Source organism: Moschus berezovskii, chromosome X (genome assembly GCF_049115385.1).
Source record: "Moschus berezovskii isolate FMDL1 chromosome X, NW_MosBer_1.0, whole genome shotgun sequence".
NCBI lineage: Eukaryota > Metazoa > Chordata > Mammalia > Artiodactyla > Moschidae > Moschus > Moschus berezovskii.
In genome coordinates this window covers 145,968,925-146,029,872 of record NC_142488.1, presented here as the reverse complement: position 1 = coordinate 146,029,872, position 60,948 = coordinate 145,968,925, and the positions used below count along the sequence as shown (strand labels likewise).

The window sequence follows — 60,948 nt, the reverse complement described above, 5'->3', positions numbered from 1 at the left end:
TCCAAATTGATTTACAGACTCAATTCAATCCGTATCAAACTCCCACTGGCTTTTTTTTTTTCTTTTTCAGAAACTGAAAAGTCCATCCTAAAATTCACACGGGGTGGACTGAGGGCTGGCTAAATGGTGTATAGAGATTTACTTTGGGGATGATGAGAACATTTTAGAATCAAACAGGAGGAATGGTTGCCCAAGTTTTTGTGACTATATTAAACGTCATTGAATGTTACCCTTTACATGAGGCACTTACATGATAGATGAATTATAGGTCAATAAAGCTGTATAAAAAGAAAAGAAAAAAGGAACCAAGGGACTGAAAATCTCCAATTCAGGGCCACTGGGGAAGGGGCCAGGTGTTAAAGGCCGACAGCCTCAGTCCTCGTGGATGTTATCAGACTCAGGCCCTCCAGATTAGTGGACCTTCTCCGGGAGTGTCCTGGGTCAGGACCGCGAGTTCCGAGCTGGTGTGTGCCTGTAGGATCGTGACCGGGGTGCGGGGGGGTGGGTGCTGAGAACCGGCGGCAGGTGGCCTTGGGCGCGCCTCCGAGCGCGACCTCGAGGCCCACGCGCTCCCCGGGCCCGAAGGGGGTGTGGCGCGGGAGCGCGCGGGTCCCTGGGTGGCGGGAGGCGGCGGGCTGAGGGGCGCGCGCCCCGGACGCGGCCATTGCGCGAGGGGGAGGGGAGGGTCGTCTCGCTGCGGGGGGTAGGGGGGAACCCCGCCGCTCGCCGGGCCGAAGCTCCGCTACTGGGCCTCTCCCGTGGCTCGGGGAGAGGCGGCCCCCGCCCCGGTCGAGAGCCCTGCTGCTCGGCCCTCCCTGGGCACCCCTGCCCGGCGCAGTGGTACGGTCCGGGTTTAAAAGGCCCCGGCGGCCGCGGGCCGGCCCCAAAGTGTGGGCGGCGGCGGCGGCGCGGGCGCGCGGGGTGCGGCGGCGGGGGCGCGCGAGCGGGGCGGCGTGGGACTCAAGGGCGCGTCCACGTGGCCGACGGGCGGCCACCCGGAGCCGGCGGCGGCGGAGGGACAGGTAGGTGCCTGCCACCACCCCCCCGCCCCCGCCGCCCGTGCGAGGCCAGCCTGCTCATCCGCCCCGGGGTCGGGCATCCCAGAGGTTCGCCTTGGCCTCCCAGGGGTCGGGCCCTGCCCCTGTCTTCTCGGGCGCCCGCCCGACTGGTCCTTCCTGCTCGGGGCCCCCGCCGCCAGCCCCCTACCCGATGGGGACCCTTTGTGGCGGAGAAGCAGCCTCGGCGCCTCCGTCCACTGAGGGGGTGGGGCGGCGGGGGGGGCCGGTGTCCCTGGTTGGGGGCAGGGCAAACCGGGCCGGCAGAACCGCGCGGGGCATCGGGGAGCGGGTGCGAGAACCCCGTCTCTGCCAGGGTCTACCCGCATCCCTGTGCTCCGCAGGGCTGGCTCAGAGAGGCTCGGTTGGCCGGAGGCTCCCGCTTCCAGGCTGTGCTTTGGAGCGGGCATTTGGGCTCCACAGCGTTCCTCTTCAGGTATCCCTCCCTACCCGTCCCGTTCCCTTCCCCTTCTTAGGCTTGTATTCCCGTGGGCTGCGGAGGAGGTGAGGGTGGCATGACGCTCCCTCTTCTCCACCCTCCTTTCTTCTCTGGCTCTGGCATTCAGGGTCCAGGATGCGGACTTTGACAAAAGAGCTTGGGAGAGCCGAGCAGTCTTGAGCTGAAACTTAGCAGTTCCAACCTGGGTCTGCTCCTGGTTCTGGCAAATGCAATCCCACCCCCCTACCTCCCGCCCCATTTCTTCTGGGCTGCCTTGGTTTGGTTCCCCGCCACCCCCTCCAAGGTGAGGTAACTTGTGTCTCCCTTGGGGCTTGGGCACCGACAGGGGGGCCCTGAGCCCTGCCCTGTTGGCTGCCACTACACGGCTCTGCTGTCTTGGCTGCCTGGAGCTGGGTGTGGCCTTGGGGTGAAGACCCAGCCAAGACCGGTACTGCTCCTGGGTCCCCCAGCCTGTCTCCCCAGAGTCTCAGCCGTGTTTGCCAACCCTGCCTCGCCCCTTCGCCAGCTACCGTCTGGCTTTGGAGGGGGCTGCATGCACCCCTGCCCTGGGCATCCATCTGGTTGTGCCTGGGCAGAGCCTGATTTCTGTCTCTGTGCGTTGCTGTGGGGGCCGGCACCACTCGGCTTTTGTGTGGTGGCAGCCTGTAGGCTGGATTGCAGGCTCCTGGTCAGCCAGCAGAGAGGCCCTTGGGGCAAGGAGACAGCCAGGGCACGGAGGGTGGATTGGTGTCCCTGGGTGCTGTTTGGGCTAGGGCTTTGATGCCTCAGACCTCTGATGTCCTGATACCCCAATGTCCCGTTTGTGATCGTTTTCCCCCTCCCTTGTCTCCTCCCCGCCCCCCCCAACTAGGGTGCGAGGCAGCTCCGTGGCCTTGAGTGGCCCGTGGATGGGTTGCTCCCGTGTGTGGCTGGCCACCCTTGGGCCTGGGATCTGCTGTTCGGCTTCTTCCTGGAGGGCCTCCCACCCTGACTCTCCCAGCATCTGGCGCCGTGGCCCGCTTGGGTGTGGCCCAGCTGAGGCGAGGCCTCCCGGCTGCTTGCCAACAGTGGGTGGGGGGTGATTGATGGCCTCCAAGCCTGCCTGTGCTCGTGGCTCCCTCGTGCACCCTGGCAGACGCCCCTCCTCTCTCCCAGCTGGGGCTGCCATCTGGGGCCCTGGTGCGGCGGCAGGTGACTGGCCTCCACCCTCTGAGCTGTGGTTCTGGGCTGGCCGGAGGCCCAAGGCGAGGCTGGGGGTGGGCCTCTGACTGGTCCCCGCTGTCTCTCCCCAGGCCCACCCCCAGGACAGCTGCCAGCCATGCCCGCCACCTTCATCCTGCTGTTCCTCCTGGCTGCCGGGCGGGCCCTGGGCAGCCGTGGGCCCTTCCCTGCCTTCTTGGTGACGGACAGCTCACTCACCCACCTGGCTGTGCACCGGGTGACTGGGGAGGTGTTTGTGGGCGCCGTGAACCACATCTTCAAGCTGGCGCCCAATCTGACCGAGCTGCGGGTCCACGTCACGGGGCCCGTCGAGGACAACGCCCGCTGCTACCCTCCCCCCAGCATGCGCGTGTGTGCCCATCGCCTGGCACCCGTGGACAATGTGAACAAGCTGCTGCTCATAGACTATGCGGCCCACCGCCTGGTGGCCTGCGGAAGCATCTGGCAGGGTATCTGCCAGTTCCTGCGGCTGGATGACCTTTTCAAGCTGGGCGAGCCCCACCACCGCAAGGAGCACTACCTGTCGGGGGCCCAGGAGCCAGACTCCATGGCTGGTGTCATCGTGGAGCAGGGCCAGGGGCCCAGCAAGCTGTTCATAGGCACGGCTGTGGACGGCAAGTCCGAGTACTTCCCCACCCTGAGCTCCCGAAAGCTCATCCGGGATGAGGATGGTGTAGACATGTTCAGTCTGGTGGGTGAGCCCCCCTGGCCGTCAGGTGGCCCCTTCCCTCCCCTCCCTTTGCCTCCATCTGGAGAGCCAGGCCCTGTGCCCTATTGCCTTCACTGCATCCTGCCTCTGCCCCAGAAGAGACCTGGTTGGTCCCAGAAGGGACAAGCTGCTGAGGATGGCAGGGCGGGCTGGGTCATGGCCTGCCCTCTGGAGTCTTTCTGGCCTGGGGTCCTGTGCATGCATGGGCAGGGGGTTGTGACGGAAGCCCCTTGGGGACCCTGTTGTGGGATCGAGGCCAGGGCGAGTGGCAGGGACCATGGATGGGGAGGCCACGGGTGGACCCTGGCCTCGTCCCAGGCTCTCTCCCCTGCCTGTTCCGTAGGTGTACCAGGATGAGTTCGTTTCCTCGCAGATCAAGATCCCCTCGGACACACTGTCCCTGTACCCAGCCTTCGACATCTACTATGTCTATGGTTTTGTGAGCACCTCCTTTGTGTACTTCCTGACACTGCAGCTGGACACCCAGCAGACACTGCTGGACACAGCGGGCGAGAAGTTCTTCACGTCCAAGATTGTGCGCATGTGCTCGGGAGACTCCGAGTTCTACTCATACGTGGAGTTCCCCATTGGCTGTTCATGGCGCGGCGTGGAGTACCGCCTGGTGCAGAGCGCCCACCTGGCCAAACCTGGCCTGCTGCTGGCCCAGGCCCTGGGCGTGCCGGCCGACGAGGATGTCCTCTTCACCGTCTTCTCTCAGGGCCAGAAGAACCGGGCCAGCCCACCACGGCAGACCATCCTCTGCCTTTTTACCCTAAGCAACATCAATGCGCACATCCGGCGTCGCATCCAGTCTTGCTACCGTGGGGAGGGCACGCTAGCCCTGCCCTGGCTGCTGAACAAGGAGCTACCCTGTATCAACACTGTGAGCCCTTGCCCACCGCTCCCCCCACCCGCCTCTCCGCCAGGCCCTCTGCCCCTTCCCGGGTCTGCAGGGCCAGCCCTGGTGATCACACAGCAGCCAGTAGGCTGCCGGCCTGTCCCAGGCTGGACAGGCCTGCTCACCTGGGAGATGCTCCCCTGGACCATCTCGGGAGTGACAGCTTAGTCCAGAATCCCCCACCCCCTGTGATCCCCTCCCTGCCTTTGCATCTTCTCTCCTCGCCAGCCTGCCTCCCTGCCAGTCCTCTGGGTGGGCACACTCTGTTTGTGGACCACTCCCTTCCTCTTCCTGCCCCTCTGTCCCCAGCTGGCTCCTCCAGCTCTATCTTGTGGGTGCCCCCTCACATTCTGCGTCAGTGGCAGCCTCCCAGGCCTTGCTGTCTACTCCTCACTCCTGCCTGCTCACCTTCCTCCAGCTCCTTTCTCATCCCATTTCCTGTGGGGTCCTGGGACTAATGGTTGGTTGGTCTTGGCTAGCAAGGAGCAAGTTCTGGGTCCTCTTCCCTGCCACAATGTGGGATCTCGTGGCCGACGTCCAGTGGGTGCCTGTGAGCTGACCCGTGTGCACCCCTCCTGTTTCACCAGCCCATGCAGATAAATGGAAACTTCTGTGGGCTGGTGTTGAACCAGCCACTGGGCGGACTGCACGTGATCGAGGGGCATCCCCTGCTAGCTGATAGTACCGATGGCATGACCAGTGTGGCCGCCTACACCTACCAGCAGCACTCTGTGGTCTTCATCGGCACTCGTGGTGGCAGTCTCAAGAAGGTGGGCACCAGCCTGTGGGCATCAGGGCAGGCTGAGATGCAGAACGAGGGGTGGGAACAAGACTGTGCAGGCAAGTCCTGTGCACCCCTGCACCACCCATGCTCACCGTACCACTGCCTGCTGTGGCCTGAACCACTGGCTTCCTGTGGCAGACCCAGGCCTCTCTCCTTATCTCTGGGCTTCCCTGCCAGGAGAGCAGGAGCCATTATTGCTGGGTCCTTCTTGAATGAAAAAGGAAAGGAAAGTCACATAGTCGGGTCCAACTCTGCAATTCCACGGACTGTAGCCCACCAGGTCCTCTATCCATGGAATCCTCCAGACGAGTACTAGAGTGGGTTGCTGTTCCCTTCTCCAGGGGATCTTCCTGACTTAGGGATCGTACCCGGGTCTCCTGCATTGCAGGCAGATTCTTTACCAACTGAGCTACTAGGGAAGCATCCTTGAATGAATGAGGGAATAAATGAGAACCTGATTGCCTTTGCCATCTTGTCCCCTCATAGGCCCAAGGGTTGCTTCTGTTTGAGGCTGGGAGCTCTGAGGTTTTCTAAAGGGACAAGGAGTCAGACCAACTACCAGCTTCTCCTCATGCTCACCTGGGAGATGCGGGCTGTTCCTAGGGAGGTCTGGAGTGCCCAGGGAACTCTTGGGGGCCTAGTCTACTCCCCTCCGGGTCCTCTTTTTGCATTTCTCACAGCTTTATTGGGGTATAACTCCCCTGTCGCACTCCCACCCTCATATAAAGCATCTCTGTGATTTTGGTACGTTTGCAGAGTTACACTGGCATGAACTCTCCTTCATTCCAGGGTATTGCCATCATCCCGAAAATCCCTTCCCCTATAAATCTCACTTTTTCCCCATGCCCAAACTCTATAGTTACAGTTAAGTCATTCAGTCGTGTCCGACTCTTTGTGACCCCATGGACTGTAGCACGCCAGGCTTCCCTGTCCATCACCAACTCCTAGAGTTTACTCAAACTTATGTCCGTTGAGTCAGTGATACCATCCAACCATCTCATCCTCTGTCGTCCCCTTCTCCTCCTGCCCTCAATCTTTCCAAGCATCAGGGTCTTTTCCAATGAGTCAGCTCTTGGCATCAGGTGGCCAAAGGATTGGAGTTTCAGCTTCAGCATCAGTCTTCCCAATGAATATTCAGGACTGATTTCCTTTAGGATGGACTGGTTTGATCTCTTTTCAGTCCAAGGGACTCTCAAGAGTCTTCTCCAATACCATAGCCCAAAAGCATTAATTATTTGGCGCCCAGCTTTCTTTATGGTCCAACTCTCACATCCATACATGATTACTGGAAAAACCATAGCTTTGACTATACGGACCTTTGTTGGCAAAGTAACCTCTCTGCTTTTTAATATGTTGTATAAGTTGGTCATAGCTTTTCTTCCAAGGAGCAAGCATCTTTTAATTTCATGGCTGCAGTCACCACCTGCAGTGATTTTAGAGCCTAAGAAAATAAAGTCTGTCACTGTTTCTAACATTTCCCCATCTATTTGCCATGAAGTGATGGGACCAGGTGCCATGATCTTCGTTTTTTGAATATTGAGATCTAAGCCAGTCTTTTCACTCTCCTCTTTCACTTTCATCAAGAGGCTCTTTAGTTCTTTGCTTTCTGCCATAAGTGTAGTCATCTCTCTCTATGTCCTGTGAGCCTTTTTGGGCCGGCTGTGACACCCCCAAGAGCCTCCAGGGGGCAACCTTGGTGGTATCCTTCCCCATCTGTCTATGATGGGAAAAGGCTGGGCCCCTGGCTGCAGAAGAGCCTGCCCGGGTACTTGGGCTGCTGCTGTGGCGACAGGTGGCTGGTCTTGTGGCCCAGGTGCGGGTTGACAGCTCTCAGGAAGCTCACCTGTACGAGACGGTGCCCGTGGTGGATGGCAGCCCCATACTCCGCGACCTGCTCTTCAGTCCTGACCACCGGCACATCTACCTGCTGAGTGAGAAGCAGGTGGGCCTGGGGCAGGTGGTGGGGTGGGCTGGGGGCAGGGCACGGCACGTGCTTACTCGGTTGTGCCCAGGTGAGCCAGCTCCCAGTGGAGACCTGCGAGCAATACCTGAGCTGCGCGGCCTGCCTGGGCTCGGGGGACCCGCACTGTGGCTGGTGCGTGCTGCAGCACAGGTGAGGACCTGCCCAGCTCTGCCCGTGGCTGGGGGCTGTGGTGCCCGCCCTCTCCCACGTGCCCACCCCACCAGCTGTGCCCTTGTAGCCTCCATCTCCCTCCCGTCCAACTTTCTCCCACTAATGAGCAGAACCTCTGGCCCGAGTGACGTCTCTCGGGCCCTCAGGGATGAAGCCGAGGCATGCGGTTGCCTGGCACTGTAGGCCGGATCGGCTGCCCCCTCGACACCCCTTCCTGGCCCCCAGGGCAGCTGTGGGATGGGCCTGGCCTGACCCCACACAGGTGCTGCCGCCAAGGGGCCTGTCCAGGTGCTGTGGCCCCATATGGCTTCACTGAGGCGCTCAGCAAGTGTGTCCAGGTGCACGTCTGGCCCAACAACGTGTCGGTGACGTCACCCGGGGTGCAGGTGAGGGGCGTGGCAGGGATGTGGCAGGGGCGTGGTGCCCACATGCTGCTCCAAGCAGCACAAGTGGACCCTGCTTCAAGCCCTTGGCTTCCTGCAGCTGACCGTGGCCATGAGCAACGTGCCAGACCTCAGTGCAGGTGTCAACTGTGCTTTCGAGGAGGTGACCCAGAGCGAGGCCATCCTGCTGCCCTCTGGGGAGTTACGCTGCCCCTCGCCTTCCCTCCAGGAGCTCCAGGCTCTTACCCGGGGGCACGGTCAGTGGACGGGGCTGCGGGGGGTGGGGGGTGCTGTCTGTCCATGGCTCACACAGGGCGCCACGGGCTCGCTGCAGGGGCCACCCGCACCGTGCGGCTGCAGCTGCTCTCCAAGGAGACTGGCGTGAGGTTTGCTGGGGCCGACTTCGTCTTCTACAACTGCAGCGTTCTCCAGTCGTGAGTAGTAGCTGGCCTGCCCCCGGTTCCCATGTCTCTGTGGCTCGCTGTGACTTGGGCGCCTTTTTCCTTTGGCTTCCCGTGTGGCCCACATGAGGTACAGTGAAGGGCCTGGCTTGGTCTCCTCTGTGATTTCTGAAGCCTCTCCCCTCCAGGTGCAAGTCCTGCGTCAGCAGCCCTTACCCCTGCCAGTGGTGTAAGTACCGCCACGTGTGTACCAGCCAGCCCCATGACTGCTCCTTCCAGGAGGGCAGGGTGCACAACCCTGAGGTGAGGTGGGCACCGTGCGCGAGGGGGCCGGGCTCCCTGCAGGCTGGCCCCTGGCTTTGCCACCCTCCATCTTGGGGTTTTCTCAGAGCCTCCTCAATGCGGGGGTTCTCCCCTCAGGGCTGCCCTGAGATCCTGCCCAGTGGGGACCTCCTGATCCCAGTAGGCGTTGTGCAGCCCCTCACCCTGCGGGCCAAGAACCTGCCGCAGCCTCAGTCGGGGCAGAAGAACTACGAGTGTGTGGTCCGGGTGCAGGGCCGGCAGCAGCGGGTGCCTGCCGTGCGCTTCAACAGCAGCAGTGTGCAGTGCCAGAACGCCTCGGTGAGGCCCACCCCACCTGTCTCGGGGGTCCGGGCTGTGCCCAGCAGACTCTTCAGGAAGCCTCAGCTCATCCTGGCAGAGGACCTTCTGAGTCTCCTGCTGGGGATTCTTGAGCTAGGGTGGAGGGTGTGGTCTGCACACCTTCACGAGGGTCACATGGGTCCTTCTCCCCCAGTATTCCTATGAAGGTGATGAGTACGGTGACACCGAGCTGGACTTCTCCGTGGTCTGGGATGGCGATTTCCCCATTGACAAGCCTGCTACCTTCCGAGGTGAGCGGCGGGATGGGGCTGAGGACCTCACTCCCTGGGGCAGCATAGGCACGAGCTGGGGCTGGGGTCCCACAGGGGGACACTTCATCAGGGCCCGTAACTGCTCCCCAGCGATGCCCTCTGTGCCCACAGCCCTCTTGTACAAGTGCTGGGCACAGCGGCCCAGCTGTGGCCTCTGCCTCAAGGCTGACCCCCGCTTCAACTGTGGCTGGTGCATCTCGGAGCACAGGTGCCAGTTGCGGGCCCACTGCCCAGCCCCCAAGACCAACTGGATGCACCCGAACCAGAAGGGCGCTCGCTGCAGCCACCCTCGCATTGCCCAGGTTGGTCTCCCCTCCACCCACTGCCCTCTGGGCATCCGCCAACTCAGCTTACCCTCGCGCCTCCCATCCTGCTCCACAGATCCACCCAGTCATGGGGCCCAAGGAGGGGGGCACCTGGATCACCATTGTGGGTGAGAATCTGGGCCTCACCTCCCGAGAGGTGGGCCTGCGGGTGGCTGGCGTGCGCTGCAACTCCATCCCCGCCAAGTACATCAGTGCTGAGAGGTGAGTGCAGCCCAGCCGGCAAACACCAGGCCTCATCCCCAGCTGGGGGCTGGCTTCTGGGGCCTGACCTTCTTGGACCCCGCCCCCAGGATCGTCTGTGAGATGGAAGAGTCACTGGTACCCAGCCCTCCACCGGGGCCCGCGGAGCTCTGTGTCGGCGACTGTTCGGCTGACTTCCGCACGCAGTCTGAGCAGCTCTACACCTTTGTGGTGGGTGGGCTGCCTACCTCTCCCATCGCTTCCTGGGGGTAGCGTGCGGCCTGGCCTCCCCTGCCTCGCCCCGCCCTTTAGGACCTCTTTTCCCATAGACGCCTATGTTCAACCGTGTGAATCCCAGTCGGGGCCCAGCCTCCGGGGGCACGCGGCTCACCATCTCTGGAAGGGCTCTGGACGCCGGCAGCAGGGTCGTGGTGACCGTGAGAGATGGCGAGTGCCAGTTTGTCAGGTGGGTTGTTTGGGAGCTGGGGCCTCAGGCCAGCAGATGGCAGGCAGCCCTGGGCCACCCTCTCCAAGTCCCCACTTGCTGATGCAGGAGGGATGCTGAAGCCATTGTGTGCATCTCGCCTGTCTCCACCCTGGGCCCGAGCCAAGCCCCCATCACGCTGGTGATTGACCGCGCCAACATCTCCAGTCCCGGTGTTGTCTACACTTACACCCAGGACCCCACTGTCACGCGCCTTGAGCCCACATGGAGCATCATCAAGTAAGAGCGGAGGCTGGGGACCAGGTCTCTGAGCGCCTGGCATCAAGTTCCACCCCCTCTGAGCCTGAGCCCTCTTCAGCAGAGGGGAGCCTAGTTCCTCCATGACCACATGGCACTTGGCACCCACTGGGTGACCCAGGGTTAGGGAGGCTCCAGGGTCACTGAGTTGGGAAGATCCCCTGGAGAAGGGAAAGGCTACCCAGTCCAGTATTCTGACTTGGAGAATTCCATGCACTATATAGTCCACGGGGTCACAAGAATTGGACACAACTGAGTGACTTTCAGTTCACTTCCACTTCCAATGGGGAAAGCAGAGAGAGGGCCATGCTTGGGGCAGTTGGGGAGGAGCCCTGAAGTCCCTCACTCCTGTCCCTAGTGGAAGCACTGCCATCACCGTGAGTGGGACCCACTTGCTGACGGTCCAGGAGCCCCGGGTCCGGGCCAAGTACCGAGGAATCGAGACCACTAATGTGAGTGCCAGCTGTGCCCTGCCCCGTCCCACCCCTGCCACCCTGCCCGCTGTGGCCTCAAGTGTGCTGGACTGCTTGCCTTTGTCCCTGCAGACATGCCAGGTGATCAATGACACTGCCATGCTGTGTAAAGCCCCTGGCATCTTCCTGGGGCAGCCCCAGCTGCAGGCCCAGGGCGAACACCCGGATGAGTTTGGCTTCCTGCTAGACCACGTGCAGACTGCCCGCTCCCTCAACCGGTCCTCCTTCACCTACTACCCTGACCCCAGCTTTGAGCCTCTTGGGCCCTCTGGGGTCCTGGACATCAAACCGGGCTCCCACGTAGTGCTAAAGGTGCCGCTGGGGCAGGAGCAAAGGGCAGGAGGGCTGGGGTAGGGAGGAGTCCTGGCTGACCGGGCTGTCCATGTGCAGGGCAAGAATCTCATCCCTGCGGCAGCTGGCAGCTCCCGCCTCAACTACACGGTGCTGATAGGGGGCCAGCCATGTGCGCTCACTGTCTCTGACACGCAGCTCCTCTGCGACTCCCCCAGCCAGACGGGCCGGCAGCCTGTCATGGTGGGTATGGGTCAGGGAGGCGGCCAGGACAGCGTGGGGCAGGCATGGGGCTCGCCTCACCATGCGCCCGTCCCTGCAGGTGCTGGTGGGCGGTCTGGAGTTCTGGCTGGGCACCCTACACATCACGGCTGAGCGGGCGCTGACCCTGCCGGCCGTGGTGGGGCTGGCGGTAGGGGGCAGCCTCCTGCTGCTGGCCATCACTGCTGTGCTGGTTGCCTACAAACGTAAGACTCAGGATGCCGACCGTACGCTCAAGCGGCTCCAGCTCCAGATGGACAATTTAGAGTCCCGTGTGGCCTTGGAGTGCAAGGAAGGTGCCTGTGTGGAGGTGGGGCGTGGGGCAGACCGCAGGGGCTCCCTGTTCCTGCCCTGCTCACTCTGCCCCACCGGCCCTCCCCAGCCTTCGCTGAGCTGCAGACAGACATCAATGAGTTGACGAACCACATGGACGGTGTGCAGATCCCTTTCCTGGACTACCGGACCTACGCCGTGCGGGTGCTCTTCCCAGGGATCGAGGCCCACCCGGTGCTTAAGGAGCTGGATGTGAGTCCCACCCTGCCCCGTAAACTCCCCCCACCATTGTCTGCCCCTACCTTGTCATCCTTAGGGTCATCTCTGCTCTCTGAGACGCCCTGTCGCCTCCAGACCCCCCCCAACGTTGAGAAGGCCCTGCGTCTCTTCGGGCAGCTGCTGCATAGCCGCGCCTTCGTGCTCAACTTCATCCATACCCTGGAGGCCCAGAGCAGCTTCTCCATGCGTGACCGGGGCACTGTGGCCTCCCTCACCATGGTGGCCCTGCAGAGCCGCCTCGACTACGCCACAGGCCTGCTTAAGCAGCTGCTCGCGGACCTCATCGAGAAGAACCTTGAGAGCAAGAACCACCCGAAGCTGCTTCTGCGCAGGTACTGGGTCCCCCCCAGCCCCCGGGTCAGCCCTGCCCCAGCCAGGCCCCACCCCTAGGAAGGTCCCTGCCAGCTAGGACCCCAGCACCCCTTTCTCTCCAGGACTGAGTCGGTGGCTGAGAAGATGCTCACCAACTGGTTCACCTTCCTGCTGCATAAGTTTCTGAAGGTGCACATGCTCACAGGGCAGGTGGTGGGGGCCGTAGGGTGGGGAAGCTGCCAGCTGGCTGGCAGGCAGCTGTACGCCCGGCCTGCCCACAGGAATGCGCGGGGGAGCCGCTTTTCCTGTTGTACTGCGCCATCAAGCAGCAGATGGAGAAGGGCCCCATCGACGCCATAACGGGTGAGGCGCGGTACTCGCTCAGCGAGGACAAGCTCATCCGGCAGCAGATCGACTATAAGACGCTGGTGTGTGGGGTAGGGGGGTGGTCAGGTGGACAGGGTGTCAGGCCTGCGGTGAAGCCTCACCCCAGGACCCACCCTGTGGTCCCCCACCCCCTCAGACCCTGCACTGTGTGTGCCCGGAGAGTGAGGGCAGCGCTCAGGTGCCCGTGAAGGTGCTCAACTGTGACAGTATCACCCAGGCCAAAGACAAGCTGCTCGATGCTGTGTACAAGGGCATCCCTTACTCCCAGCGCCCCAAAGCTGAGGACATGGACCTAGGTGAGGTCCCTGCCCTCTCCTCCCAGCCCCCACCCCCTCGCACCTCCTGGTACCATGGCTGGTGTTCATGCTCCCCCCCACTAAGCTGTCTGTGGCCCGCAGAGTGGCGCCAGGGCCGCATGGCCCGCGTCATCCTCCAGGACGAGGACGTCACCACCAAAATCGAGTGTGACTGGAAGAGGGTCAACTCGCTGGCCCACTACCAGGTGAGGAGCCGGAGGGCCACCCATGACCAGTGCTCCTGTGGGGCTGCGACCCCGCGCTGGCCTCTCCCCTCCATTGCCCCCACAATACAGGCCCTCCTCTGGGAGCTGTGGGAGCTGCCCTACATACCCCCACAGGGTTGGCCCCTTGGCTTCTCAATCTCCTGCATTGCCCCCTCTCTGTCCCTGGCATCTGCAGGTGACAGATGGTTCCTTGGTGGCGCTGGTGCCCAAACAAGTGTCAGCCTATAACATGGCCAACTCCTTCACCTTCACCCGTTCCCTCAGCCGCTACGGTAAATGTCCTTGGTGTGGTGCCATCTGCTGGCCTCATGCCCTTTGAGGCTGTGTCGGCCGTGGTGGGGAACCCCTGCTCTGGGCAGCCATCCTGGCTCTGGCAGCCTCCCCAGACCCTTCTCTCAGGAGGTCTGGGCTCTTTAGAGCCTAGAAATGCGGGGTTCCTGGGATAGAGGGGGCAAGAGCCAGGGTTATGGCTGGCCCACTGACCTAAGGGAGCACGCCATCCCCTGCCCCAGAAAGCTTGCTTCGCACGGCCAGCAGCCCCGACAGCCTCCGCTCTCGGGCACCCATGATCACCCCAGACCAGGAGACGGGCACCAAGCTGTGGCACCTGGTGAAGAACCATGATCATGCCGATCACCGAGAGGGCGACCGTGGCAGCAAGATGGTCTCAGAAATCTACCTGACGCGGCTGCTGGCCACCAAGGTGCGCCTGCCCTGTGCCATCCTGGCCTTAGTGCGGGTCACTTCTGTCCTGGACTTGGCCCTCAGGCTGGCCCCGGCTGCTTGGGGAAGGGGCCAGTGGATTGTTCCAATGCCAGGGGACTGTCTTAAGGCCTTGGCTGTGGGAACTATCACCCTGAGGTCAAGGCCAAGTCTACCTGAGGGATGTTGTTAGCCAGGCAGAGAAGCCCCACTCACTGTCAGGCCTTTCCATCCCCATTTGTCCTGCTGTGGGAACATTTCCCCCTGGCTCCCTGTCAGCCGGTGCCCTTGCTGTGCCCCTGCAGGGCACACTGCAGAAGTTCGTGGACGACCTCTTCGAAACCGTGTTCAGCACGGCACACCGCGGCTCGGCCCTGCCACTGGCCATTAAGTACATGTTTGACTTCCTGGACGAGCAGGCCGACCAGCGGCAGATCAGTGATCCCGACGTGCGCCACACCTGGAAGAGCAACTGGTACCACCGTGCACTGGCCCTCCAGGGCTGGGTGGGAAGAGGAGGCTTGGCTGGTACTTGGGGATCTCGGTCAGGGTGACAGTGGGGGATGGGGGCTGGACTGCTCATCCCAGCAGGAGAGGATAGTGGCCTGGCATTGATGGTGCCACCGAGTAGGGAGAGCAAGGGTCTGTCACTCTGCCACGGGTTTGGGCGGCTGGGATGCAGACAGTGCTGCCTGCACTCAGAGGTGCTCTTGACTGTCTGGGCGTGGCTGCTCACCTGGTGATACCGCTGGCACAGTGCAGAGGTGCTGGAAGCCTGGTCCAGGGGATGAATGTGCGTGTGGGGGGAACATTGAGATCACCAAGGCCAGAATGCCATTTCCTCTTACTTCTCACTGCTTGAAGTCAGGCTGAAAATTAAAAGGCCACTAACTCTCAGTGTGTCATTTTGCCACCTGTGGGCCTGTGGAGGTGAGCAGACAGGAGGGTGTGGCACAGGGAAACTGGGGAGCTGCGGGCCTTTGTCCCTCTGTCTAGCCTGCCCCTACGCTTCTGGGTGAACGTGATCAAGAACCCGCAGTTCGTGTTCGATATCCACAAGAGCAGTATCACAGACGCCTGCTTGTCGGTGGTGGCCCAGACCTTCATGGACTCCTGCTCCACGTCGGAGCACCGCCTGGGCAAAGACTCACCCTCCAACAAGCTGCTCTACGCCAAGGATATCCCCAACTACAAGAGCTGGGTGGAGAGGTGGGCCCCAGTTTGTGGGGGTGGGGGACCTGGACACCCACGGGACATGGCTACTGGGTGAGAGGGTAGAAGCTGGCCCCTCCCAGGCTGGCTCGTATTAATGAAGGACCAGCTTCAGGAAGAAGGCCCAGAGGCTGGTCTGGCAGCCAGGACAAGGGCTTTGACTTTTGCAGCGGCTGGTAGCATGACTTCTTTGGGATCCCATTAGGTACTACCGGGACATAGCCAAGATGGCATCCATCAGTGACCAGGACATGGATGCGTATCTGGTGGAGCAGTCCCGTCTCCACGCAAATGACTTCAATGTCCTGAGTGCACTCAGTGAGCTCTATTTCTACGTCACCAAGTACCGTCAGGAGGTGCGTGCCATCCCCGCAGGCCCAAGTTTGAGAGTGCAGCCAGTGGCAAAAGCAGGGGTGTGATGGGAGTCAGGGAGACCAGCTCTTGGATTACTCACAATTCCTCCCACAGACAAGCCCTCAGTATGGCACACGTGACACTCTCTGTAGATGTGGGGAGGTGAGGGACCCATAAGAGAAGCTACTGGCTGAAGCACTAAGTTCTGCTTGGGAGAAAGTAAAGGGCCAGGAATGCAGGGTGGGACCAGAGTTGGGCAGGGTCAGGCCCCCTGCCTGATTTGTGACTGGAGTCTCAGTAGACAGGGAAGCCAGAGGGTGGGCTTTAGGATTGGGCTCCTGGTTGGAGATGAGAACCGGTGAACCTCAGCTGGACATGGCCTGAGAGCCCTGAGCCTGGATGAGCTCACCAAGGGGGTCCTCAGGCAGCTAGAGATGGAGCTGTGGCCCAGGCACTGAGCTCTGGGGCCCTGGGACACTCTTACGTGGCAGAGCAGAAGGGGAGCTGGCTGCGGAGTCTGAGGAGGGTCAGGAGGGACACCCCCCAAGTGCCACACGGGCCCAGAACACATGCATGAGGACCCCCCCTCCAGGTGTCAGGAGGAGTGATAGGCTTTTGGGTGCTGCCCATGGTCAATGGAGATGAGACCTGAGAAGTCCTGCTTTGGATGGGAGAGGTCTAGGGTGGGATTGGGGGTCTGCAGGGGATGGGAAAGGGGAGCCTCAAGTCCACATCATCCTTGGATGGGGCTGCATGCTGGCCGTGGAGAGGAGGGACAAGTTGTGTAGTTGGAGGAGGATTTGGGGTCGAAGAGGAGCTGTTCAGAGGCCATGTGCCCAGGGTCCCGGCCAGCAAGGAGGGACAACCTGAGGCCTGAGGGAGGGCAGGCTTGCCCCAAGGAGCAGGGGGCTTGGCTGGGAGGAATGGCCGCCGCTCCTGAGAGCCCAGATCGGGGTCTGCTTCCCAGGTTCTTAGTGCCCTGGACCGAGATGCCTCTTGTCGGAAACACAAGCTGCGCCAGAAGTTGGAACAGATCATCGGCCTCATGTCCAGCAACAGCTAAGGGCAGCCGACCCAGAGAGAAGGGCGCATCTCAGTCCTGAGCCAGTCTCCCGTCCAGGGGGCGTCTCGGGCCTGGGTCCCAGGCTGAGCCCCGGATCAGGTGGCACCGGGCCGAGACACCCCCAGCACAGCCCGGGGCCCTTCATTAGTGCCTTGCTTTGGGCCCTGCATGGGGAGGGGGTGACCGGACCAAGCCCCCCCACCACAGCAGCAGCAATACCCCCACCCTCCCCCTGCCCAGTTTGGTGATCGCCCCTGACCTTGCTATTTATGCCTCAACCACCTATTTATTTAATTTATCTCCACTCACCCTCTCCATCTGTAAATACGCGCCCCCCCCCTTACCCGCTCCCCCTGCCCCAGATGTCCCAACCTCACTCACCTCCTCTCCTTGAGTCCTCCTGGCTCTCCTTGGGACAGGGTCCGCCTTGGGCTCACCTCTGGCCCCGCCCCTTCCCCTGGCTGCCCCCGCCCATCTCCAGGAGAGGACCTGGACACCAGCAGCACTCAGGGTGGGCAAGGCACCAAAGGTGCCCTCAGACTATGGCTCTGCTGAGGGGGTCCCCCCGCAGCTGACACAGAAGCCCGTCCAGACTTCTCGGGCTGGGCCTGGGCCTCCTCCCAGGCCATGTTCTCTGAGGCCTGGAGAGCTTGAATCAGGCTCCTGCCAGGGCCAGACCCGGGCCTGGGGGCACCGGACTCTCCTTCTCCGGGCCCGGCTGCCAAACTCCATCTGCGGGGTCTGTGTGCCCCCTGGACCACTCGCCCTCCGCTGCCCTGCCTTGCACACGCTTCGAGGGGCAGAGGTGGCAGTGCCTTACTCCTTTGTTCTTCTGCCTCCTCGGAGGAACCTGGCCCTGGTCCACGCTCCTACAAATTCGATTTGCCCCCTTTTTCTTTTCTGCATGAGGTTTTCTTTGACCCTGTCATTTTTTTTTTCCTAATTAAACGTTGGGAAATGGAGTTGGCGTGTAGCTTTGTTCTCGGGGCAGGTGGAAGCAGGTGGGGAGACTGTTGGACTCTGCCTGAGCTGGATGCCATCTATGGGAGGAAGGGTGACTCCTTGTGGGGTTTCTGAGGATCTGAGGTGTCCAGGGTGGCTATGTCCAATCCATCAACGAGGCTGAGTGGCTCCATCTTCAAGACACATTCAGAAGCTGCTCCCTTCTCCCCATCCTCACTGCCCCTGAGTGGTCCAAGCTGCCCTTGTCCCTTGCCTGGATATCAGTCTCCCCATTTCTGCCCTGGCTGCCCTCAGCCTCTTCTTACCATGGGAGGCACTGGGACCTTGTTAATAAACACGGTGGCCCTTGTCCCCACTCTGTTCAAAATGGTCCAGAGCTTCATGGCCACCAAACACCTTCATATCTTCCAACTCTTTACTGTCCCGAGTGCACTGCAGTCATTGTGCCCCTGTGCAGAGCTGTGCTGAGTCCCTCAATCGTGTCTGAGTCTTTGTGACTCCATGGACTCCCACCAGGCTCCTCTGTCCATGGGATTCCCCAGGCAAGAATAATGGAGTGGATTGCCACTTCCTCCTCCAGGGGATCTTCTGGACCCAGGGATCAAACCCTCATCTCTTGTGCCTCCCACACTGGCAGGTGGATTCTTTACTACTACACCACCTGGGAATCCCCCAATGGTGACACTAATGTGGGGAAACCAGAATTCTGGTGGGAGGGTATTTTATGGAGAGTAATTTCACATACTTCAGATTGAGAGCTTTAAATATTTAATTCTACTTCTTGTAATCTTAATCATTCATGCAAGGATCTATATACAAGCATTCCACTGAATCATCACCTATAATATGGCAAAGGCTGAATATAGTTTAAACATTCAATAATGATTTTGAAGAATTTTTAGAAAAAAGTTCATGTTAGATGAGAAATACCAGGAAAAATGCTAAACTTGAATAATATCAAATATTATTGTTACACGTTTCCTATGTAACTATAAAACTTAGAAAATACTCCAAAATATTGACAGTAACTAATACTAGATGAGAGATAGGACCTATCCGCCTGCATTTCTTAGATTATCTTCACTTACACTGTACTACTTGACTATCTGAATCACAGAAGCCTCCAATCTAGGGACAAAGACAAGAATTTTGAAGGTGCTATAGTTGAAAATAAACTCATCATAGGTCAATTTTATTTTCAGTAGTTAAACACTTGAGCACCAAACAATGCAAGTGGACCTTGAGCACTCAAGGGCCAGTATAGGCAAAAGATGAGGCCCTCATAACAACTCGGCAGCTAGTGCAGGAATCACTGCCCTAGGAAGGATGTACTGTCTAGGAAGGGCCACCAGGTCAGACCTTAACCCCCCTTTCCCCAGCCCTGGCTTAGCGGGCAACAGGGGGTCCAAAGCGCTGCATGGTTCGCATCACCAGAGAAAGCTGGTCCAGAAAGTTGACAATGGAGATTCGAAGGAGGCGGCAATCTTCAGCTCTCCAGCAGCTGAAAGTGACAGAAAAAGAGAATCAAGGTGGTGATGGGCCCAGCGCACTGCGTCACCTCCATAAACGGTGCGCCCCTGGTGAGAGACGAGCTTGGTCACCTGCTACCACTTCCAACCAGCCCCTTTTCCAACTTACACCGCCAGGACACTGCCACTCACTGTGAGCTCCTTCCCAACCGCCCCACGGTGAGGTTCGACATCTGGGGCCAGGGACCCACGGGCAATCTCTGCCAACAAGGCGGACGGGAAAGGCACCTTTAGGGTGCTGATGGAGACTCGGTTAAGGTACTACCCACATGGATTTGGAGCACTGGGTCCTGTCTCAGGACTGCTTCCAGCCCCTCCGGGCCACTCGTAGCCCTAATCCAGCCCAGCCACCCCGTTGCCCCGTGATCCCATTTCTCCCCCTAACCTAAGCCACCCTGGCCCATCCCCGCCTCCAGTCTCCCTTCAGCTCTCTATTCTCTGTCCGCTCCAGGCGCCCTGGCCATTCCATCCGCCAGGAGCCCCTGACCCGCCGGTCCGTTTGTCCCACCTCCCACCGCAAGCAGCCTCCAGCCCAATCCGCACTGCCCCGCGAGTAGGATACAATACGCATGGTCGGCTTCCCGGCCTTAGGGCCGGGGACCATGGGTCTCCGCCCGGCTCCGAAGAGTGCTGGGCTGGTGCGACACCCGTAGTTCCGTGGTCTGCAGCGGAAGCAGCTCCAGCGCTGCGGGGACCGCCCCGGTCACCCCCGACCCCCCGCCGGCCCTGGTTTTCGGCGCCACCCGCCGGGCTACCTGCTCCTGAGTCCCCACCTGCCTCCTGCATGGCTGCCGTGCTCCACCTCCAACTCCACCCACGGGCTCCGGGCCTCGGCTTGGCCCGCCCTCTCCGCGGGTGGCTGAGAAACTGCGGCTCTTTCCTGAAGCGCCGACCCCGCCCCGCGCGCCGACCCCGCCCCGCGCGCCGACCCCGCCCCGCGCGCCGACCCCGCCCTGCGCGCCTGCGCAAACAGGTCCGGTGGAGCCGGCCGTCCGAGGGTGTCTCTGTTGGCCGCAGAAAAATGAGTCTCCCTTGCACAGTTCGGGGCTTCCCTTATAGCTCAGTGGGTAGAGAATCTGTCTGCCATGCAAAAGATCCGGGTTTCATCCCTGGGCCAGGAAGATCCCCTGGAGGAGGAAATGGCAACCCACTCCAGTATTCCTGCCTGGAGAATCCCATTGACAGAGAAGCCTGGCGGGCTACAGTCCGTGGGGTCGCAAGAGTCAGACACGACGTACTGACTAAACCACAGAGTCGGGCACGACTGAGCGACTAACTCTTTCTTTCCCACAGCTCGGGCCGTTCACAAACTGTATGACTCGATTTAACTTCCCTTTTCTGTTCTCCTGCAAGTTTTTGACAGTAACCTTATACGGCATTTTTAATCAAAAATAAGTTTTTAAAGTGACATGAAATTTCCGATGGTGATAGGCCTGCTAGTTTTTTGTTTTCCTCCTTTGTAATCATAAGGAAGGACATAAAGGTGAAGTAGGTTATCAAGGCCTGTTAGATCACCCTCAAAATCCATCCTGAATCAGCCTACCCTCTCCCCCTTCACTGCTAGTCTCCACCGGTGGCCACCGTATCTCCCTGAACTCCTTGAAAAGCTTCCTTTTTTCACATATAATTTAATTGTTTTTGGCTGTGCTGGGTCTTCCTTGCTGTGAGGGATTTTCTCTAGTTGCAGCAAGCGGGCTTATTGCAGTGGCTTCTCTTGTTGGCGGAGCTTGGGCTCTAGGGTGCATGGGCTCTAGAGCACAGTCTCAGTAGTTGTGGTGCCTGGCTTACTGGTTCCCAGGCATGTGGGATCTTCTGGATCAGAGCTTCCAAGTCTCTCGCATTGGCAGGCAGATTCTCTACCACTGGGGCTTCCCTGGTGGCTCAGATGGTAAAGAATCTGCCTGCAGTGCAGGAGACCCGGGTTCAATCCCTGGGTGGGGAAGATCCCTTGGAGAAGGGAATGTCTACCCATTTCAGTATTCTTGCCTGGAGAATTCCATGGACAGAGAAGCCTGGAGTGGGACACGATGGAGTGACTACTACTTTCACTTTTTTTTTTTTCACCACGGGAGACCCTTGAACAGCTTTCTGACTAGTTTTCTTCTATGCTTGCTCCTCTACATCCTGTTCTCCACAGTAGAATCAGTTCTTAATTTTTAATATGTATCACATCATATCATGTCCCTGCTTAAAGTACTAAAACAGTTTCCTGTTGTCTTTGAAACCAAAGACAAACTCCTTCCTGTAGCTTATAAAAGTCCTGTGTGACCCAGCTCAGGGTTCCTCCACCTGCTTGCTTCCCTACTCTGTGCAGCCTCTAGGGACTTCTCTCTGCTCCTGACCAAGGGTGGCCTGCCCCCATCCCTTTGCACTTACTTTTTCTTTTTGGAAGACTGTCTCCAGACTTTCCCGTAGCTGGCTCCTTCTTGTCATTAAGACCTAGTCTCCGGTGTCAACTCCAAGAGGCCTTTGGGATCACCAATCTAACATACTACCCCCAGGCACCCTTCATCACATTTGCCCATTTCAGTTTGCTGCATTTCTAATAATCTGAAACTGTAAGTTTCCTCACTTCCATACTGTCATTGTATTGTCTCTGATACCTTTTCTGTGTAGTTTATACAGTAGGTGGTTTGTTTCTTGTTGGATGAAACAGCATTCTGTGTGCTCAGTCGTTTCTGACTCTGTGACCCCATGGACTACAGCACACCAGGCTTCCCTGTCCTTCACTATCTCCCGGAGTTTGCTCAAACTCATGTCCATTGAGTCAGTGATGCCATCCAACCATCTCATCCTCTGTTGCCCCCTTCTCATCCCCTCAAAAATTCAGACAGTGTCTTGGGCCTAGCAATGCCACATGTACCAGTTACTTCACAAATATGAAACAACATATACACAAAATTACTTCAGTTCAGTTCAGTTCAGTTGCTCAGTCGTGTCCGACTCTTTGCGACCCCATGGACTGCAGCACGCCAGGCCTCCCTGTCCATCACCAACACTTGGAGTTACTCAAACTCATGACCATGAGTCGGTGATGCCATCCAACCACCTCATCCTCTGTTACTTAGTGTAATATAGATAGTAATAGAAAACTATTGGACATGGACTTGGTGTCCACGTCCATTGGACTTCCCTGGTGGTCTAGTGGTTAAGAATCCACCTGCCAGTGCAGGGGGCATGGGTTCAATCCCTGGTCTAATAAGATTTCACATGCTGTGGGGCAACTAAGCCCATGTTCCACAACTACTGAGCCCCTGTGCCACAACTACTGAAGCCCACACACACCCTAGAACCCATGCTCCACAACAAGAGAAGCCACGGTAATGAGAAAGCCTTGCACTGCAACTAGAGAAAGCCCATGTGCAGCCACAAAGACCCAGCACAGTCCAAAATTTGAAAAAAGAAAAAACAACTGAATGCAGCACATATGTCCATCAGGATGGAATCGGTGAAATCACTTGTGGTTCATTCATACAATAGTCCTCAGTTCAGTTCAGTTCAGTCGCTCAGTCATGTCCGACTCTTTTCGACCCCATGAATCACAGCATGCCAGGCCTCCCTGTCCATCACCAACTCCCGGAGTTTACCCAAACTCATGTCCATCGAGTCGGTGATGCCATCCAGCCATCTCATCCTCTGTCGTCCCCTTCTCCTCCTGCCCCCAATCTCTCCCATCATCAGGGTCTTTTCCAGTGAGTCAACTTGTCGCATGAGGTGGCCAAAGTATTGCAGTTTCAGCTTCAGCATCAGTCCTTCCAATGAACACCCAGGACTGATCTCCTTTAGATGGACTGGTTGGATCTCCTTGCAGTCCAAGGGACTCTCAAGAGTCTTCTCCAACACCACAGTTCAAAAGCATCAATTCTTTGGTGCTCAGCTTTCTTCACAATTCAACTCTCACATCCATACATGACCACTGGAAAAACCATAGCCTTGACTAGATGGACTTTTTTTGGCAAAATAATGTCTCTGCTTTTTAATATGCTATCTAGGTTGGTCACAACTTACCTTTCAAGGAGTAAGTGTCTTTTAATTTCCTGGCTGCAATTAGCATCCACAGTGATTTTGGAGCCCAAAAAAAATAAAGTCTGACACTGTTTCCACTGTTTCCCCATCTATTTCCCATGAAGTGATGGGACCAGATGCCATGATCTTAGTTTTCTGAATGTTGAGCTCTAAGCCAACTTTTTTACTCTCCTCTTTCACTTTCATCAAGAGGCTTTTTAGTTCCTCTTCACCTTCTGCCATAAGGGTGGTGTCATCTGCATATCCGAGGTTCTTGATATTTCTCCTGGCAATCTTGATTCCAGCTTGTGCTTCATCTAGCCCAGCATTTCTCTTTAAAGTGAAGTCGCTCAGTCATGTCTGACTCTTTGTGACCCCAGGCTCCTCCATCCATTGGATTTTCCAGGCAACAGTACTGGAGTGGGTTGCCATTTCCTTCTCCAGGGGATCTTCCCGACCAAGGGATCAAACCTGGGTCTCCCACATTGCAGGCAGATGCTTTATCCTCTAAGCCACCAGGGAAGCCCCTAGCTCAGCGTTTCTCATGATGTACTCTGCATATAAGTTAAATAAGCAGGGTGACAATATAGTCCTAAGCAGCAGTAAAAGCAATGAAAATCTCTATTGAAAAATGAAATAAAAAAAGAAAAATGAAATGATTTCCAAGATATATTGTTATGTGGAAAAAAAAGCTGAGTGCAAACGACCTGTGCACACACATTCACAGATACACATGCTTATTGGGAAAAAAATAAATAGGATGGAGTACCTTGAAACTAGTGAAAATTCTCACTGATAGGGGATTGAGATGTGTATAGGATTTCTAGTAATATGTTGTGTAGTTTTGACTTTGAACCATAAAATATATGTGCAAAAATACATTTGAAAGAGGGAAAAAATGCTAAAATGGAATAAAAACAAAAGCAAATGAGCCTAACTGCATGTCCAGTTAGTAACAGAACCACACAGATAAAATAAGTCAGGAAACTTTCAAGCTCACTCTCTGGTGGTGCTCCCTTTGTGGGATACATTCTAAGGACAGAAAGAATCGGCTTTACTCTCAGTATGTGTGCTGTTGGTAATGATAGTCCTGAAGTGACTGTGAAGCTACTTTGGGTATACTGCAAGGTAGACTGTATCCAGTAGAAGAGATGAGTAAACGTATCCATATACGGTTGTTGTTGTTGTTAGGAACATCAATGTGGAATGAGGGAAGCTGAGATAGAACTGTGCTGCTGCTGCTGCTGCTAAGTCGCTTCAGTCGTGTCCGACTCTATGTGACCCCATAGATGGCAGCCGACCAGGCTCCGCTGTCCCTGGGATTCTCCAGGCAAGAACACTGGAGTGGGTTGCCATTTCCTTCTCCAGACTGGAATTGGGGATCACAGCATGAATTCTTAAAAAAATAAGATTGCCTAGTTTTGTCCAGTGAGAGTCTAGAAGCAATGACACTCCAGTAGCAAAGAATGTTCCCTGTACCCAGAACTTGGTTCTCAACACCAGTCTCCACTAAAAGGAACCAGAGCTCCTTGGAGAAATGGAAGATTCTAGGTATGGGTCAGGAAAAAAATAGAAGAGGAGCCTGGAGCACCTTGTAGTGTCAGAAAGGAAGGATATGCTTGAAAAGGAAAAGGATGGGGCATGTGAAAGAGACATGGCAGTCAACTGGAAAGAACCAAAGCTAGAACAGTTTGAGCACCCAAAAGGTTATTAAACCTTTTGGAGAGGAGGCACCAGGAAAGGTAATATATATGCAGGCGTTATGTATATATTTCGATCTGGAGGGGATGCACACATGGGTGTATTCACTTTAAAATTCTGTTGAGCTGTATATTGATGATTTATGCCCATTACTGTATGCATGCTGTGGTGCAGTAAAAACTGTCCCCAAAATGACATTTAGATTTTAAGTTGTTGAATAAAAAAAAGTGTCCACCATGACAATTAAGAAAAGACAGCAGGGAAAAGGGAAAGCTCTTTGTAGAGAAATGCCAACTAATAATTGTAGAAACCAAGAAAGCACAAGAAAATCACCATTTTGCAGCCACCAGTGCAATTCATCCAGTTGAACTGATCCAGCTGGGGAGCATCCTTGGGTGGTAAGACCATGAGATGAAGGTTGTTGGGGAAAAGGGAGTCCCTGGGTCTCAAGGTATCACCCAGATGACTTGTGTGTTAGGAAGGGAGAAGGCAGCTTTACTAGGGAGAGACTGAGTGATCAAACTGAGCCTCCCTTACACTGCGTGGGGAGGGACACAGCCTGCCCTGGGTGGCCGCTCTCCTCAGAAGGCGTAAGCTGAATCTTAACCAGCAAGGAAGGAGGCGAATCCAGACCCTGGGACTTGCTATGAGGCCAGTGCCCTGGACTCTTCCAAAAGCATTGTTTCTTGATGGCCAGTGGACAAGGGAGAGCTTGGAGAGGTGAAGGTGGCCTCCCACTTCCTGTCGTCAAAAGCCTGACCCAGTGGTGTTGCCTTTCACCTTGGGCACATGGGTGCCAGGAAGGAAGGAAATGTGTCTTCCAGTCCCCGTGCCACTGACATCACAAGCACTAAAGGGGTGACAGGAGGTGTCTGTAGGGAAGCCAGGCACGGCTTCAGAGTCACAAGCCAGAGCCGTGGCCCAAAGCTCAGAGACGGGGCTGGGGTGAGCTGCAGACATGGACACAAAGCACAGAAACGGCAATGAAAGTGGACAGGTTCCCCAGGGTGTGAGAGATCCAGAGAAGAGATCTGGGGATGGAGCCTCAGGTTCCCCCAAGAGTAGGAGATGGGTGTGTTGGGGGAGAGCCAGAACAGGTGAAAAGTGAAAATGAAAGTCATTTAGTTGTGTCCGACTCTTTCTGACCCCATGGACTGTAGTCCCTGGAATTCTCCAGGCCAGAATATTGGAGTGGGTAGCCTTTCCCTTCTCCAGGGGATCTTCCAAACCCAGGGATCGAACCTAGGTCTCCCTCATTGCAGGCAGATTCCTTCCCAGCTGAGCCACCAGGGAAGCCCAAGAATACTGGAGTGGGTAGCCTGTCCCTTCTCCAGGGGATCTTCCCCATCTAAGAACTGAACCAGGATCTCCTGCATTGCAGGCGGATTCTTTACCAACTGAGCTATCAGGGAAGCCCAGAGCTAGGGGAAGTGGAAGGAAAAGCTGGAGAGGGCAGGCAGAAGAGGTGGCTTGGGGCAGGTCCCCAGTAGCTCTGGGAGGCCGCTCTGGCTGGGCACTGGAGGGGGACAGGGGGACGGGGTGAGCATCTCTCCCGCAGGCTTTCCAAGGCCCAGGGCACAGAGGCCGCCATGGCCTTCGCACCTCCTGCTGGCAGGGCCTGACCCGTCCTGAGCAGCACTTGTCAGACCTACTGGACCTGTTGAGGCTGGCTTTTGTCCAGGCCTGCGTGGAAAGCAAGGCTCCAGCAAGTTGTGCACGCAGCTGATCTTTGCCTGGGTGTTTTCCAGCTCAGCGAGCCCCACCCCAAAGGAAATGCTGCTTTCCTCTGAGCCCGCCCCTCCGCCAGTGTGCCCATGGCAAGTGGCACCACAGGCATCTTATTCCAGGTGCCAGACCGTTGCTGTCTGGGGCCACTTCAGCTGGGCATTTCACTCGCCCTGCCATCTCCTAGTGGGGCTGTTTCCCTCCACGAGGAGGAGAGAGTGGTCTCAGGCCAGGGGATGGAGGAGGGTAATGGGGGGGGTCAGTGCCCACCTCTGGGGTAGACACTTGGCTCAAGGGGCACAGTGCTGGCCATAAAGATTCCAGCCCCCGTGGAAGGATATTGCAGCATTTGGAGCCTGTGGGGTACATGGGGCCACCCCGCCCCCAGAACCTAAGGACAAAGGCAGGGCGCAGCCCGTGGCCATTCTATCCTCTTGTGATGGCACAAGGCCTAGACCAGAGACTCCATGGCCCCTTCCCACCTGGGCCTCCCATCTCTCATCCCAGCACCTCTTCCCTGTCTCCCCTGCACCCCCTGTAGCTACACACTCCTGCCCAGACAAGCTTCTGGAACCAGGGGTCTCCAGTCACTGGCAAGAACTTTCCCCCTCTCTACCATGCAGCGGCTTCTTGCCCTAAAACATCGCCAATGACCTTCTTGTTAGCTTGAGGCTGCTCTCTCTTTTGCTTCTTGGCAGCACTAGACACTCCGCACCCTGGCTGGAGGTGCCTTCCTGGCCTCTGACACCAAGCTCTCCCTGTGGCCTTGCGTCTGCGGAGGCGCCTCGGCCTCTGCAGTGTCTCCAGTTGGTAAGTCCTCCCAGGTCCAGTCCTGTCCCCTCTTTCTTCGGTCATGCTCTCTGGGAAGTAATTTCATGCATCCTCGCAGTGTCTGGGACATTGTGACTGCAGGCCCTCCAGAACGTTGTGCAAAGCCGCACAGGGCCGCGGAATCGGACCCGTTGGTCCTGTCAGCAAGGCACCTGCTATACACCGGGGAGACGCCACTCCTGTCTCCATGGGCAGCCTGAGGTCCCCAATGTGCCCAGCAGATGGCTCCTAGCCACCACGGGGTTGCCACTGCTCAGTCGGGAGGCACACAAGACTCACGAGCTGTCTCTTGTGTCTGTCGACAAGACCCGTCTGCACATGTCAGCCCTCCCCGAGGACCCGGCCTTCCTGAGAGTTGCCCTCTCCCTTCTATAGACCACCCAAGCCCCCAACAAAATGATGGAGGCACCCGGTTCTGAGCATCCAAAAGGGACAGCGTTTATTTGCTGGGGCAGCTGAGGAGGAAGCTACACTAGAGGACGGGAAGGTGCTCCGTGCTGGCTGTGACCGAGGGGTTCGGTGGAAGCTGCAGGCAGCCATCTTCTGATCCTGAGGTAGAGGCCTGGGATGAAGCAGACACTGCAGAGTGCAGAGGGGAGGTAGGAAGAAACTGGGTATTTGGGGAAATCGTTTATCTGCTGCCAATACCCCTGGACTTCTCAGTTTCGCAAACCAATACCTTTCCTTTATTGCTTAAACCAATGTCCTGTAATGGTTAAATCAATGATGGAGAAACCAAAAGCAGCTCAGCTAATAGAGTTCCTTTCAGGTCAAAGTCTCACTTGCACTGCTAAGTGTGACTGAAAAGGTCAATATAAAATTTCCTGACTGCAAAGAAATGAGCGTGTAGGGAAGTCTATTGCATGGGCCCTGTGGCAGCGCATGCCCAGCTCCTGGGTGGAGCCATGGACTTCCACCTGCTCTTCAAAGCCTTTGGTCCTCGAGCCACTGTCCGTCCTCCCCACCTGGGGACCCAGCACTTACCCATGAGGCTCAGGCTGGAGGGCGGCCCAGGTGCCCTCCTCCGAGGAGCAGGTGCCTAGACGATCTCTATGGCCCACCCCCAGTTTCCACCCCCACCCTCTCAGACAGTGAGTGGTGTGCACATTGGGAGGCCCTGTCCACATGTGGCAGAGGATGGGCAAAGGGCACAGGGGCCTGCTCAAGTCACCTCCAGACCGTCGCCTGTCATCTCTAAAGGTCATGGACCGCTCATGTCTGGGAGGAGACAAGCAGAAGGGGTGCCCAGAGAAAAGCTGTGACACTAAGGGCCAGGACACTTCATCTCTGGGCCACGCTTGGCCATCACTCAGCATTTGGCCTCAGTTTGTATCTGGGACACAGGGGTAGGATGCCTGCAGACTCCTGACCCCAGGCTTTGGAGCTAAAGGAAACTGAGAGAGTCTCAAGAGCAGCCCTCACTGGGCAGAGTTGACAGCTGGGGACAAACGCTGCACAGGGACTTGCCTAAGGTCACTCCCCAGAGCCAGGTGACATCCCAGACTCCCCAGCCCGCCTTCCGTTTGAATGCACACTGGTTGCAGCCACTAAGGGGGCCCAAGGCTGGCCGTCACCTGACCTCTTGCCAATGCCGGATCTGTCAAGGATAAGGTAACTGGATTGGGCATTAGGGGCTAGCTGCTTCCCCTTCCAGGCCTGGAAAAGGTATTGCTCGAGGGTTTCTCCTCGGCTAAACCTGGAATGTCCATGGCCACCCCTCAGAACCCATCTGAACGACCCTTTACTCCCTCTCACCCTGAAGCACTTCTGGAAGCTGGCTGAACTCAGAATCTGGCTCCTCACCTTCCCCGCTAGGAGCCTCAGCTGTCTCACCTTTTGTGCAACATGTGGGAGCCAACCCGGGTCAAGAGCTTTGAGGGGGCCTGGCACCTAACATGAGCCAGATACAGGTACCCGGGTACCCGCCAGGCAGTATTATGAGCCAAGTTGCAATACAAGAAGACATTTAATGCTACATGCAGCTTGTGGCCCGGCCAGGCTCCTCCCCACACTCCGAGAATCCTACTTGGAGAACCCCTTCTCCATAGCTTCAGTCGCTTCAGGGTGCAGGAAGCGGCCAGCCAAGCGTTCAATGTCATCCAGCGTCAGGCGGCTCAGGGACCGCTCATAATCCTGAAGAGAGAAAGCCAGAAGGATTCAGGGGCACGGCTGTGGGGGGGGCGCCCGCTGGGACAGAGGCAGGTGGGCAGGACGCGGAGGTCCTGGGCCACGCTTCTCACCCTCTGGAGTTGATCGAGGACTCTGCTGGCATCAGCGGCGCTGAAGTGCCGGGCCAGGACTCTGGAAATGAGCGGCCAGGCGGCGGGTGGTGGGGCCGGGGCCTCGGCCGTTTTCTGCGCAGTGCTTTCTTCCAGTAACAACTTCTCCAGAGGTTTGACCACTAGGTTGAGCTTGGAATTCGGCCCGATGCTGTAATCGGAGAGTCTTTTCCCATCTGTCCGAGAGAGAGAGAGACTGATGGAGCTGTGGCCCACGGTCGCACTGCCCACGGCACTGTGAGGCCTCTGGGAGCCTAGGCGAAGTGCCGCGGTGGCCTTCCAGTGTAGGGGGATCACCTAGCCAGAGCCCCCTCCACCTACACTTCTGCCTGGGCTGGACGCCCCATCCCCTGGCTTCCCGCGGGTCTCCCCCGGAGTCCCCTCTCCCTGGTTACCTGCCAGGGCCTTGCCCTTGAACAGTAGCCGCTGCTGGCGGACCGGGATGTTCAGCTTCTCGGAGACCAGATGTTTCAGCGTGGACACCAGCTCGTCCTCCGACACCTGTCCCAGCCAAGAAAGGTGGACGGGGGGGTGAGGCCGCGGCCCGCGCGGAGGGCGGCTCTCCCGACCTTTCCCGGGACGGCCGGCCCACCCGGTCCGTCCCCGCCCTCGGCCTGATCCCGCAACCGCAGGGCCGACCGCGCGACCCAGTCCGGCGATGCTACCTGAAGGCTGCACTCGCGGCCCTGGAGTGCCTTTACCGTTAGCTGCATGGCGGCCGCCGAGGCGTCCACTCGGGCTGGCGCGCACCCCAACGGCCCGCCGCCGCGCGCCGCCGCCCCGGCCTCGCGCCGGAACCGCCCGCCACCGCCGGAAGCCTCGCGAGGGGCGCGCCCGGCGTCGCGGCCCCGCCCCCGGCGTCGCGGCCCCGCCCCCCCAACCTGGACCGTCCTCCGCGGTCCCCCGGGGACGGAGCCCGGAAGCCCGCGGAGATGGGAAAGAGTGGAGGGACGAGTCGGGCCAGCTCGCAGGAGTTGGGGAGCTGGGCCCGGGGAGACGGCGGGCCGGGAGTTCGCGCGCCCACGCCCGCGGGCAGAGCAGGTCAACGCTGATGCCCATCCCATCCCCTGCCTCTCAGGAGCCCGCAGAAGACCCGGCCCCGCTGAACTCGCTTCGCCAACCGCCGGCCTCCTTTTTAGTCCACTGTGGAAAACAAACTGAGCTTGGGATCTGGCGGGGCAGTCAGGCCTCTGCTCTTCCCACTGCTCCTTTTAGAACAGAGATACAGCTCTCAGAGGCGATGCAGGGGCTGCTGCTAAGTCACGTCAGTCGTGTCTGACTCTGTGTGACCCCATAGACGGAAGCCCACCAGGGTCCCCCGTCCCTGGGATTCTCCAGGCAAGAACACTGGAGTGGGTTGCCATTTCCTTCTCCAATGTGTGAAAGTGAAAGTGAAGTTGCTCAGTCGTGTCCGACCCTTAGCGACCCCACGGACTGCAGCCTACCAGGCTCCTCCATCCATGGGATTTTCTAGGCAAGAGTACTGGAGTGGCTTGCCATTGCCTTCTCCGGATGCAGGGGCGAAGAGGGCTAAATCTGGCCAGAGGTCACTTTGTCGCCCAAGCCAGCCCTCCACCCTGGCCCACTCCTACCTGGCCACACCACACCTTTCCTTCCCCGACCTGCAGGCCTCAGAGGGTAAAGACAGCAAGGGACCCAAGCTTGCTTCTCTGTTTTATTGAAATATATTTTCTGGGCAGTGCCCGCCTACAGAATTCAGCATGGCCTCTTTGGTACTGAAAGCTGGAGAATAAAAAACGAGTAAAAAAAATAAGCCTGGATTTTTTTTTCCGAGTGCATAGTGCATGAGAACTAAAGGCCTTTGGTACACAAGAATGGTGGGGACAGTTGGTGGAGGTTGGGGGCTAGGGGTGCCTGCAGAAGCTTGACCCAGGGGGCCTCAGGGAACGGTGCACACGCTGCTATAGATGAAGTGGCCAATTACTAAGGCCAGCATCTCCGAGGTGCCGCTAAGTGCCACAAGGAAAGGGGCCTGGGAGGCGTAGTCAGCCTGGAGGCGGCGGAGGGACAGCTGCAGCATGGCCAAGGCCAGCAGGCTGTTCTGCACCCCCACCTCGATGCTGACAGTCCGCCGCTGGGCCACTGGCAGCTTCAGGCATGTGGCCAGGCCGTAGCCCACCAGGAGGCCAACCAGGGGCACCGTGAAGCCCACCAAAACGATGGGCAGCCTGACGCCTGCCAGGATGAAGACCCCCATGCGGTAGGCCAGGAAGAGGCCACCCAGGAGCAGCACAAAGCTGAAGGGCTTGATGACATGCAGCAGTAGCTGTGAGAACTTGGGAAGCTTGGACTTGATTACCACGCCTGCTGCGATGGGGATGGCAATGAACAGCAGGGTCCCCAGGATCTTGGAAATGGGCACATGGAGTGTTTCATGGATGCTGAGCAGGCGACTGTAGATGGCCGAGGACAGCGGCAGGAATCCAGTGGCAGCCAGTGTTGAGATGAAAGTCATAGAGATGGCCAGAGTGACGTCCCCTCCAAGGAGGAGGCTGAAGAGGTAGCTCCCCCCGCCGCCAGGCGACGAGCAAGTGATGATGAGGCCCAGAGCCAGGGCCTTGGGCAGCATGAAGACCTTAGCCATCAGAAAAGCATAGAAGGGCATGACTAGAAACTGGCCCAGAAGGCCAAGCAGCATGGGCTGGGGGTTCTGCAAGAGCCCCTTCAGCACCTCGAGCTCCACTTTGCACCCAAATGAACACTTATTGACGAAGATAAGAGGCAGGAGCAAGTAGAGGATTGGGTTCTCTGAGAAGTGGACCAGGTCAGTGCCGAGGGTAGTGGGAGTGTCTTCAGCGGGTGAGACCTTGATGCAGAAATCTCTCCGCTCCTCAATCAGCCTGGGCGGGGTCTCGCGGGGGTCCGTGAGCTGGATGTGGAGTGGGGCTATCCCAGGCAGGCCCGAGCGGATGCTTACCACGAAGCTGCCACTGCCGCCCCAGGCTATGGCACTCACATTCTTGATGGTCAGCACCTCTGGGTCCAGGGAGGTGACCCTCAGCATGGGGCTGGGTCCCGTCCCGTTGCCCTGGCCTTGGTACTGGCTTGTGATCACAATGATGCCCTCGCTCTCTTCTGGGAACTCAAACTCCATCACAGAGCCATCTCCAATGCTCAGGTAGCGGCCCCTGGTCAGGGGCATGGGATGGCCCAGAACCGGGCTGAGACTGGCACTGGCTGTTCCCCGGGCCTCCCACAGCAGGCTGACAAGCAGCAGAGTGGCCCTGAGCATGCTTTGGGGGCCCGTGCAACCAGTGCCCCTTTCTGGGCCAGGCCACTGCAGGGAGCAGCCTTCGCCACTCCTAAACACCATGGCTCCTTCCGAAGGGTGGGGCGTGCAGGCCCTCTGCAGCTTAGGAGACAAGCCCTGCTGGTGCCTTTGGGTGGTCCTGAGAAGGGTCCATGGGCAAGGCCTGGCGCTGGGCTGCCTTTCTTGATGGTAGAGCTCTTCCTGAGAAGAGAAGGGACATGGTGGTGGCTGGTGAGGGAGAGCAGCTGTGAGCCTGGGAGCATGACCGAGAAGCCCACTGCTGGGAGACTCAGCAGGGTCCCTTGCTGCAAGCCTGGGGATGGAAAGGGAATGCCTAGTGCTGGCCCTTGAGTGCCATTCGGGTGTCCCTTCCCCAGTCACGACTCCCTCAGGGTTCCCCAGAAGGGTCACTGACAGGTAGGACTTCACCTTTGGCCTGCTGATTTGGGCTGATTTCCACAATTCAGAGATGGCCTGACACCAGGGGATCAGCCATGATCAGTCACCAGGGAGATCCAGTCCCAATCTTGTCACCACTAGCCTGTGCCCCACTTGCTTTGAGGCACAGTTGCGGCAGTACCACAACCAGGAGGAAATCTCTGAAGGATGGCCCAGGGATGCCCAGGAAGCAGGCCCAAAGAGAGCAGGCCAGCTCACGGCATCTGAGTGTCATCTGACTAGCAGAGAGCAGCCGGCAAAGTGGTGTGGGCAGCGGGTGACCCCTGGGTCAAAGGCCCCATGTGCTGATGTTCACCACTGCCATGTGAATGGTGCTGCTGTGTGTGGCCATCTGGCCTGCCTAGCTGCTGACAGGGGCAAGATGGAGGTTCTGGGAGGAAGCAGGTTCCTCTCTCCCCAGGGAAGTTGCCAGAAGGGGCAGCAGAAAGGGATCAGATAGGGCCACGTGTCTACTGGGAGGTTTCTCCCCTTTCTGTCAGAGCTTTCACTCCCCTGGAAGACCCAGAATTGGAGCTCCTGGAGCCATTGTGCCATCTGAGAGGCTCTGCTCAGAGTTCAGGGACTCCTCCCATGCCCACGTGGACCCCTACCAGAGCCTAGAACTACCCTTGAGGAGTGTTTCTAGAGGGGTGGGCTGCCTCAACGGGAAAGAAGGACGTTTGCCTCTTTCCACTTCTCAATTTGGGCAGCCTGCACCCTATTGTCCTGCAGGAACTGGGGCAACCAAGATGAGGACACAGTAATTTTTCATCCTTACTGTTGGCGGACTCATGCCTGGCATTGTCCGAGTCTTGGAAGAGACCCCTGCGTCTCTAGATCCTATCAGGGGTAGTCTCATTTGAGACTGGGGAGCAGTGTAAGTAGGTGGTGGAGGGCTGGTTCAGCAGAAGGCTCATCCCTGGGAAAGTCATCCTCTACCACCCTGGGATGCTATAGCCTCTCCTGGCTTGGCATTTGGGTCACTTACCCTGGAGGCTTTGATCCAGCCTTGGGTCTCACCGCTGAAGAGGGAGGCAGGAAAACCAGAGGGAGCAGGAGAAGTACAGTGGAGGGGACTCACAGGGAAGAAACGAAGGCACCTGGGACTGAAGCCACCGGTCTGGTGTGAACCAGTTCAGAAGACAGAGGAGGTGAAGGGCCATGCACCCCATCGTTCCAGTACCGCTGGTGGCTTTGAGTCACTGTGTGGGGGATCTGGCCCTGATCCCACCATTTCTGCTTGAGGTGCCAGGAGAGTTTGGGCAGATACGCCCCAAGAGGAGGGAGGGAACCCCCGGGTCAGCAGCTTTTCCCACACTGGCCGAGTGTTCGGTGTCAGTGCAGTTGGCAGTGCTGACCCGGGGCTCCTCCCTACCTGGGAGTCCGGAAGTTGTCGGACAGGGCAGATCAGAGCTCGGGCAGAAATTGGGGAGGGAGGCGGGGAGGAGCGCTCTGCAGCCAGCAGGCCGGCGACCCGCCCGGGCGCCCCTGGATCCCTCACGCCACTCCCGGTCCCCGCAGCTGCACGAACGCCCGGCGGCGACCCTTCTCCGCGGCACCCGGCCGCCACAGCAAGCGAGGGCGGAAACCGGCTGGAGTCAGAAGCCGCCTTCCGCCCGCCCTTCCGGCCTGAGGCTCTCACCTGCCTCCGCGGCCCGGAAACTCGGCGCGGGAGCCAGCGCCTGCCGGGCCGGTGGACGCCCGCGAGCAGGCCAGCCGGGGCCCCGCCCCGAGCCCGACGAAGCACCGCCTCCGCCTCCGCCCCACGCTCCCGCCCCGCCTACCTTACGGCGGCCCCCCTCACCTCCCATCGTCGGGGAGGGTCCAGACCGGGTGTGACGTAACACGGGAGCGACGAGTCTGCGCTGCGCGCGCCGGCCTGGCCGCCTTCCGGGTCGCGGTGGGTCGGTGCTGGGAGCTATCTCGTGTGGCTGGCGAGACGCGTATCCCAGTCTTCTGTGGTCGCTGCCGGGTCGACCCGAACCGGGTAGGCACCACAGTCCTTCCCAACCACACTGCGACCTCTGGGGGCAGCGGGACACATGCTTAGCCCTTAGCCAAGCTAGGACGCCTGGGAGCTGCTGCTTAGTGGCGGGACTCGGGAATCAGGGTTTCTGTCACGTGCCTGCTCTGGGCGCTAGCCCTGTGGCCAGAGGGCCGACTCCGACGGACCCAGACTCTGGGACCCAGTCTCGGCCATGTTCCACCTTCCTACGTTCAAGCATCAACCGAGCGCCTATTTCCATCCTATGTAGGATCAGTGGATTTCTGAACGTTTCAAAACTATTGGGGGCCACCAGCAAGGTCCTAAGGTTTCACGAAGAAAGAGTGTAAACACATGGCATTAGGAAGGGCAAAATGTGGTGAGGGTGTAGAACATGGATGTGGGAAGACAGTGAGCAAGTGTAGAATCAAAGGAGATTTGTATGTTCCCAAAGGTTGCTGGGCAACTGCAGTCAGGCAGGGGGACAAATAGCTACCCACTGCTCTGGAAGAACCTCTTGTCAGGGCTCTGATGGAGGCCAGTGGTGCCCAAAGTTGCAGTTTCTTGCCCCAGGAAAGTTCCTAAGACACATCGTAGAGAATGTCCAAAAAGACCTGTAGCATCTCTATTTTTATTTATTTTCCCAATAAATAATAACTGTAATCATCTAAATCTATTAATTTTAACTTAGCCTTATTTATTGAGAACTGTATTTGTGTATGTGTGTTATAAAGTTCAGATTAGTACATGCATGTGATGTGTAAGCAGATAGACACACATGGTGGGGGTGCATACATAAGAGGGTTTATGTCAGTGATCAAGAAACATTCAGAGCTGTAGCTCTAGGCTGTTCTTTAGCCTCAGTTAAGACATAAGCCTTTTGTATGTGTGTGGACTTGGTATCCCAGAAAGTCTGTACTGTCCCTCTCAAATGGGGTTGAGAGGTCCTGATGGAAGCAGGCTGGCACAGGTGAGAGGGCACACGCTAGGTTGAAGATTGCAATTTTGCAAAGGAACAGTGGTACTGTTCTTGTCTGAGGATGGGGTAAAAGTGTCCAGAGGGAGAAGGGGGATGGATCAGCTGAACATTGGGGATGGAAAACCTAAACGATGTGTTCACCCTTGAGGAACCCTTTATTTTTATATTCCCAACTGGATGAGAATTGGTGTCAGGGGTCAAGGAGAACAAATGTAGTTAGAAGGCTGCTCCCCATTATCGTCAGCCTCTCCAGCCTTCCCTGAAAAGCCAGAGGGGGCTGGTGGGGTGTCTGACCTGAAGGAATTTGGAGGCCTTCCCTCCAGGAAAAAGGGGTGGTTAAATTAAAATCATGGGGTCACAAATAGTTGGACACGACTTAGTGACTGAACAACAACAAACCCAAGAATGTTTGTAGTTAGTTTCAAGGATTAATAATTTACCCCAGAAGAGAAGGAAGGTCTCTATGAGTCAGTCAAGGATATCTAGTTCCAAAGGAGAAGTCATCTAGACCAAGAAAGCAGATGGAACAAATGATAGTTACAGCTAAAAGAACATCAGGGGCCTTCAGGTGGGAGACACACCGCCATCCTGCTAACAGGGCACAGTGATGACCCAGAGAGGTGGACTTACCTCCTGCTCTTCAGGCAGGGGCCTCCAGGAAGACTGTGTGATAAATACACAGGCATGGAAGGCATATTCTATACAAGCATGAATATGGGATGCATTTGGTATTTACCGGGAAATATAGTGACAACTGGCGTTTTTACAAGCCCAGCTACAGGTTGTGGTGCCTGAGTTTTCTTTAGGGGGCCATCTCTTCCACTCTTGGTACACAAGGTTTACATGTAGATGACCCCAGTGCTGGCCTCTGGGGTTGCATGACACAGAGGTAGCTAATCAGAGCCACACAGATTGAGGCAAAGATAAACCCATAATCCAATCTGAACCAATGAGAGGTAGTTCCCTAGGGACTGGGAAGATGGGAACTCTTTCTTGCTGGGGTTGCTCCCCCTGCCCAGGAAGACAGCACGTTTGAAAAAGACATGAATACAAAAAAAAAAAGGGGGAGCCAACATACGAGAGCCCTGAGGACATGACTAGAGCTGGAGTTACCCGTAGGCATTGGGGGTCTGTTACAGGAATATTCAGCCTCCCTCTGCTATCATGGCTTTATTTTTGCATGTGCCAGTTGGGTTGGGACCCTGGCTCTTGTAACTGTAACTGAGGATGTCTTAACTCCTGAGGGTAGGCCAGGGGGACAAAACCCTGGTGGAGGAGGACCACTAGGTGTAGAAAGACGGCCCTCTACTTTGGAAGGTCTGGCGGGCTGCATACCACCCATTGTCAGCATCCTGGCCTGTGTTGGGCCATGTGGGGGATAAAACTGGCCTACCGCATCCATCTGTGTGAATCCAGCATAAGCGATGAAGGTCTGGGGCAGGTCAGCTGGCATAGCGGTTGATAAGAGGCACCTCCCAGCCTTGCAGTTCATCCCTTGACTAAGGTGCATTTCATTTGGGGCAAGTCACTAACTTTGTGGGGCCCTATTTAGCTGGCTTCTAACCTCCCAGCCCCAGGGAAGCTTTCCTAAGCATATCAGGGACCATTTTTCTTCTCTAAATGGAGTCACAGCAGCACTTGCTCACTGGGGTTGCTGTGAGGACCGAGCAGGTAACATGCAGATGAAGCACTGGCCACATGTTGATCCTTGCGGCAGCCCCAGTGGGTACATCCAGATCCATCAGACTATTCTCTCTACTTTGGAGGATGTTGGAAATGTCCATAATAGAAGGTTAAAAAAAGATGAATAACATGGATGATACTGTAATGTTAAGTACTCAGTCATTGCATCTTCCCTCATAGCTCACTTGGTAAAGAATCTGCCTGCAATGCGGGAGACCTGGGTTCGATTTCCTGGGTCGGAAAGATTCCCTGGAGAAGGAAATGGCAACCTACTCCAGTATCCTTGCCTGGAGAATCCCATGGACAGAGGAGCCTCAGAAGAGTCAGACATGACTTAGTGACTCAACCATCACTTGTCGTTATGAACACTTGTCAAACAGAATGCACAACACCAAGAGGGAACCCCAGTGTCCATCCTGGGCTTTGGGTGGTGATGATGTTTCAGTGGAGGCTGGGTATGAGGGAACTCTGGACTTTCTGCTCAACTTTGCTGGGAAGCTAAAACTCTAAAAAACAAAGTAGATGTAAAAATGAAAACATCTCAAGTTCTTGGCACGGGGTCAGGCTGGTCTTCAGCTCGTGTGATTACCATCTCCCAGGCAAGCAATCCAGGCCGCCCTCATGTCTGCAACTTCCTGACCCTTCATGGCTGTGACCATGGCCCCACAGCCATAGCCTCTCCTCCTGGGCCATCCCAGGACTCTCTTTCTTTTGCGCCTCCTTAAATACCTTCATTTTCTGATGATGTGCTCACACTCTGGCAGCACTTAACCCCTAGAGGGGGACTCAAACGTCCACTGCCCCCCCGCCATGGTACCCTCAACACGACCTGGCTGGTGCCCGATTGATTCCTCTACCTGGGAAGACCAAACTGCCTTCCCTCCTTTTCCTGACACCAGGCCATTTCTGTGCCCCTTTGTGTACTTTTCCAGCAAAACTCCTTATCGTTTCTTGCTGGTTCTCACCCAATGCAGGGAAATAGAGCTGTGATCTCTGAGAAGGGCCAAATAGACCCCTAACCTTGATCTCTAGTGCCCTGATTTCAAAGGGATCTAAAGCTAAGCGCTGTGGGGAGACGCACCAGCTCTTGAGGGAGGCCGGGGTAGGAGGGGGAAGCCTCCTGGGTTGATTTGAATCCCCACTCCTGTCTACAGACCTGTGTCCAAGGGATTCAGCCAGTTTCTGGCAACCAGAATCCTCTTTCTGGGCAAGGCTACAGGGATACCCGCTGGGCAGAGGGGCCTGTGGACGACATGCGCCCTGGAGACACAGGCCCCCTATGAAGGGTGTGGAGGCAAGTCGGTTGAGCCTCGGGGATGTGTCCCTCCCCCAGGACACCAACACCCCTGACTTCCCCCCTGAACACACTTCATCCTATTGTGGGCCACCAGTTTATTAAGAGGTCATGGAGAAGGTGGGCCCTCTGACAAACCACAGGGGCGGCTACCCGCCACTCCAGAGACTGCCATCAGGCCACAACTTCAGCACGCAGCTGGCCCGGCTCCAAGGTGGCCGCCCCTCCCTTGATGTGGCCAGGTGGCCCAGCACGATGAATCATGCTGGAAACAGGCCTGGCCCATGGAGCCGCAAGGCACTCTGGGATGCAGAGGTTCTGGAAGGTGCCCAAGCCTTCTAGGCAGCCACTACCAAACCTGAGGCTGCAGGTGCTTGGGACTCGCTTGGCTGGGGGTGGACTAGGGGAGCAGCTTTCAGAAAAGGAGACAGGTACTTGGGATTCCCCCCAGACACAAAGGGTGACGGGGTCCACTGGGCAGCCCCCGCTACGGGTCACGGTCTGGTCGCTGGTCACCACCTCAAAGCCCCGACATGCTGGGCATGGGGTCAGAGCCTCAGCCCTGTGCTGGTGCCTTGTCAGGGGCCGGGCACACGCAGCCTTGCTTAGTCTCATCTGCGAGCCTGGCCCCTAGCTGGCTGCGGGCCTCCTGGGAATGCAGCCCTCCATTTCCAGTGCCTCGGGCCAGCCTTCGTACTTATTGGTGTGCTTGCTATTCTTCACATGCTGTGGGGTAGAAGAAGGCATGGACTCAGTCCTTGGCCACTAGGGCCAGACAGCCCCTCTGTCCCCTCGGGCTGGGGTCAACCAAGGAGGCACTCTCTGGGCACCCAGCTCCATCTGCCAGTGCCTCAGTGTTTTCATCTAAAGATGGCAGCAGCTGGCCCCTTACAGCTGGAGGGGGTCAGCTTCTTGGAACTCCGGTGGGCCTGGCCCGTGCTGTGAAGGGAAGGACGGGTGTGTCCCAGCCCTCACCTCACCTGCAGGGAGCCCATGAAAGCTGTGCCAAGAGTGAGGCCCAAAGGGACATTTCTTGTCTGGGATCCGAGCCACTCTTTTGGCAGCTGGAGCCTTCCAGAAACCACTGGAATGGCCTGTTTGCCTTGCCCTGTTGTGGGGAGCAGGGTTTGGGGGCGGGGGCCTCCCAATTAGGGCAGCTGGGGAGCAGGGTGTACAGGGTGAACTGGGGTCCTGGGTTTGGCAGGGATGGGACATCACTGAGAATCTTTTGGGGGTGGGGGTGGTGCTGTACCACGAGGCATGAGGGATCTCAGTTCCCTGACCAGGGATAGAACCCATGCCCCCTGCCCCCTACCCCTGGCAGTGGAAGCACAGAGTCTTAACCAAACGACTGCCAAGACGTCTGGCGAGCATCTTGAAGATGTATAGGAGGGAGGTATCTTAACTGTGACTCTTGCTCATGTGAAAGTTTTGCCATTTAAAGGGTCTTTAGGGGGAAATCCAGATAAGAGAGAGAAGATCAAAGTTACTGACCTCCCTGTGCAGATGGTGAGGGAGCCAGGACCACTGTGGGGCGGGGGGCAGGTGTGCTAGGCAGAATTCAGGGAAGGCCGCAGCATGAACAGAAGGGGACCTTGGAGACACAGGCCAGAGGGGTGGGCAGACTGCCCTGGGACAGGCAGTGGGGGTACCAGGCTTTGTGCCCATACCTGCTCAAAGGGGCTCTTGTTTTGCACACCCTTGGCCCCCACAAACACCCAGCTGTCCCGGAAGGCAAGGTCCTTGACGTTCTTGCTGCCCAGATCACTGAAAAGCTTCCGGGTCTCTTCATTCATCCTGCCGCACAGAAGGAAGAGAGGTGAGCCGTGACCCTAGATGGATGAGGCTGAGGCCGGCCTTGGCCATCACTTACTTGGTGGCTGGGTCGTCGTAGGAAGCCACAAACACCAGGGTGCCTTCGTGAAGCGGCCGGATAAACTTCAGCAGGTCGTTGACATCTGGGGGACAGGTCCCGTGGAGTGCTGGCCGCCTCTGGGCTCCCCTCCCTCACCAACCCCTGTTCCCCAAACGAGGAGACTAGCAGGGCGCGGGCCAGGGACTCATGCCAAGCCAGGCCGCCAAGTGAGTTTAGGAACCAAATAAGAGACAGAAAAGTTTAGGAAACAAGTAAGGAAAGAAAGAAAAAGGGAAGTCGTTCAGTCGTGGCTAACTCTTTGCGACCCCATGGACTATTGCCCACCAGGCTCCTCCATCCATGGGATTTCTCCAGGCAAGGGTACTGGAGTGGGTGGCCATTTCCCTTCTCCAGGGGATCTTCCTGACCCAGGGATCAAACCTAGGCCTCCCACATTGCAGGCAGATGCTTTACCATCTGAGCCACCAGGGAAGCCCAGAAAATAAGAAGCCAGGGCCAAAGTCCTAACTGTACACTAATCCTTCTCCCCACCTTTTCTGAGCGTGAGGGAGTGCTCGAGCTGCCAGGGGAACCTACAGAGGGAACAGAGTTCAGGGCAAAGGAGCTATCATTCTACCCACAGTCAGAAAGTGGTAGTGGCGGCCTGACTCACCTCCCGCCCACATGTCGAAGGCGCGGGCCTCGATGAGGTCTCCATTTACTCCTGGATAGAGGGAAGAATTGGGTGCTGCTACAGGAGCTGCCAGGGTGATGCTACCCGGAGCCCCCAGATCAGCAGCCCTTCCAGAGGATCCCCCCCTGCACACCCAACATTTGCATGCCCACCGTGCTGCTGGCTCACACGCCAGGACCCACCCAAGATTGCCAGGCATTGGCGGCCCTCCAGGGGCTCTCCAGGCAGCAGCCTCCCATCCCTGGAAAGTTCGAGATCTTCACTGCTACCATGCTTTTGTCCATCGGGTCACCTCTTCTGTGGAGACTTCAGCTCCCACACAGTGCCCCCCACCGTCCCAGGTCCCCCTGGGACTTGCCGGAGTGGGCATGTGGACAGAGGGTGGCAGGCTGCCACCTGGCTTTGCATCTCTGCTCCATGGGGAACTCACCATTCACCAGGGCAATGTTCAGTCCCCGGCCCACGTTGTCCTTGACACTGCTCATGAGCCTGGCAGGGGGACAGAGCTTTCCAATGGCCCATCAACGGCACACAGCCTCTGCTTCCCTCCCCGCCCCACCCCGGCCCCGTCCTGAGAGGCTCACATCCTGTCTTCCAGGCAGATCTTGGGTCCAATGACGTTGGCAGCGCCGCTGACCACACGGAAGGCCAGGTGCTCCTCGGGGCATGGCTGGGGCAGACCGCATTTGTACTTCCTGGCCCGTGGTTCTGTGGGGACAACCAGTGTGACTCCTGGACCTGGCCCTGGGGGCACTGAACACCTGAGAGGAGGTGGTCAGGCCCAGCCCATAGGGATGAATGAGTGATCACAGACCAGGGGACTGGTGTGCAGAGGAGACATGGCTTAGATCGAGGTCAGGGACCCCCAGGGAGGCTCTTTGTACACTGATGGGAGAACAGAGGATAGCAGGAAAGCCGCCAGGAGGATGGTGTATTACGAGGTGAACTGTGTTCCCACAGAAGAGGCTTGGAAGCCCCAGGACCTCAAAACGTGACCTTCAGTGGAAACAGGGTTGCTGCTGCTGCTAAGTCGCTTCAGTTGTGTCTGGCTCTGTGCGACCCCACAGATGGCAGCCCATCAGGCTCCCCCGTCCCTGGGATTCTCCAGGCAAGAACACTGGAGTGGGTTGCCATTTCCTTCTCCAATGCATGAAAGTGAAAAGTGAAAGTGAAGATGCTCAGTTGTGTCCGACTCTCAGCGACCCCATGGACTGTAGCCCACCAGGCTACTCCATCCATGGGATTTTCCAAGCAAGAGTACTGGAGTGGGGTGCCATTGCCTTCTCCGGTAAACAGGGTTACTGACATTATAATTCATTTAGAGGCAATCACCCTGGAATAGGGTGGGCCCTAAATGTAATGACTGGAGAAGGAAATGGCCACCTGCTCCAGTACTCTTGCCTGGAAAATCCCATGGACAGAGGAGCCTGGTAGGCTACAGTCCATGGGGTCACAAAGAGTTGGACCGGACTGAGTGACTTCACTAATCACTTTAAATCTAATGATGTGTGGTTTTAGAAGACAGAAGACACAGGCGTGGAGGAGAAGGCTGTGTGAAGATGGGCGCCGAGACAGAAGGGATGAAGTCACAAGCCAGGGGCCACCTGGGGCTACCAGAAGCTGGAAGATGCCAGAAGGAGCCTCCCCTGGATCCTTTGGGATGAGAGTAGCCTTTTAATACCTAGATCTCAGACTTGGAGCTTCCGGAACAGAAAGAATACCCTTCTACTGTTTAAGCCACCTAGTTTCTGCCATTTTGGTATAGCCACCCCAGGAAATTTATACAGAGTTTGAGACCAGGAAGTGGGGTGCTACTGTAATAAATCCCCCAAAATGTGGAAATGGCTTTCCAACCAGGTAATGGGTAGAGGCTGTAGGATTCTGAGGTAGTTCTTAGAAAAGGTCTAGATTGCCTTGAAGAGACTGTTAGTAGACATACGGGCATTGGAGGTAATTCTGCTAAGGGCTCAGAAAGAAAGGAGAAGAACAGTAGAGAAAGCTTCTACCTTCATGGAGAATATTCACATCACTGTGCCCAGAATGTCACTAGAAATGTGAGTGCTAAAGGTGCTTCTGGTGAGCTATCAGACAGAAATGAGGAATGTGTTCTGGGACACTGGCCAAAAGGCCACCCTTGTCATCAAGTGGCAAGGAACTTGGCCAAATTGTGTTCTAGTGTTTTGTGGAAGGTACAACTCATGAAGGCTGAACTTGGAGATTTCTAAGCAGAGTGTTGAGGATTTCTCCTTGTTGCTCACAATAACATGGGAGGGAAGACAGGCCAGTTAAGCATGAAAGAACCAGAATGTGAAGGTCTGGAAAATTCTCAGCCTAACCATATTGCAAAAAAAAAAAAAGAGAAAAGCAGGCTCAGGAGACAACACCCAGGGCGTGGCTGGACAACTGTTTGTTAAGAGCTAGGCGGGTTACTTGTGGACCTACTCAGCTGTGTCAGCAGAAGCCAGGAGAGAGAGATGACATTATCCAGGAATGATCTGGAGGACTCTCTTGTCTATAGCTTAGACCCTCATGAATTCCAAAGGAGATCAACAAGGTTTTTGAGACTTATATACAAGTAGGAACTTTTCCAGGCTGGACTGAGAAAGACAGACAAAGGATGGAAGGGAGGAAGGATAATTCCAAGGGTAGGCCAATAGTTGCAGAGGCCACAGTTGACTTGGGCCCAGAGGGAGGGTGAGATCGTCCCCTATATTCCAGAGCCCCGCCAACCTCCACCCCCTTAAAGGCCCAGGGATTCTTCTTAGGATTTGAAATGGAATGGATCTGCCCTGCTGGGATTTGGACATGTTTGAGACTGATGACCTCTTTATTCCTTACAATTCCTCCCTTTCAGAATGGCGATGTCTATCCTATGCTTGGCCCCCTAGGTGTTCTGGAAGGAGGTAACTTGTTCTCTGGACTCCAAGCATGCAAGCAGCTCCAGTGGGCTATAGTATGGGGAGGGGTAAATGGAGAAGAGAAACCCTGGTGGGCTGGGTACAAGCATGGCTGTCACAAAGGTGGTCAAAGGGTATAGGCACACTGCAGGAGCAGTAAGGTGAGAGGAACCTTACCTGCAGTCACTGAGTTCTCTTGGCCTGTGGGTACAGAGAGTTGTTTCTGTTAGTAGGGCAGCCTGGTCCTGTACCAGGAAGTCAACATGGCGGGCAAACCAGGATCAGGGGCCAGGGGCTATGCCAGGCTGACCCTGGCACATACATTCCTGGGCAAGTCTAAACATTCACATGCAAAGCTCTCTGCTCCAGGAAAGGGTACATGGGACTTGTGAAAAGTCCTTAGAGATGAGGTGTCCGGGGAAGAAGGGGTCGAGTTCCCTCCCCGTCTCAGAACCCAGTGGAAAGCCTCCGGGGACCAATGAGGGCATCATCTCCAAGATTCAGCCGAAGCCCCACCCCACCCCCCACTCCGGCCCCAGTGACTCCAACTGAACTGAATGAATTCTAATGAGTGGGGATTGGTGTGCCCAGCCAAAGCAACTGGCTGGTAAGGGTCAGGCTGTGCCAGACACCAAGAGGCAGACCAGTGGGGACAGTTCCCAGTGTCCCGCTGGGAGGAGACAGACAAACCAGACCACTGCCAGCCCCATCCTGAGCCTCAGCCCGCAGGTCCGGGTGCCTGCTGCCAGCGACCCTTGTAGTGGGGTGAGGGAAAGTCCCACACTCACTGGTGAAGAGTTGCTGGATCCGAGGAAAGCCAAGGCCACCAAGGAGGATGCTGACTATGATCCAGGTGACAGCCATGGTGATGACCAGGGCCACAATGCGAAGGGGGCCTGGAGGCAGGACAGATGTGAGCGAGGTCACTTCTGAGGGCAGTGAGCTCCCAGACGACCCCAGACCTTTTCATGAGAGGGTCTCCTCATCCGCTGGGGAGGAAGGGATGGGAGAACAGAAAGGAGGGGGGGACCTGCGGCTGCCCACCAGGCACGAGAGGGGGATCAGCTCCTGGTGGGTGAAGAAGGAAAGGCTGCTGCACCTGGAAGGCTCTTGGCTTGGTTCTCCCTGGCGGTGTGGAGGGGCCTTCCAGAGCCCCTGCTTGAGAGGGCTTTGCCCCCATCCCGTGCTGACAGAGGAGCCCCCTAACCCGTGAAGTCCCCATGCATTTGAGTCCCTGCCATCCGGCCCTCCTTTCTCCTGCAATGATGAAGGAGAAGGCTCTTACCCCTTTAGAAGCCCTCCCTTCCCCTGCTGTGAGCTGGGTGCCCAGCTCCCCAACCTGCCCGGTGTTCTTGGAATAGCTCACTCTCTCTCACTCTTGGTCCTCTATTGTCAACATCTCCCATTCTCCGAAGATGCAGGAGGACAGGCCTCCTTGGGGATCACATCCCCAGCTGGCCGCTGGCCTCCATCCACTCCCTTCCCCTCCTCACAGGCCCCTCCAGAGTCACATATGCTGACTCCTTCCACCTCGCATAGACTTCCCTTCTGGTCCCTCTGTCTTCTGATCTCCTCCCCTCTGCCCACGCCTCCATCAGCCCCGTAGGACAGCCTATCGCCAAGACCCCCGGCCCGGGACCTTCTTGGGGTCAGTGCCCCGGGGTTACCTGTGGGGCCTCGTTGTCTCCAGCCTGAAGCCCTCCTGCAGAAACGCTTCTGGGCTGGCACTCCAGAAGCCCATAGGATGCTCCTCACCCTTCTTGTCCTCCGAGACTCTGCCCTGAAGACCTGGGCTTGTCCTGGTTCCTGTCCCACATGGCCTTCTCATCTCCTTCCATGGACTTTTCCCGGATCATGTCATTCATTCTCCTTGTCCTTAACATTTATCTCTGGCTCTGTCCTGTCTTCTGAGCCATATCTATATAGCCAACTGCTACTTTACTATTGCTATTTGGATATTTCACAGGTGTCTCAAACTAAATATTAAAACAGAACTGATCTTCTCTCTTCTATCCCAAATAAGCAAACTCTAGTCTTCTGGTATTTTGTCTTTGAGCAAACGATGCCTCCATTCATACAGTGTGGCAAGTGAAAACATTACAGAACGACACTGGGGAATCCCCAAATCCTGTGTCCATACCCTTCTCTCACTCTCCCCTCCTGCCTCGACTATCTGTATAAGTGCCTCCTCTGCTCCCAACCTTGAACTGACATTCACAGAGCAGTGACTCTTGTTTTCCCAGGCAGCCCTGACCATTCTTGAGGCCACATCTTCCCAGCCAGTTCCTCATGGGCCAGCTTCCCTGGGATACATTCATAGTGCTGCAACCTTCGCCGCTAGGAAGTCCACCCCGAAACTGGTGGGACCCCAAGCCCGCTTCGTCTCAACTGTCCAGGCAACAGCAGAACTGGCAGTGGGTTCCCATCCGAGCCCAGGGCCACTTTGATCAGCTTCTTGTCTAAGACCACTGCATCTCCCTGTCCACCCAGCTGCTGCACTCCTTGGGGCGTCTCTCACATAGCTCTTTCTCCAAAGAGTGGCCAGTCACCCTGTTTGGGAGAAACAGACTATCGTACCCTTCTTCTCATGACTGAGAGAGCTGGGAGCTGAAGTCCTCAGAAGTGAAAGGATTTGCTCAAGGTCACAGCATGAATGTTTCTGCAAAACCCAACAAACCCAGTGGTCCCACCACTCCCGCCCTCCCCGCCCTTCCAGACAGACCTCTGGGCAGCTGGGCCTCCAGCCGAGTCTGCTTTCCAAGTCTCTCCCTTTCACGGTGAAAGCTACCCACCTGCCAACCTCATGTCCACTTCTCTCGCTGGGCTGGGGCAGCCGGCAGGTGCAGCCTTTGGGGACCCTGCGCTCTGGGGAGGGGGGCAACAAAGCAGAACAGCAGGTTTGGGTGGGGGTCAGGGATGACCTCGTGGTGGGCCCCAGTTGTGGTGCGGGCGTGATCGGTGCACAGATTTGCTGGTCGAACTCCCTGGCCAGGCCCTTCAGGGACGTGGAGAGGAGCCCGGCTGGGACCGGAGGGGACGCGGGAACCGGGCGGCTCACGATCGAGCCCCCGGGAGCCCCTGGGGCTGGGAAGTGGAAGTGGTTCTCCCAGATGCTGGTCCCTCCCGCGGGAGGCCGCCCCCACCCCTCCGGGCATGGAGGCTGGCGACGCCGACCAGGCCGGCCGGAGACTTGCCTGACGCCACGGGGGAGGGATGTGAGCCGGATCGGGGGCAGAGTCGTGAGGCCAGCCGCCTCGCTCTACTTGGCGAGGCCAGGGAGCTGCGCGGGGCAGCTCGAGAGGCCCGGCAATGGCGACTCAGGGCGAGAGCTCGGCCCGCGGCTGCCACCGCCGTCACTGGCTAGCGCTGGGCGGCCGGCTACCGGGTAGGAGGGGCCCGAATTGGCCCCGCCCCCGACGCGCGCTCCGGCGGAGCCCCCGGGCCGGGCTCCGGGGGGAGGGGCCACGCTCGGCCCCGCCCATGACATCTCCCCTGAGACTTCGCTCAGCGGAGAGAGCCCCGCCTTCCCAGGCTTTGAGGGCGGGGCTACCCTCCTGCTCTGCGCTCAAATCCAAAGCCTACAAACTGGCTGTGGGATCCGGGGGCGTAATGAGAAATTCTTTCAACGTTCAAATTTGTACGTTTTCGCAACACGGAGTGACAGAGGCATGGCCGGGGAAACGGCAGGGTGCGACGATCCAGGAGCCAGCAGGCTCAGCCTTGAGCGGCCTCCCTGCTCGCCGGTCTGTTTTCCAGAGAGCGGCACGTTCACACGCGTTTACCTCCTGCCTGCTCCCCCAGCCTCCTTCAGGAAGGCACCCTGGACACCGCCGGGGCACCCTGATCACCTCCCAGGCTGGGAGAGCTGGGGCCACCCTGTAGCCTGAACCTATCGGTCTGGGACGTCTGCAGCCCAGCGGCGTGAGAACCACAGAAATATCCGTGCCCTTTGACCCAGTGACCTCACTTATGGGAAAATTCCCTAAGGAAAGAACCAAAAATACCAGAGAAAGCTGATAGAGCTAGGCAGTAGCAGAGCTATGGTTAGCATCCAGGAACTTCTACACTGGCATCCACAACACTCCCTCCCACCCCACCCCTTCTCCCTACAAGATCAAGGTGATGTTTCAGGCCCCTGCTGCAGCTGTCAGGGATTAGTATATGGGATCACATAGTACTGACCATTTGCCAAGCTCTTACCTATCTGTGAGATCATGGCATCTGATCCCATCACTTCATGGCAAATAGATGGGGAAACAATGGAAATGGTGATAGACTTTATTTTCCTGGGCTCCAAAATCACTGCAAATGTTGACTGTAGCTATGAAATTCAAAGACTCTGGCTCCTTGGAAGAAAAGCTATTACAAATCTAGACGAAGATTAAAAAGCAGAGACATCACTTTGCCAACAAAGGTCCATCTACTCAAAGCTACGGTTTTTCCAGTAGTCATGTATGGATGTGAGAGTTGGACTATAAAAAAAGCTGAACGCCGAAGAACTGATGCTTTTGAACTGTGGTGCTGGAGAAGACTCTTGAGAGTCCCTTGGACTACAGGGAGATCAAACCAGAAAATCCTAAAGGACATTAGTCCTAAATATTCATTGGAAGGACTGATGTTGAAGCTGAAGCTCCAATACTTTGGCCACCTGATGCGAAGAACTGACTGGTCCCGCTCTGGAGCTGCCAGCCAGGCACCAGGCAGTGGAGAGACTACTAGTGCTTAGAGGACACTGTTTACGTCTTGCTCAGAGCAGACATTTTGGAAAGGCTGGTTTAATGAGTCCCCCTGAGGTTCCAATGACACATTCATCAACCCCAGGGACATCATACTTGTGCAGGGCCAGAGGCCCAGGACTCCTCCCCAGTCTTCTGTGCTTCAGGGGGCGGCTTTGTTTCTCCATGAATATATTTTGACGGGGACTGAGAGAGGATGAGACCCTCGCAACCCATGCGCCCCAGTGCAGAATGTCTCCTCTGGGCCCTCCTGCTCATCCCCAGGGCAGCTCCCACAGCCGCAGTGCTAGTTCCCGGTGTTTGCTTGGCTCCTCGTGCCAACTGTGGGCACCCAGAACCCGCACTCTCAGCCGATCCTTCGTTGCCCTCTCTGTGCAGACACCACGTGTGGAGTTGTCAAGTGACAGGGCCTCTGTGCTCATGCCCTTGTGCTGGCATCTCCTGCCTCTAATCCCGAGTGGGGACCTGGAGCTGACGTGACAGGTGACTGTCCTCACATGGGACCTCTTGCCTGGACCCTAGATTAGGCAACCGGGTCGCCAGTGACAGTTGAATGCCCTCACCCAAGGCCACCTCTGCCACTGCCAGAGTAGGTACAAAGGTGTGCCTCAGTGAGGCCCTAAGGATTATTCAGAGATGAGGGGACCAGCAACCCCCTTCAAGCTTGTGCCTCTTTGTAGGCACCTGGAATGGAGGTGACAGTTGAATGCTTTTAACCGGAACCAGTAAAGGAGAAAGGGAAAGATATACTCAACTGAATGCAGAGTTCCAAAGAATAGCAAGGAGAGGTAAGAAAGGCTTCTTAAGTGAACAATGCAAAGAAAGAGGAAAACAATAGAATGGGAAAGACTAGAGATCTCTTCCAAATATTAGAGATACCAAGGGAACATTTCATGCAAAGATGGGCACAATGAAGGACAGAGGCAGTATGGACCTAACAGAAGCAGAAGATATTAAGAAGAGGTAGCAAGAATACACAGAAGAACTATACAAAAAGGTCTTAATGACCCAGATAACCATGATGGTGTGATCACTCACTTAGAGCCAGACATCCTTGAGTGTGAAGTCAAGTGGGCCTTAGGAAGCATCACGATGAGCAAAGCGAGTGGAGGTGATGGAATTCCAATTGAGCTATTTCAAATCCTAAAAGATGATGCTGTGAAAGTGCTGCACTCAATGTGCCAGTAAATTTGGAAAACTCAGCAGTGGCCACAGGACTGCAAAAGGTCAGTTTTCATTCCAATCCCAAAGAAAGGCAATGTGCCAAAGAATGTTCAAACTACCCTACAATTGCGCTCATTTCACATGCTAGCAAAGTAATGTTCAAAATCCTTCAAGCTAGGCTTCAATAGTATGTGAACTTAGAACTTCCAGATGTACAAGCTGGACTTAGAAAAGGGAGAGGAACCAGAGATCAAATTGCCAACATCTGTTGGATCATAGAAAAAGCCAATTTCAGAAAAACATCTACTTCTGCTTCATTGACTACGCTAAAACCTCTGACGGTGTGTATCACAACAAACTGGAAAATTCTTAAAGAGATGGGAATACCAGACCACTTGACCTGCCTCTTGAGAAACCTGTATGCAGGTCAGGAAGCAGCAGTTAGAACTGGACATGGAACAACAGACTGGTTCCAAATAGGAAAAGGAGTACGTCAAGGCAGTATATTGTCACCCTGCTTATTTAACTTATTTGCAGAGCACATCATGAGAAATGCCAGGCTGGATGGATCACAAGCAGGAATAAAGACTGTTGGGAGAAATATCAGTAACCTCAGATATGCAGATGACACCACCCTTATGGCAGGAAGCGAAGAGGACCTAAAGAGCCTCTTGATGAGGCTGAAAGAGAAGAGTGAAAAAGCTGGCTTAAAACTCAACATTCAAAAAACTAAGAGCATGGCATCTGGTCCCATCACTTCATGGCAAATGGATGGGGAAATAACGGAAACAGCTCCACAATCACTACATATGCTGCCTGCAGCCATGAAGTTAAAAGATGCTTGCTCCTTAGAAGAAAAGTTATGAAAAAACTAGACAGCGTATTAAAAAGCAGAGACATCACTTTGCTGACAAAGTTCCACCTAGTCAAAGCTATGGTTTTTGCAGTAACAATGTACAGATGTGAGACTTGAACAATAACAAAGGTTGAGTGCCAAAGAATTGATGCTTTCAAACTGCTGTGCTGAAGAACACTTGTAAGAGTCCCTTGGACAGCGAGGAGATCAAACCAGTCCATCCTAAAGGAAATCAACCCTGAATACTCATTGGAAGGATTGATGCTGAAGCTGAAGCTCCAATACTTTGGCCACCTGATGCAAAGAGCCATTTCTCATTGGAAAAGACTCTGATGCTGGGAAAGACTGAGGACAGGAGGAGAAGGGGATGACAGAGGATGAGATGGTTGGATGGCATCACCGACTCGATGGACAAGAGTTTGAGCAAACTCCGGGAGATGGTGAAGGACAGGGAAGCCTGGTGTGCTGCAGTCCATGCATTCTCAAGGAGTTGGGACACGCCTGAGTGAATGAACAACAACCAGAACCTCATGCCTCTTCTGCATTGCAAGCTCCTAGAGCTGAGATTACAGCTACTGTCCCTCTCAGGTCCTTCATGTTTGTCTTTCATTGGCACTGGGCATCCGGTGATAGTCGAGCATCCTCACCAGGACCCTCTCATCTCTGCCACAGGTTAGCGCCCAGATCTGAGCTATCCACTAACTGCCCTGGCCTGGGCCCTCTTTCATGGTGGGGACAGTCACAGAGGATCAAATTGGGGGTCCCCACCCTGCTCTCCCTGCTCCCACGTGGTCATCACCTGTTGGGGACCCGGGAAGAGCTTAGTCTCTCCTCCACTCCTGGTTCCTGCCCCTACGTGGATCCTCCACGCTGTTAAGTGTCCCACTCGGTGATGCCATGCCCGAAGGCTTCCCAAGGGGCTTGGGACGACTCTCCCCAGAACTCAGCTCTACTGGGTCCCCCAAAGCCTGTAGGTGTCTGTGGAGCTGTGTGATGGGTTCCTGAGCACAAAGACCCCAGCGGGGTCAAGAAAGCCTCTTTCGTTTCTTTGCTTTTTCTCCTGAGGGCTTCCCTGGTGGCTCAGATGGTAAAGAATCTGCCTGCAATGCCGGAGACCGTGGTTCGATCCCTAGGTGGGGAAGAGCCCCTGGAGAAGGGAATGGCAACCCACTCCAGTGTTCTAGCCTGGAGAATTCCATGGACAGAGGAGTCTGGTGGGCTACAGTCCATAGGGTCGCAAAGAATCAGACATGACTGAGCGACTAAGCACAGCGTCTGGCCTTTGTGGGCACACACCTGTCCCATAGCGTCCAGGACAGGACAGGACTCTGTAGCTATGCAGGAGCCAGAGTATTAGAGGGGAGCAAAGGGGTCTCTAGGCCCCCACTTTGCAACTCTGGACTACTCACTGCCCCTTCCCCAGGCCACTGGCACAGGGAAGAGAACCAAGTTCAGCATCCCCACCCCGCAAAAAGCGTGGCCTCTCAGCCTGTCCATACGAGGCCTTCTCAGCTGCTCTGTGCGGACCTGCAGGCAGCATGGGGTCTGGATTCCAGCTGTCCCCGGCCCAGCAAGTCCCTTTCTGCTCTGTCTAGGTCCACGTGAACCCGGCGGTCTCCTTACACAGCCCAAGCTCAAGTGAGGAGCCACAGTGGCCAAGCTCTTGCCTACAACAGCCTGCAGGCCTGGCCCCACAGTCACAGACCTCCCTGGCCCCGTGACCCCTGAGCCCTGCCAGCCATGGAGACCTGGGAGTAGACCTTGCCTGCTCAGGTCACATGTTGGGTGGTTGGCTTGGTCCCGCCATCAAACATCCGGGCAAACGAGGAGCATCCTGTCTGTCTGCTTCAGGTCAGCCACACGTCCCAGAACTCAGGCCCAGGGTGGGGACCATAGGAGCGGCTGCAGCCCCCTTCCTGGTGCTTGGTCGAGGGGAAGGGCCGGAGAGATGCCTGGGGTGGGTGCTGTCTTTGGTGGGCAGGGTCACCTGGCCCCTTGGGATGTGCCCTCATTCAGCAATGAGGCGTGCGCAGAGATAATCTGGCTAGTTGAGATTAAGGTCATCCTGGGGATAATTGGGCCGCCAGTCCAGGATGACTGGTGTCCTTGTCAAGGGAGAAGCTTATGTGAAGATGGAGCCAGAGGCAGCCAAGCTCAAGGAAGCCAGCAGAGTCCCTGGAGGGCGCCTGCCCTTGGTCTCAGGCGCGAAGGCCAGCTGCGTGCCTCTCCGTGGTGCTAGGCTGTCGTTTGCCCTGGACTCGCCCGTCCCCCTTGGTTTCTGTCCCCAAGTCCCTTAGCCATTCCTTCCTAAATACTTTGTCGTGGCTGGGGTGGGGGTGGGGAAATGAATGAAAGGAATGTGACCTGTTCACGTGCTGCAAGTGGTCTTCTGGCAAGATCCCATGGCTCGGTCGGGGTGGGATCTGCGGTCAGGGGTGGAGGTCACCCACATGCCCACCCAACCCAGTGGTCAAGGGAAGTGGGCGTTGGGGCAAGCTGACGCTGGGGACAGGGCAGGCGGGCAGGCAGCCACAGGGCCACCCTTCCACGGTCGCAGGAGGCAAGAAAGGACCCAGAGCCGAGTGGCTCAATTTGCTGATTTAATGGCACTTTGCTGCTTTCGCTTTTCCGGTGGCAAGGGTTGCCACCTTGGGGCGGGGGAGGGGGCGCGTGGGGGTGAGACGGCGTGGCTGTGGAGTGCTGAGTTACAGTGGTAGGGGGGCTGGGGGGCACACGGACATTCGGAGGGCCCAGTGCAGGGAGGGCACTGGGCGGTGTGGATGTCCCTTTCACGGGGGGACCAGGAATGTGGAGTGGTGCTGAGACTGGGGGTGCGGGGGCCCCATCCACAGCCTTCTGAGGACCTTGCCCCCGTCTTCCCCAACTATAGCCCTCCTCTTGCTTGCTCCGGGTGGCGGGGGGCTCAGTCCCAGGAACACAGGCTGGCTGGGGCGGGGTGCGGGTGGGGTCACAGTGCTGGCTGGCCGAGGAATGCGACTGGGCTGAGGGGTGGGTCGGGGAGTGGCCCCAGCCCAGGGCAGGAATGTGGGGCTGGGGGCAGTGGTCCTGAGTCCTCTGGAGCTCGGTCTGGTGGGGGGGGCGGTGTGGAGTGAGAGAGGTGGGCAGGGCCGGGGCGCATGGGAGGGGGGCCGGCTCAGAGTTTGTGGGGGTTCACCCACTTGTAGGTGCCCTCGTACTGGAAGCCCACGCGCTTCATCAGCTCGTCTGCCTCCACAGGACCCCGGCTGGCAGAGGGACAGGTGGTGAGGAGCGGTGAGGGAGCCCTGAGCCCCAGGGTTCCCCCTCGCCACCCCTGCCCCCGTCATCCCCCATCCACACCTTGTCTTGTCCCCCACACCTCCTGCGTAGACCTACCTGCCGTACACGTAGGGGATGGGCTGGGCCTTCTCGCGTTCAATGTGGTGGAGCAGTGGAGTGAAGATCCGCCAGGCCTCCCGCAGTTCATCGCTGAGGGGACAGGGGTGGGGATGGGCGGCCAGTGGGACCACAGAGGAAGGGGGACAGAGGAGGGAGATGGTGGGGGAAGGGGATGGAGGGGGAGTGGGGGACGAGGGGAGGGGAAGGAGGCCTCTGCTCACCTGCGCACGAAGTGCATTTGGCTCCCGCAAAAGACGTCCAGGATGAGGCGCTCATAGGCGTCAGGGAGCTTCACGTTCTGCGGGCAGGCCACAGGGTGTTACCAAGGTGCTGAGCCCTGTGGAGCCTTGGGTGGCCGCCCCTGCCCAGGGGGCAGGCAGGTGCCCACCTTGTATCGGTTGCCATAGGTCAGGTCAAGCTCCGACTCTTCGGGGTTGAAGAACATGCCAGGCTTCTTGGTCATCATCTTGGTGTATACGGCCTCGTTTGGCTGCACGCGGATCACCAGCTCGTTGCGCTTGCACTGCTGCCGGAAGATGTCCCCGGCCACGTCACGGAACTGCAGGCGCACCTCTGCCTTGCGCTCATTCAGGGCTTTGCCGCAGCGCAGGATGAAGGGCACCCCTGTGAGGAGACGGGGGATAGACACAGCCGACTTTGGGAGCGCTCGGCCGGCCACAGGGGCCAGCTTCCATCCCTGTGGGCCAGCGGCGACACCTACCATCCCAGCGCTCGTTCTCCACATAGAGGACGGCGGCCGCAAAGGTGGCTGTGGTAGACCCGCGGGGCACCGTGGGGTCATCCAGGTACCCTTTGGTGGCCTCCCCCTCTCCATCGGGGTTCCCCACATACTGGCCCAGGACCACGTTGCTCGCCTGCACCTCTGAGATACATTTCAACACCTTGACCTGCAAGAGAGCCGGGAAGACAGGCCCCTTGGGTAAAGAGGACACCGGGCGCCAGGGAGCCATGTTAATGCCCAGGGGTGGCCTTCCCTAATGGGCAAGTGGCCCCGATAGTCAGGAGATGTCCTGCATGCAGCTTTGCTCCTGCTGCCAAAGCCGGGCTTTAGGCTCTGTCCCGTGAGGGCCCTCTGGGACCACCTCACCCCACCCTCGCTTCTTCTCCAGGAGAAGCTTGGTTGCATGGCCCTGTCAGTTCTCTGACAGGCTGCTCGCCTCATAGCCCAGGGCACCTGGTGCTCAGGATGGGTGGCTAGGGAAAGGGGGCTGGGCAGGGAGGGGGCGGCCCCACTCACCTTCTCATCACGCACGTCGTCCGAGTCGGTGGAGGCGGGCTTCTCCATGGCCACCAGACACAGCATCTGTAGGAGGTGGTTCTGCATCACGTCCCTGGGGGCAGGAAGGATTGAGGCGTGAGCTCCCTTAGCCCTTCCTTGTTGGCCACTTTCCGGGCACTCAGGGCCTCAAACTCGTCCTTCCAGGAACAAGCAGTGAGCTTCCCTCCTAATCCCCAATGTCTGCCAGGTCCCCTTAAGGAAAGGCAGAAGACAGTGACGCCACACTTTACAGTCCCCACTGACTGCTCACTCATGCTGCCCAACTTGAACCTCGGGGGGCCAGGAGCCCAGAGTGAGGCGGGGGAACCTGCAGGGGAGTGGGATGGTGCCTGTGCCCACCTCCCCAGGTAAAAGAGCCGGACTCTTACCGGATGATCCCAAATTCATCAAAGTAGCCCCCACGACCCTCAGTGCCAAAGGGCTCTTTGAAGGTGAGGATGACGCAGGCGATGTTGTCCCGGTTCCAAATGGGCCCGAAGATCCTGTTGGCAAACCTGGGGGAGGGGCACATGGAGGCTGACTGTGCATCGGAGTGGGGCAGCCCGGGACCCGTGGCCTCCAGCTCCAGCCCCGGCGTACCTCAGCACCATGAGGTTCTGGACCATCTCTTTGCCCAGGTAGTGGTCGATGCGGTAGATCTGGTCCTCACGGAACAGGGAGGCGATGTGGTTGGATAGCCGGTTGGAGCTCTGCAGGTCCCTCCCGAAGGGCTTCTCCACAATGATGCGGTTCCAGCCTCTGTGAGAGCCCAGAACCACATCACCCTCCCTGGGGCGGGGGTCAGGGCTCAGCATCCCATCCCCATCCACTCTCCCTTCCCTAGGGAGTGAAGGCAGAGAATCCCCGCCTCCTCTCGGCAGTCAGCTGGGCCAGCCAAGTTCTGCAGGGCTGGGTCTCCTTCGGCTTCTGCCCAGAGGACACCCTTTCTAATTCCCAGCCCTTGGGGCTCAGCTCAAAGCTTCCTTGGAAGCCTTCCAGCCTGATTGGCTGGCGAGTGGGAGGAGTGCCTCCTGCCCTCTGCTCCCTCCTGGCAACGCAGGGGTCCTGCGGGGACTGGGGGTGCCCTTAGCTAGTGGGGAAATAGGGGGAAGGGATGCCAAAGGCATAGCTCCTCCTGAGGGTTTGAACGTGGGGAAGTGTTAGTCGCTCAGTCGTGCCCGACTCTTTGCGACCCCATGGACTGCAGCCTACGAGGCTCCTCTGTCAATGAGATTTTCCAGGCAAGGATACTGGAGTGGGTTGCCATGTCCTTCTCCAAAGGATCTTCCCCACCCTGGGATCAAACCCGGGTCTCCTGCACTGCAGGCAGATGCTCTACCGACTGAGCTACAAGGGAAGCCCCCTTTATCCTAACAGAGAGTTAATGTGGCCATTCTACATCCAAACCTGGGACAAAGTGAAACAGACAAGGAACTGGCTTGGGGGACATAAATACACACGCAGGAGCTACTGCGTCACAGGCAGCAGGGTTCCTGTGGAGCAACACCGCCCCCTGGTGGCGGTCGAGGGGACCGTGGGAAGTGCCAAGAGCCTGAGAATAAGCCGGCAGCAGTGAAAAAGTTTCGTGGAGCAACACTGCCACCTTGTGGTGTTAGTCGCGACTGCTGCCAGGGACAGTGGGATTTCCCGGGAGCTGACCCTAAGGGTTAGGGATTTGGATGGTAAATACCAGTGCGAGCATTTTCGGGAAACTTCCAGAAAACGGAATATGCCCATTCTCCGCAGACTGAATTCATGGAAGTAACAAACCAGGGACATCTATCTTTTTCAGACTCCCTAGACGGGTTGGCCCCGGGGGCTCTGTTTAGCTTGCTGGGGCAGGTCACACCAGGGAGGCCGGAAGGGAGGCCGGAAGGGAGGGAGAAAGACCAGCCTTACGTCTGGCTCATGCAGGTCTCATGGATGTTTTTGGTGACAGCCTCGTAGACAGTCGGGGGCAAGGCCAGGTAGAAGAGGCGGTTAGTCTGTGTGCCCTGGTGAAGGGCATTTATGTGGCTGTTGAGGCGCTCGTAGGAGGCAGCGTCATTGTACTGGCCGGCCACGTAGGAGTTGCGGGCAAAGAACTCCTCCAGCTTGGACTTCTCCTCCGGGGTAGTCTGGGCAACACAGACACACGCATCTTGGCCCCCTGCCCTTGCTCTCCTGTGAGCCCACAGGCAGAGTGGTCAGCCATCCTAGCCTCGCATTGGTGTCACTCATAGCTCCAGCTCTGCACGCTCATGGGGGTGGGGGGTGCGGGCCTCAATGCCCTAAGACAGAAGCCGGAGTCCAGCAAACTGGGACCTGGGAGAAAGCTCTCTCTCCAAAGTCATGCCACCCAAGTACTGTGTGTTGAGAGAAGGCAGGCATCTCCATGTTTGAGAGGTCACAGGATACAGTGGGAAGGAAGTGGTAAGCCCAAGTCACAGGGGGTTGGGAGGTGCCAGGGAGGGGTGGCCTGGCGCAGGAGGGGCGGGACGAAGGGCCTCTGTGATGGGATGGGGGTGGTGGTGCTATGTGCCACCTGCCGAGACCTCAGAAGACACTCACTTTGAAGAAGGGCTCGCTCTGCTTGCGGATGTCAGCCACTGTGAGGCGGGAGCGGGCGTAGCCCACGATGTAGGTATCTTCGGGCAAAAGGCCGTCCCGGAACAGCCACCTGAGGGCAGAGCATGGCTGTGGCAAGGGCGAGGGGGCGTGGGGCCACAGGGGGCAGTGGGGACACAGGCTTACCAGATGGTGGGGTAGATCTTCTTCTTGGCCAGGTCCCCCTGTGGCAGAGAAACAGGCGTGGTTAGGAGCTGAGGACACGCCCCATGGGGGGAGACCTGTGCACGCTTGTCCTGACCACCCATGTGTAGCCTGAGCCACTTGAACTGGGGCCCAGTCTAGCCCTTGACCCTGACCTGGAGTTCCCGCACATTGCTGGGGGGCACTTTAAGGGAAAGAGACTTCACACTGGCCAGGAGGTACCCCATTAATTTGCTGGTCCCATGATCCACAGACTCATCTTGTGGTTGAATGGGCAAAACCAAAGCCAACACAAGAAGCCCGCTTCTAAAGAGCTCGTGGGCTAAAGAAAACCCTAGACTCACTGGGACTGAATGGCATTGGAAGTAGCATGCGGCAAAACTGAGGCGTGACTTTAAATGCTTATGTTAGCAAAAAAAAAAAAGAATGGCTCGAAGCTGATGAACTCAGCATTCAACTGAAAAAGTCTGAAAAAGGACCATCCATCGTCGCTTGGTCGTGTCCGACTCTTTGCGACCCCATGGACTGCAGCCTGTCAGGCTCTGCTGTCCATGGAATGCGCCAGGCAAGAATACTGGAGTGGGTAGCCGTTACCTCCTCCAGGAGATCTTCCTGGCTCAGGGATTGAACCCGAGTCTCCTGCATTGCAGGCAGATTCTTTACTACTGAGCCACCAGGGAAGCCCTAGAAAAAGGACAGCAGAATTTAAAAGCCAAACAAATTACAAGGCAGGAAACACTGCAAAGTAAAAATGAATAAAATGGAAAACAAGCCAAAAGAACAGTTCAACAAAGCCCCATCTTGGTATTTGAAAAAGACAATTAAATTAATCCAAACAGTCCCCTGGGCAAGAGTGCTTTCTAAAAAGGCACCAAGAATCACGGGGGCAGTGGGACAAAACTACTAACAGGAAAGACCACAGAGGGTTTTGTGAATGACCTTATCCCACACCTGACAAGTTACAAGAAATGGACTCTTTTCTGGAAAATTCCAACATACCACAATGTAGCGAGTGACCTGGGGAGGCAATGGTCATTAAGGAGACAGGATGGCATTCACACCCTTCCCAGCAAGCCCAGCCCGGCCCCTGACAACCGCCCCTGAAAAAGACAGCTCTGACAACAGGTCTCACAAAATGCCACGGAGAGAGACCGCCAGTCGGAGGCAAAGCCTGACTAGGGAGCATTTGCCAAGCCACATGGTGGCCCCGGGACCCTGTGGCCAGAGTCTGAGAAATGCACACAGGTGGTCCCAAGCCTGTCTCATCCATGAACACAGATACAGGTGCAAACAATTCTGCAGGAGATACCGGCAAACCCAACCCTGCAACGTCAAACATGGAGTATGTCCAAACTAAGTTGGGATCATCCTGCAAGTGAAAGCTTGGTTTGATACTGAAGAGCAAAAAAAAAAAAATCATTAACATTCACTACATGAACAGATTAGAGGAAAAAAAGCTCTATGCCATATGTCTAGTCCTTTAGAGTTTTCAATCTAGGAACCTTGTTAAAACTCACCAGATGAAGATTAAATGTTCCAGAAAACTTTAACACCTAGCATGACAGGACCTCTACCCAGACTAGGCATAAAAGGGAACTTTCTCACCTTGCTAAGCAACCCGTTAAAAACTCCACAAACCTCATATACTGTAGGAAAAGGTTGAAATAATCTTCTTTCGACAACCAGGAGCAAGAAAAGAGGGCCTGTGTTTAGCTCTTTACTCAACGCCCCACCAGAAGCCCTGCCAGCGGCAGGCAGAGAACAAGACACACGACAAGGTGGGGAAGGAAGTGTCACGCAGGCCTGGTCTCTGGCTGACCTCATGTTCATTTAAAAACAGAAAACCACTTGACACCAAGCTTTATGCAAATTATTACAAATAACGAGATTTTAGATTTGAAAAAGTTAATAGATGGTAGTAGAAACAGATTTCTTAGCTAGGGCACAGAGTGCAGTAACTGGAAAAATGGATGAATGAAAGCTTGAGCAAAATTAGAAACTCCTGGTTATCATAAGACACTATTAAGAAGATTAATTGGGAAAAAAACCCAAGATGAATAGACAAGCCACAGAATGGGAGAAAACATTCACCAGATGCAATATCTAGAATATATAACTCACTCCCCCTGATGTCGTAAAATGTGTTAAATGCCACTGGTTAGTACACTTGAACGTGGTTAAAAAGGTCAATTAAAAAGAAAAAAAAGCACTCTACAACAAAACAAGAAAAGAATTCAAGATCGGTAAAGGCTTGACCACATACTTCACAAGATGAATCAATGGTTACTAAACACACAACAAAGTGTTCAAGATGACCAGTTGTCACAAAAATACAAATTA

The 60,948-nt window shown here is 56.8% G+C and overlaps 6 protein-coding genes across 17 annotated transcripts in view; 1 reads left to right on the top strand and 5 right to left on the bottom strand.

Moving 5' to 3' along the window:
* Window positions 1-904: 904 nt before the first annotated feature.
* On the top strand, window positions 905-17,278 carry PLXNA3 (plexin A3). Of its 3 annotated transcripts, XM_055393300.2 has the most exons (34): window positions 908-1,022; window positions 1,400-1,491; window positions 2,787-3,406; window positions 3,768-4,307; window positions 4,910-5,092; window positions 6,920-7,048; window positions 7,119-7,219; window positions 7,503-7,626; window positions 7,724-7,880; window positions 7,958-8,057; window positions 8,213-8,327; window positions 8,445-8,645; window positions 8,821-8,917; window positions 9,050-9,240; window positions 9,320-9,465; window positions 9,555-9,675; window positions 9,774-9,910; window positions 9,998-10,168; window positions 10,545-10,638; window positions 10,732-10,971; window positions 11,050-11,193; window positions 11,273-11,507; window positions 11,594-11,736; window positions 11,839-12,095; window positions 12,198-12,264; window positions 12,357-12,503; window positions 12,599-12,758; window positions 12,861-12,964; window positions 13,161-13,257; window positions 13,498-13,688; window positions 13,993-14,162; window positions 14,684-14,896; window positions 15,105-15,255; window positions 16,221-17,278. In XM_055393300.2, the coding sequence occupies exons 3-34, from the start codon at window positions 2,813-2,815 to the stop codon at window positions 16,314-16,316; spliced, it is 5,616 nt and encodes a 1,871-aa protein (XP_055249275.2). In that variant the 5' UTR covers window positions 908-1,022; window positions 1,400-1,491; window positions 2,787-2,812; the 3' UTR covers window positions 16,317-17,278. The 3 variants fall into 3 exon arrangements, with proteins under 3 accessions (XP_055249276.2, XP_055249275.2, XP_055249277.2); XM_055393301.2 differs by lacking the exon at window positions 1,400-1,491 and having other exon boundaries at window positions 905-1,022; XM_055393302.2 differs by lacking the exons at window positions 13,993-14,162; window positions 14,684-14,896; window positions 15,105-15,255; window positions 16,221-17,278 and having other exon boundaries at window positions 13,502-13,683.
* Window positions 17,279-18,443: 1,165 nt separating this feature from the next.
* LAGE3 (L antigen family member 3) lies at window positions 18,444-19,609 on the bottom strand. Its single transcript, XM_055438506.2, has 3 exons — window positions 19,371-19,609; window positions 18,918-19,046; window positions 18,444-18,780 (listed from the first exon to the last, which is right to left on the bottom strand). Exons 1-3 carry the CDS (start codon window positions 19,592-19,594, stop codon window positions 18,666-18,668), a joined length of 468 nt encoding a protein of 155 aa, XP_055294481.1. The 5' UTR covers window positions 19,595-19,609; the 3' UTR covers window positions 18,444-18,665.
* A 7,874-nt stretch (window positions 19,610-27,483) lies between these two features.
* UBL4A (ubiquitin like 4A) lies at window positions 27,484-30,173 on the bottom strand. Of its 3 annotated transcripts, none has more exons than XR_016036976.1 (5): window positions 30,015-30,173; window positions 29,745-29,850; window positions 29,311-29,525; window positions 28,904-29,203; window positions 27,484-27,649 (listed from the first exon to the last, which is right to left on the bottom strand). XR_016036976.1 is itself a non-coding variant. In XM_055438383.2 (5 exons), exons 1-5 carry the CDS (start codon window positions 30,060-30,062, stop codon window positions 27,538-27,540), a joined length of 588 nt encoding a protein of 195 aa, XP_055294358.2. In that variant the 5' UTR covers window positions 30,063-30,173; the 3' UTR covers window positions 27,484-27,537. The 3 variants fall into 3 exon arrangements, 2 of the variants coding, with proteins under 2 accessions (XP_055294358.2, XP_055294359.2); XM_055438383.2 differs by having other exon boundaries at window positions 29,097-29,203; XM_055438384.2 differs by having other exon boundaries at window positions 29,097-29,203; window positions 30,051-30,173.
* An 819-nt stretch (window positions 30,174-30,992) lies between these two features.
* On the bottom strand, window positions 30,993-34,820 carry SLC10A3 (solute carrier family 10 member 3). 2 transcript variants are annotated; one of them, XM_055438382.2, is made up of 2 exons: window positions 34,701-34,820; window positions 30,993-32,821 (listed from the first exon to the last, which is right to left on the bottom strand). In XM_055438382.2, the coding sequence occupies exon 2, from the start codon at window positions 32,681-32,683 to the stop codon at window positions 31,250-31,252; it is 1,434 nt and encodes a 477-aa protein (XP_055294357.1). In that variant the 5' UTR covers window positions 32,684-32,821; window positions 34,701-34,820; the 3' UTR covers window positions 30,993-31,249. The 2 variants fall into 2 exon arrangements, with proteins under 2 accessions (XP_055294357.1, XP_055294356.1); XM_055438381.2 differs by lacking the exon at window positions 34,701-34,820 and adding an exon at window positions 34,047-34,694.
* Window positions 34,821-39,079: 4,259 nt separating this feature from the next.
* On the bottom strand, window positions 39,080-47,835 carry FAM3A (FAM3 metabolism regulating signaling molecule A). Of its 3 annotated transcripts, XM_055438377.2 has the most exons (12): window positions 47,639-47,835; window positions 47,237-47,309; window positions 46,112-46,994; window positions 45,233-45,340; window positions 44,622-44,645; window positions 42,132-42,255; window positions 41,978-42,036; window positions 41,730-41,788; window positions 41,527-41,577; window positions 40,872-40,956; window positions 40,669-40,795; window positions 39,080-39,724 (listed from the first exon to the last, which is right to left on the bottom strand). In XM_055438377.2, exons 3-12 carry the CDS (start codon window positions 46,270-46,272, stop codon window positions 39,629-39,631), a joined length of 894 nt encoding a protein of 297 aa, XP_055294352.1. In that variant the 5' UTR covers window positions 46,273-46,994; window positions 47,237-47,309; window positions 47,639-47,835; the 3' UTR covers window positions 39,080-39,628. The 3 variants fall into 3 exon arrangements, with proteins under 3 accessions (XP_055294352.1, XP_088690370.1, XP_088690371.1); XM_088834244.1 differs by lacking the exons at window positions 41,730-41,788; window positions 46,112-46,994; XM_088834245.1 differs by lacking the exons at window positions 41,730-41,788; window positions 47,639-47,835.
* Window positions 47,836-53,787: 5,952 nt separating this feature from the next.
* Window positions 53,788-60,948, bottom strand: part of G6PD (glucose-6-phosphate dehydrogenase) — a 13,450-nt gene continuing 6,289 nt past the window's right edge. For 3 of the 5 annotated variants that reach the window (XM_055437825.2, XM_055437826.2, XM_088833633.1), the window contains 11 exons: window positions 58,591-58,628; window positions 58,408-58,516; window positions 57,757-57,974; window positions 56,458-56,616; window positions 56,247-56,372; window positions 55,837-55,930; window positions 55,300-55,486; window positions 54,967-55,202; window positions 54,800-54,876; window positions 54,576-54,668; window positions 53,788-54,445 (listed from right to left, as the gene is read on the bottom strand). In XM_055437825.2, coding sequence (XP_055293800.1) covers window positions 54,355-54,445; window positions 54,576-54,668; window positions 54,800-54,876; window positions 54,967-55,202; window positions 55,300-55,486; window positions 55,837-55,930; window positions 56,247-56,372; window positions 56,458-56,616; window positions 57,757-57,974; window positions 58,408-58,516; window positions 58,591-58,628 — 1,428 coding nt within the window. In that variant the 3' untranslated portion in view covers window positions 53,788-54,354. Of the gene's footprint in view, window positions 54,446-54,575; window positions 54,669-54,799; window positions 54,877-54,966; window positions 55,203-55,299; window positions 55,487-55,836; window positions 55,931-56,246; window positions 56,373-56,457; window positions 56,617-57,756; window positions 57,975-58,407; window positions 58,517-58,590; window positions 58,629-59,202; window positions 59,293-60,948 lie in introns of all 5 variants that reach the window. The other 2 variants (XM_088833631.1, XM_088833632.1) reach the window with 1 other exon arrangement.

What these genes read in the sequence shown, in the direction of transcription:
- PLXNA3 (XM_055393301.2), top strand. Translation starts at nt 2,813, where the DNA reads ATGCCCGCCACCTTCATCCTGCTGTTCCTCCTGGCTGCCGGGCGGGCC. An exon ending in GGCTCTTACCCGGGGGCACG is followed by an intron (nt 7,881 to 7,957) that starts GTCAGTGGACGG and finishes GGCTCGCTGCAG; the next exon opens with GGGCCACCCGCACCGTGCGG. An exon ending in TACAAGAGCTGGGTGGAGAG is followed by an intron (nt 14,897 to 15,104) that starts GTGGGCCCCAGT and finishes GGATCCCATTAG; the next exon opens with GTACTACCGGGACATAGCCA.
- LAGE3 (XM_055438506.2), bottom strand. Translation starts at nt 19,594, where the DNA reads ATGCAGGAGGCAGGTGGGGACTCAGGAGCAGGTAGCCCGGCGGGTGGC. An exon ending in GGAAGCCGACCATGCGTATT is followed by an intron (nt 19,047 to 19,370) that starts GTATCCTACTCG and finishes AGTCTCCATCAG; the next exon opens with CACCCTAAAGGTGCCTTTCC. An exon ending in AGTGGCAGTGTCCTGGCGGT is followed by an intron (nt 18,781 to 18,917) that starts GTAAGTTGGAAA and finishes TGTCACTTTCAG; the next exon opens with CTGCTGGAGAGCTGAAGATT.
- UBL4A (XM_055438383.2), bottom strand. Translation starts at nt 30,062, where the DNA reads ATGCAGCTAACGGTAAAGGCACTCCAGGGCCGCGAGTGCAGCCTTCAG. An exon ending in GCCGCGAGTGCAGCCTTCAG is followed by an intron (nt 29,851 to 30,014) that starts GTAGCATCGCCG and finishes TGGCTGGGACAG; the next exon opens with GTGTCGGAGGACGAGCTGGT. An exon ending in TCCTCGATCAACTCCAGAGG is followed by an intron (nt 29,204 to 29,310) that starts GTGAGAAGCGTG and finishes TTCTCTCTTCAG; the next exon opens with GATTATGAGCGGTCCCTGAG.
- SLC10A3 (XM_055438382.2), bottom strand. Translation starts at nt 32,683, where the DNA reads ATGGTGTTTAGGAGTGGCGAAGGCTGCTCCCTGCAGTGGCCTGGCCCA.
- FAM3A (XM_055438377.2), bottom strand. Translation starts at nt 46,272, where the DNA reads ATGAGAAGGCCATGTGGGACAGGAACCAGGACAAGCCCAGGTCTTCAG. An exon ending in GAGACAACGAGGCCCCACAG is followed by an intron (nt 45,341 to 46,111) that starts GTAACCCCGGGG and finishes TCCTGCCTCCAG; the next exon opens with GCCCCCTTCGCATTGTGGCC. An exon ending in GATCCAGCAACTCTTCACCA is followed by an intron (nt 44,646 to 45,232) that starts GTGAGTGTGGGA and finishes CTGTACCCACAG; the next exon opens with GCCAAGAGAACTCAGTGACT.